The following is a 72,089-nucleotide window of genomic DNA, read 5'->3' on the forward strand; positions in this document are numbered from 1 at the left end:
TTCAGGACAGTAAGACGTTTTCTAGGGTGGAGTTGCTATACAGCAAACTGCCACGATATCTTAAAAACAAGAACCAGATTTACATTTAAAAAGATGACAGAATTTTCTAATTCATGCACCTTCACTAATGTCACATAAACCAGTGTTTTGTATCCATCACTAACTCCAAGCTGCTCTGTCCTTTCGCTCTCTATTGCCCTGATATTCCCAAAGATTTATCAGAATCCCTGGAATTTTAGATTCTATTTTGTACATTTTAATAACAGCTCTCCAGCAGCTTTCAGTGCTTTGATACCAAAACAAAAGTTCATAATAAATTGTGTTACAAGGACTGGTGTAGACAGACGCTTGATCCAACTGAAAAACCTGTTCCCTCCTGGCCTGTGGGGACAACTTCCTTCTTCACCAGATGGAAACAAAATTATTCTGTGATTTATATCACAGAAACCAAACTGTGATATAAATCTATACAGTTTGTCAACCCTGTCAAGATGCAGGAGAGGATTAAGCCAACTTGTCTTTTATACTGATGAATAGCAACATTTTACAATATTGTCACAGTTAAATTTTTTTAGTTTAACAAACCATGGCTCTGACACTTTATGAATTATTCCATCATTTTTGATGATTCTCACCACATTCTACAAACAAACAAGGCGATTAGTCCACTTTTGTTGTTTATTGGAGGTTTAGAAACTATGGCAACTGCTTTGTACTACAGCAAGTGAAAAATAAGCTGATAAACAACTCAAATCGTTTATATTCTACTTTTCCTTGCTTTATGCATCAGTTTTACTTTGCAGGCAGATCTGCTGCCACGGCAACCGACAACCCCTCCGTGACTGCAGAGAAAAGAGGAATATGTTGACCAGAATGCCCTGCACTGTAGTTAGTTTCCTGCTTTTGGAGCGGTCTCCGATCCGCTTGCATTCAAACTGCATCAGATTCATTTTAGTCAGACTGAGACCTGGGTTTTTAGGTGGACCAGAGTTAACTTTTTTGATCTGCATTAGTTTGATTTGTGCATTCACCTCTAGAAAGTTCACATCTGGACTTCTAGATAATCAAACTAGAGTTTGATTAAAGCAAACTAAACAGGGCTGGTGTGAACACGCCCTAAATCAAGGCTAAAACCCACCTGGTTAGAGCTGCTTTTGAACCATAATAAGTGAAACAATGTATTTGGTATAAATTGATTTTGATGATGGCACTCGTCAAAATGGAATGTTACTGGTTTTTCAATTGTTGACTGTATGTTGTTTTTATAACTTTTTACTTTTTGTGTTTTGTGATGCACTTAATCTGCCCTGTTGCTGTAATGTGCTGTACAAATAAACTTGACTCAACTGGACAGGGACGGCATGATTCTGGAGGGTTGGTCTCTCCAATACTGGACCCAGCACAGCACACAGCTCCAATGCCTAGGCCATCTAAATCGTCTGATAAGCCAGTCAGAGTGGGGCAGAAGATCAAGACTTTTTGACTTTTGTAATGCTTATGATAAAGTTGACCTATGGTTAAGACTCAATATGTAGTTAAGGATCTGACTGAATTGTGATGTGAGGAATTAAAGTATGTAGCCATTTCCCCATTTCCAAAACAAAGAGTACAAAGAGTTCCTTTGTACTAAGGGATATGACACAAACGACTGGGAAAAATGTGGTTCCTGACATTTTCTTGTGAGGGAAAATGTCAGGAACCACATTTTTTCCAGTCAAGTTTGTGTTTTATAAATCTGAACCTTTGCATTAAAAGTGACGTATACAGTTCTCAGGTCCCAGTTTTTGGGTCCTTAAAGCTTCATAAATGAGCCTCCTGGAACCTGCTGAAAAACACGATTTGTACTAAATCACAACAGATTACTTTTTAACATCTTCCAGTTTTAAAATGATTAATAAAATCAATGATTGAAATGTTGACTGCACATAAGTTGCAAAACAAGTTATTGACTCTAGATTCATTATATAAAGAGCATAAAGGCCAAATGTACACTAAACTTTCACATTTGTTGTACTAATCAGTAAAATCAAAGTTTTCAGCGTATAAATCCTTGAACAATGTTGATGCAGTAAAAAAACATAATGAAGGGGGTGACAAAAGCAAAAGCAAAAGCAAAACCTCCTCCTCCTCCCATGTATAAATTTAGTGAACACAGACTCCTTTCAGAGCTTTCTGGAACGAATTGAGCTCAAACAGCAAGGTAAGATCACTGAAAGAAAGCAGGATCGGTTGTTTCAGATTAAATGGTTTTCTAGCATGTTCCAGACTCTGTTATGCTCATTAAATTATGGGATAATTATAAATTGCCGTTTAAAAAAAATTATCTAATCTTTTATTAAATTTTCAAGGTTTCCATTAGAATATTGAAAATCTAAAGAATCAAAAAATGCTTTGTTTCTTATTTAGCTTTGTCCCTGGTTTATTTGTTCATTGCCTTTCAAAGATTTTTCCTCTCAGGCAACCTGTTGGATAATTAAGCTACAATGTGGACTTCTCATTGGGTTAAAAGGATTTTTTATCCCAAGTTTCTGATTAAATTAAAAAATTATGGACAATCACTGGAAACAAGTGTGGTTTGAGAAAAATAACATTTCTAACTGTGGTAAAGCAATTTTGAGTAAGACAATTGTATAATAGAAAGAAAAAAATATCCCTCTTAAAATAAAAATGTACTACTTTAATTTATAATAAGGTTGTTAATGGATACTACCAAACTACCAAAATATAAATACAGTGGAGAAATGTTTGTAAGATGTTTTAACATGTTACTGGGAAGAATATATGTATAGGAAGAAAGCAAGAAGTAACTCTGCAGATAAACACATTAAACACACAACTGCAGATTATTTAACTTTGCTGCATGACAGGAAAATAATTAGTTTTTGTTTTCTTTTAGATTTTCTTTTAGAGAACAGAACATCCTCCACCGTCACCATGTTGAGACTCCTCGGCTATAATACCCCCCAAAAAGAGTGAGTAACCCTAAAACAATTACAAGTTAAAATAAGTATATTTATAGCTACTTAAGTGTTTTTTTTTTGTATTTTCTTCTTCTGTTTTGATTTTCACACTTACACATTTCAGATTATCAAGCTAACTTTAATATTAGAAAAAGCTAACCTGAGTACACACAAATTAAGTTTCAAAATGCTGGTGGTTATAAACTCATCCCATTACTCATTCTCCTGTCAAACACTCACATAAAGGATCACAGCTACAGAAGAACCCACAACAACTGAAGCTTAGCACACCTCTCTGCCTGTTAAGGTCAGAGGTCATGATTAAACAATAAGAAACAGAGATGAGGCAAAAAAGGCTTACGCTGGAGAGATCCAAGACCAGAACTACTGCTGACCCAAAAGAACCCAAAGACCCGTCTCATATTTACCAAGACGTAAAATGGTCTGGTCAAATTCCACACCTGAATGTGAATCTGCAGTAAATAAATGTGCTTGAAGAATAAATATTAATTAAAATGTAAAAGTAGCTTTAATTAAGTTGTGCATTTATAAAAACACTATTGAATACATTCAAGAGTATAAGAAACTATTGTGCTGGTCATGAATTCTGTTTTTGTGATGTTATGTCAATAATGTGTCTAAAGCAGGGGTCCCCAAACGTTTTCCTGTGAGGGCCACATGACTTTGTCCTTCTCTGCTGGGGGTCGGAGTCAGTTTGTAACAGAAAAGGTCTGACGATTGCAGGAGTGACTAAATGTAAAAATATATTGTTTTCCAGAAAGCACAATCAAATAACCCTCTCTGGGTTCTTCACAGAAAAAATCCCAAAATTTTAGTCATAACAGGTCAATTGAATATCATTACTTTCGTGAAAATTTTAACTCACAATACTGACTAACAGGAGCCCTGAACTTGATTCTCTGCAAGGAGACGGTCCGATCTGGGAGTGATGGGAGACAATAACACCCAAAGTTTTGCTTATATGCACAGAGTGCTTGGTCTCTACGTGGCGAAGCAGCTTGAAGCTTCATTGCCTCATTAGCAGCCGGTCGCCGCATGTTACGCAGAGCGGCTTGTAATGTGGGACTCACCTATCGGTCCGGGATAAATCCATTCTCCTGTCTCTTCTCTGGGCCTTTTCCCCTTTGCAAAGAAACTTTCCAAAGACATCTGATCTGTTTCCTACTCATTTTGCTGCTTGTGGGCTCAATGTTGGCGCGCAAGTAACCAGACTTCCAATTATTCACTTCCTGCTAAAGAGCCCCCTGGTGGTTGAAGAAAAATCTACATATAAACGGCTTGTAGTCCCGAAAATACGATATATGAAAAAAATCTAAATGCTCTCTGGTATTGTTCAGGGGCCGGACCAAATGTGGAGGCGTGCCGGATCCGGCCCACGGGCCGTAGTTTGGGGACCCCTGGTCTAAATATTCAAGATGTAGAAACTGACTGCTTACATATGCACAGTAGTATGATTTCTGTAGAAATTTGTTTACATTTAAAGAAAATAATTTCAAATTGCTTAGTCATGACTACATGTAAAGAAAGAGCGAATCTGTGGTTTGAACTTCAGGGACTATAAAGAGCTTTATTTAGATTTTTAAAAATTATTTTACTGGTGTCTTGTAACATTGTGTATAAAAATATTAATCAAAAAGTAGTAATAACATAAATAATAAATCTATATATTTTGACTTTTAATTATAATACATCAACTACATTGCTTTCTCTTTCATCTTTCTTTTATGGCCACTCCGCTTTCCAACACTAATCAGGTTGTCCCTATCACAGGTGCGAAGACCAATTGTAGTGGCTATATCTATATATACCCACTATGGCTATATCTATATATAGATATATACAGTGCTGCTTGAAAGTTTGTGAACTAGTTGAGTAGTTTAGATTTTTCTGTTTTTACCACAATTTTCTTATTTTCTCATTACCAGTTTATGTATATGAAATGTCAGGTTTATGTTCATCGATTCCATTTGCTTCTTTTTAGGGAAATGTGTGAGTTGCAAGCAGACTTAATGAAACATGGAGTCAGAGCATCTGCAAAAGTAAATTAACCACAGCTGCACTGGTAAAGACAATCAGATAAAAGACTCAGGTGAAACACATCTGAGTGCTCAAGTAATCAGTTAAGCAATTTTGAGATGCACTGGTTAAAAGGGAGGTCTTTATGCTTTGACCACTGTTGTGTCAAGGCATAAAGACCAGATCAAGAATGCAGAGAGGGAGACATCTGAGGATATCATGAAGAAGGTGGTGTCAGCAAATCAGTCCGGGGAAAGCTATGATACCATCTCAAAAAGATTCCAGCTTCATCCATCCACTAAGACAAATCATTTACAAATGGAGAGCACTACGCATTACCGCAACTCTGCCCAGAAGTGGACGGCCGTCAAAACTTACACAAAGAAGTACCAGAAAAATAATGCAGGCAAAAGCCTGCCTAAATTTAAGTTATACGCCCGACTCTGATGAAAACTTAGGGTGACATAGCACTCAGCATGCAACATTTGTTCATACATGCCCTTAATATAAAGACGTGTGTTGGTTTGCCTTCACTTCTGCACTGTTACAATGTCCTGACTACTCAGGAAAGTTAGATGTTCTTTCAGGGTGGAGCAGCAAACAACTGCCAGAATTTCTTTTTTTTTTTTAAAAAGGTAGTGGGTTAATGTAGTCATTTATGGAAAATAGCAAGTTTTTTCTTTTTACAAGTCTTTTTTTTTTTGCTATAGGCCAGTGTTTCTCAACCTTTTTCGGGTCAGTGGCCCCCTAGCCTTTATCCAGGTCCCTCACCACCCCCCCACCAAAAAATTTGTAGGCTACTTGGCACTGACTATTATTTTATCATTAATGTTACTATCATTATTGTAGATGTTTTGAATCGGCGCACCGATTATGTTTTCCCGTACACTTCAGCGCCTTACGCTCCTTCACCTCACGCACATAACGGGGTAAATGTAGCAAGTTTTGCCCTAAACCTATCGGCGTCTGGAGGAGGGGGGTCAGGGGGGAGGCGAGCGTATGTTTCTATGCTCCTTCGTGGGGGGGCGCCGATTTATGTTTTCGCATCCACCTGAATGATGTGTAGTTGCGCCCCTGCCCATGGCACTTCAACAATATTATTTTACGTTTTATCTGGAAATAGTGTCTGTTTATTCTTGCCATACAGTCTATTAATTATTGCTCGAAAGGTCTTGCCATACCAGTTTATTCCTATGTATTTTAGTTTCTTAGTTTATTCTTGCATTTTGTTCTTGATTCATTTCCATTTAGTTTCATTTGATTAATATTATCCTCTCTTGGTTTATTGCTATGTCCACTTTAGTTTCTTTCCTGTTGCTAGATTTATTTGATTGTTTATTGACCACCAGTAATTTTCACTCATCACCTGCTGCGCCGCCTAATCGTCATGTTTCACATCATGTGTTGATTTTTCACTGTTCAGCGTCGGATTCTCAGTTTTTATGCCAAAATTCACATCTAGTTCGTCGCTCCGTTTTGCCCGCTTCTCATGTTTCAGAGTTTAGCACAATGTGCGGGGCATTCTTTATTTTTTAACTCCCTAAGGTGCAAGCTGGTCGGGAAGCGCATTGATGGGGAAAAGGCAGACTGACATAAACCTTTTAACACAACGGAAACAATTTTGGTATTCTGATTATTGACATTTAAAAGTGCTGTGGTACCGTTGTTCCATCAAACCCGTTTCATGTCGGGCCACTTACAGCACCGGTGTTAACGCTATAAAATGAACGCAATCTATAGTGGTATCACCTATGGAGAGATTTCTTTATTTATTTTTCAGAGGGATACACAGTGAGGGTATCGTGATTTTAGTAATTACATGTTTATAAGAGCGTTTTTCTGTTGTGCTTCCATGGAAGCGGGCAGCTTTCAAAGGGAAATAAACTTTTTAAAATAAATTGCTGCTTTGACATGATCACAGAACTGCCAAAACGTAGCCTACATAAATACCAGGCAAAGTGAATCACAGCAGCATCATCAGCCGGTGTAACGCTGAACTGATGCAGAGCTGCGCCATGAAGCTAACAAACACTGAATAGAAGAAGAGCTGCTATCGATACAGTTGCAGCCAGGCATGATTTAATGTTACACAATACAGTTTTACCAAGTTGCTCAAAGTCTAAACTGGCATTGTTTTGCATTTAAGGTGCAAAGTTTACCTTCGACCAAACGCCCCCCAAAGGCATCCCAGCGCCCCCCTTTTGTAAAAATGTCCACCAGCGCCCCCTGCCGTCCTCTGAACGCCCCCTGGGGGCGGGCACCGCCCACGTTGTGAACCGCTACTATAGGCAGTCAAGTCCTTCTGGTCTGAAGTGACCCAATTCCAATGTTTTTTTTGTTTTTTTTTTTGCTTTAATGCAACATATATCTGATCTATTCATGAGAGTCTGAAAAATACAGGTTGGATTTTTTTTAATTCGACCCAGGCCACTTAGGTATCCGACGTTTTAAAATATGACCAGTATATATATTTTCAGGTCGCATTCATCTGACCTGAAGGTCACTGATTCTCGACAAATCTCACTATTCTGCACCATGATTCTCACAAGCAGGAAGAAAAACAACAACCATGAAAGACTATAATGACAATTAAGTTATTCATTTCCTGCTTCAGTCAGACAACAATCTCAAATATGAAAGCTCAAACAAGGTGTTTCAGCAAAGCTATCCCACTTTTTCCAGCTGCATGCACCCTAATCAGACACACACAATGCGTGTTTTCTCACAATCTATGGGAGAACGATACCTGATGGGAAAACGCGAATCCACATGCCTTCAAGTAGATCTTTTTTTTTAAAACACATGCGCACTTTGTTTCAAAGAACCTAGCACCAACTAGGTGAGACAATTACACGTTTTCGATGTGTATCGTTACTGTGTAAACACAGATCGTAATTAGAACGTTTTTGTGTAAATGACCCAACAAAAACGGAACAAAAATTCCGTTTTTGTTGGATTGTTGTCATGTAAACGCCCCCTAAGCTCCACCGTTAGGATCCATGTTTACTTCCGCAAACACTGAGCACTTTCTTTTTATGGCAGTTGGCAAAACAACATTCAGAAAAATCGGTTCGTTTATGAATGTCGCATCACTATATTGCATACTTTGACCAAAGTATTGCCATACAAGGGACACAGGGCCGGACTTGAGGGCGTGGGCAATGAGCATCATACATAGACATTCAAGTCATACTTTAGACAGTACTTTGTAGAATAAACAAACTAATAAATGACAAGAACCAAAAATAGAACAAGACACATACAAACAAAAATCTAGCAATTAATTCCATAAGTACATGGATAAAAAGTAGAAGGTAACAGAAAGAAATTAAAATACAAATTTAACAGAGAACAACTAAAATGGGGCACTTAAAGGGCTTAATGTATTCTGTGCTACTAAAATTGTTATAAGACTTAGACTTAGATAAAGGGTGTATGCCATTACAACTGGTAAATAAGGGGAGCACCACTCATGGGGTCACATCGAGTGTCAAAGATCTGACATGGTCCAGAAACGGTGACCAGATTCTTGAGAATGTGATTTCAGAGCCTTTGACAGTATGCCTAATTTATTCCAGTTTCATGAACGAAAGGGCATCTTTTATCCAATGAGAATGTGAGGGTGGGAGAGGATTCTTCCAATGCATCAGTATGATACGTCTAGCCAGTAGCGTGAGGAAGGCCACGAGATCAGCATGATGGGGTGGCAGTAACTGGTTTTTGGGGAGAACCCCAAATAAAGCAGTGAGCGGAGATGGCTGTACTGTGGTCGAGGTGATTACAGAAAGTGAGTCAAAAACAGATTTCTAAAATTGAAATAGAGAGGAATAGGTCCAAAACATATGACCGAGAGTGGCTGGCCCCAAACCACACTTCACACAACTTGAATCCACGTCTGGAAAGATTCGAGCCAGTTTGCTTTTGGACCAGTGTACTCTGTGGACAACTTTACACTGAATAATTCTATGTCGGGCACAAATTGATGAGGTGTGAATGCGTTCTAGAATAGTTTGCCACTTTTCATTATCAATCTCGGTGTTAAGATCATCAGACCAAGTAGCTTGAAGATGGCCAAACCCAGGAGTCACATTGGATGTTAAGAGGTTGTATATTTTTGATATTGTACCCTTTGGAGTGGGACTAATTTCTAGCAGTTGATCAACCAAATTGGGGGCAGGAATTATTGGAAAACCTGGGAAACGATGACGAATAAAGTCTCTAACTTGTAGAAATCTAAAAAAGTGGGCAACTGGTAAGCTCAAATTTGAAGATAATTGAGCAAATGAGGCAAAAGTACCATCTAAGTATAGATCTTTCAGAGAAAAAAGCCCATGGCTATTCCAAACTGAAAAAGTTTTATCAATGAGTGAAGGTGGAAATAAAGGATTAGAGTTTAGTGGTGATAAAAGAGGTATTCTCTGGATCCCAAAATGTTGCATAATCTGAGCCCATATTCAGATTAACAATTATATTGTTAGTGTAAGTTACATAGGAGATGTTGCAGGGGGAAGGCATAAAATAGAGTGCAAGGAAGCAGAGCTACATGAGGCCTCTTCTATCTGTAACCATTTGAGAGTCTCACAGTTCGCGTTGCACCAAAATAACATTGTACGAATATTAACAGACCAATAATAGCACACAAAATTTGGTGTGGCCAGCCCTCCCATTTCCTTACTTTTCTGTAGGATACTCTTTTGTATTCTAGGAGGTTTTCTGTTCCATATGAAATGAAAATGTCCTAAAAAAATTTTTTGGGGATAAATACTGGTAAACACTGGAAGAGGTACAAGAATTTCAGCAGAACATTCATCTTGATGCAGCTGATCCTGCCTGCTAAAGAAAGTGGCAGCATGGACCAGCGCTGCAAGTCCTGAGTCAGCTGGTCAAGTAAGGGAGTAGAATTAGATTTAAAAAGTTGTGAATATTTCTTAGTTACATGGATTCCCAGGTACTTAAATGCTTGCAGAGAGATCTTGAATGGTAAGCTAGTGAGTGGGTAGGCCATAGCTGCATCATTAATTGGAAATAATTCACTTTTATTAAAGTTCAATTTATATTCAGATATTTGCCCAAACTTTTCAAGCATGTCTAATACTGGAGGCATTGAGGTCTCTGGATCTGAGAGAAAGAGTAACAGGTCATCAGCATATAGAGAGACTTTATGGTCCAGACCACCTCTTGTGATGCCGTGCATGGGACTGGATCTAAGGGCTGCAGCCAGAGGCTCTATAGCAATTGCAAACAAAAGAGGTGAGAGTGGACAGCCCTGGCGCGTTCCACGGCCTAGGTGAAAATATTCTGAGTGGTCATTATTTGTGCGGACACTGGCTAATGGAGAAGTATATAACAGTTTGATCCAGGAAATAAAGGAACAGCCAAAACCAAAACGTCGTAAGGTGTAAAACAAATAGGACCACTCTACTCGATCAAAAGCTTTTTCGGCATCCATTGAGATAATCACTTCTGGGGTATCAGCTGATGTAGGTGAATATATTATATTTAGCAACCGCCTAATATTATGAAAGGAGTGTCTGTTTTTAATAAAGCCTGTCTGGTCAGGGTTGATGATTTGGGTCATGATTACCTCCAGACGTTTTGCCAACATCTTTGCCAAAATCTTGACATCTGTACAGAGCAATGAAATTGGCCGGTAGTTGTTGCAGACTCGTGGATCTTTATCTTTCTTTAGGATAAGGGAGATAGTAGCTTGTCGCATTGTGAGAGGGAGAACACCAAATTCATATGCTTCTTTAAGCATGTTAAGCAGAAGGGGAGATAGTTTGTCTGAAAAGACCTTATAGAATTCTGATGGAAAGCCATCAGGTCCAGGGCATTTTCCACTCTGCAATGATAATATAGCACTCTTGATCTCAGCGAACGTAAAGGGTTTATCTAAGTCAGAGGCAGTTTCTGGATCAATTGTAAGAAACTTTCACAGTGAGCTTGATCGGGTGAACACTCTGCACTATATAAAGTGGAATAGAAGTCTCTAAACTGATTGTTAATAGTTTGTGGATTAATAGAAGTCCCATTGGAGATGTTAATTTCAGCAATGTGCTGGTTTGAAGCTCTCTGCCGAATCTGATGAGCAAGAATTTTGCTGGGCTTGTCACCAAACTCATAATAACTATAACAGCTTTTTAATAATAGTGCCGCAGCTGCGTCAGATGCTAGAGTGTCAAATTCAGCCTTTTTTATCAACAAACTTTTTATAAGGTCTGGAGCAGGGGACTCTGCACATTTTGTTTGGAGGTCAGATATAGCACTAGACAGGAAAAGACGTTTTTGTGTGGTTGTTTTTCTAAGATATGCCGAGTAAGCTATTATCTCCCCCGTAAATATGCCTTACATGTCTCCCAAACTGTTGCTGCAGATACATCTGGAGTAACATTAGAGGAGACAAACAGGTCTAAACGGTCATTCATAGTGTTGACAAAAACAGGATCACTGAGTAAGACTGAATTAAAACGCCACGGAGACCGTGAAGCAGGTCTACCCGGGAGAGAGAGATCCAAGATGACAGGAGAATGGTCTGAGATTACGATCTGATTATAGAAACATGACCTAACTGAGGAGAGCAGTCTGTTATCCAGGAGAAAGAAGTCGATTCTAGAGAAAGTAGAATGCACTGGGGAGAAAAGGAAAATTTTCTGGTGTTAGGGTTGAAATAACGCCAAACGTCTGAGACTGCATATTGCTGCATAAATGTATGTAAACTTTGGAAGACTTAGAGACTGAATATGACTTGCTTGAGGAACGGTCAAGCAAAGGGTCAAGGCAGCAGTTAAAGTCACCCCCAAGAATGAGCTGGCTATTATTCAGATCAGGAAGTGAGAAGAAAATGTTTTTGAAAAAGTCCTCATCATCCCAATTCGGACCATATATGTTTACTAATACCAAATTGCTACTGCTAATTCTTCCCAAGACAATAATATAACGGCCATTAGGATCGGATATGACTTTGGTCACAGAGAGGGGAACAGATTTATGTATTAAAATAGCAACCCCACGTGCCTTGCTATTAAATGATGAATGATGCACATGGCCAACCCACCCACCGCGAAGCCTGAGCTGGTCTGACAGTTTTAAATGTGTTTCCTGTAAGAAAGCAATTGTTGTGTTTAAGTGTTTTAGTTGATTAAATACTTTTTTACGCTTTATAGGAGAGTTCAACCCTTTAACATTCCAACTAACAAATCTTAACGAATCCCCTGGTAGTGCCAATGGGGCGTCAGTACTTGGCATTAACACCCTAGGTGTGATGGATACGAAAAAGACAGAGAGCTATGAACTGTAGCACATATGTAATGAGTAGCACCAATACATGCAGATAAGGAAGACCTGCAAAACACACGTATAAAAGAAGAAAGAAAAAACAATAAAAATGGGGGAAAAATGGTGTCGCAAAAGGCAGGCACCAGAACTCTGATAAACTTATCAGCATATTTTAATACTTTTTTCCCAAATCCCAACTCCTTGCAACCGCATTATGGAAAAACAGATAGATTAGAACCCCACTCCTTATATCTTAGAGTGATCAAGCTGTGTATATGTAATGTAAATACAGTATTATTCACTAACAAATGGACCGAACAAGCCGCACTGAATTAGGGAAATAATTAAACGCAATTGAAAAAAGAGAGGAAAAAATTTTAGATTTCCAAGGCAACAAAGAATGTTACGCTTTGTCTGTTACTACCCAATAGTAAGTCCCGCCCACTCCTCACAACTCTTTGGACTCACTACGGTCCAGTTCTCTGTCTAACAGGTCCTGAAAATCCCCAGAACTCGGATTTTACCCTAGAGATAGTTTGTGGAGAATTATCTGTTTAAACTGGGGTCGGAAAGGACTCGTCTAGCTCTGACTACCTACGATCCAGAAGTTACGACCCTTTACAGTTGAGGAACAATCAGCTGAGTAGCCCTCACAGCTGCATAACCCCTGCAACCACTCCTGTTAACGGTAGCTCCTCTCATGTTAACGGTAGCTCCTCTCCTGTTAACGGTAGCTCCTCTCCTAACGGTAGCTCCTCTCCTAACGGTAGCTCCTCTCCTAAAATAACGGCACTTGTTAACGGCTAGATTAAGTTTAGTGACCTAGATTTAAGTCCCAGGGTCATTATTTTAACACTCACCAGAGGAAAACACAAAGCCACCCTGTCTCTAGAATCATGTATGTTAACTTTACCATATTTAGGAGAGCCAGCAATAATTAAGCAAGCTTTAGCAGGGGCATATGACAACAGGTTAAATTCCCAAAGATTATAAAAGAGGCAAAAATATAATGAAATCAACTAGGATCAATCACATCCTATCCTTGTTCTTATCCCTAACCTGTATCACTAAGTTCACTGAGCGAGGCTTTGGGGGAAGCTGGTCAACTCATACCCGATGGTTCTTGGCAGCTGTAATCTTTAGATGTCCTTGGTCAGTCTTTGTCCAGCCGGAGCAAAGTCCTCTTTCTTGAAGAGAAGCGGAGCAAAACCGTGCGTTGTCCTTATAACGTGCAGAATCTTTGTCTTCAAATGACCTCCGTCTCTTTTCCAAGTCTGCTGCAACTGAGTTGAGAGCGTTGGGTAGAGGCAGAGGAGTCGGTCGGATCTGGAACCAGGGTTGGTGGCGGGTGGAACTCGTCCCTTCTAGGCGGCGTCAAGTCCTGGAGCTTCCCTCGGTCCCAGGGTGTGGTCCTCTGCTGGTCTTTAGCCTGCTTCCTCTGGTGGCTCCTCTTCTGCGCCGCGGGCGAAGAACCCCTTTCCTCCCCTGTGCTCCAGTTTTTAAGCCCTCTCAACTCAGGGTGGTCTACGGGGCAGGGCTGCGTTACTTTAGAACCTTCCCACTGTGTCTCACTGTCTGTGGAAAGCCCCTACTTTCCCCAACTCTCCTATGACTCATTCATACCTCGTTTCTTTCCGTTGACCATCTGTTTCTGATTCTGCCTCGCCCATTGCTTAGAAATGACTCATTTTCCACTGTTTCTCCTCCTAAGTCATTTTTGTCTTACAAAACAGTTACTTTGTCGACATTCTACTTCAGTCAATGATTTTTATACAACAATCAAGTTGTTCAAACCTCAATTTCCATATGACATTATAACAGTCAGCTGATTAAAAGTACAGAACATATATTTTCGATCATACATTACAGACATTTCTTCATTGGCATGTGTATTATTATTATTTTAAACCTGTTACAAACCATAATCATCATTAAATCATTATACAAGGTTTACTGTTATTTCTCAGGCCTTTGTTACGTTTTCTGCGTGTACCTGGACAGATCTCACATTGCTTATACCAGGTTTCATGACAGCATTTTTTTTAAAATCCTGACCCAAATCCTGGACTAATTTAGCCGCATCTGCGGCCGACGGGAGCCACTTCTTATCTCCGTTTGGGAGTGTGATGCGCAACTTCGCAGGAAATAGCAACGTCGGCCTGTATCCCCGTTTGTACAGTTCAGTCATGGCACCACTGTACTCGCCGCGCTGTTTCACAACCTCTGGACTGTAGTCATCATAGAAGCGGATCCTATGCCCCTGATAAGACAGTGCGCCCCTCTTACGGGCTTCGCAGATAATCAGGTCTTTCTCTTGGAATCTATGGAAGCGCAGGGTGACAGGGCGAGGACGGGATCCCGGGGCGGGCTTGGGTGCGGTGCGCTCGATCTATTTCAGGAGGGGAAGGGGAGCGTGTCTTTACCAAAAACTTCAGTCAAAAGCTTTGAGAAAAACGAGGATGGCCGGGGACCTTCTATATCTTCTGGTAAGCCGACAATGCGAATGTTTTGGCGCCTGCTGCGCCCCTCCAGATCCACCACTTTAGCTCTCAGCGTCTCATTTTCTTTTTGAAGATTAGCACACACCTTCTCCACCTGCAGCAAGCGCGCGTCATTAGCAGTTGCATTATCTTCCAATGAGCAAATACGCTGACCGTGATCTGTCATAGTAGAGTTGATGCTGTCCAGTGTGGAGTTCAGAGACTCAAAAGACAACTTGAACTCCGCAGACTCTTTATGACTGCCAAGGAGCGAGCTAATGTCCGTGATTGTTATGCTAGCAGTAGCCGGCGGTGCATCTCTTTCTCATTCAGAGGATTTTCCTTTGGCCTTGGACATGACGAAGTAAGTTTGAAATAAATATTAACAACAGCAACAAAGAAAAAATTGTATCTTTATAAAGGAGATGGGGTTCAAAAAAGGTATAAAAAGCACAAATGTAGCAGCAGTCCAAGGGTGCGTCTACTCCTCATGCATTCCAACCGGAAGTCCTAACAGAGCATTCCTAAAGAATAAAAACTACAATGTTCTCTATTCATTCTCCATGTAGTTTTATCCTTTATATCTATCTTTATCTGTCTCAATTCCCTTTCAATTTTATCAACTGCATCTTTGTATTTATCAAATTTATTTTCTTACAAAAGCTCAGATAGTCAGGTTGAGTATTTCCTCTTGGCCAGTCAAAGCTGGTTAAAACTTTTACTCATTGACTGGATTTTAGTTGTGTGTCAGGGCAGGCAGGACGCACTCGAGCTATTTTGTACATTTTACACCTGTAACTGTAGCAGAAGGACAGTTCCTCCCACCACTGCTAGCTGGAGGCTAATGGTCCATGCAAGCAGAGCAGTGACTTTCAATGTTTTGTTGCTCTTCACTTCTGGATTTAAAAATAGGAAAAAAGCATTCAAAAAATTTAAAGCACATAAAAATAGTCACACACATCGTCATGCTGTTTCTGTGACTGCACTATAAATGCGCAATTATCCAACGCTTTGGCAAATCAGCAGGCTGACAATAGCGACATGAAGCCTCATGAAGAGTTTTTGTTGGTTTTACCCCATTTCTAAAACAACAGAAAAAAGCCTTGCTGGAATTGTTAAAGATGTGTTGCTGAGATTAAATGTACTAATGGATGGTTTAAAAGGACAAACTTATGACGGAGCAGCTAATATGTCTGGGAAGCAGTGACGTGTGATGAGGTTCATAGCTGGTGAGGCAATGACTTAATCATAATCCGATTTACAAATATAGACCATCTGCATGTTATCGTTTACATAAGGAAATTTTGTGCATGCGGACAACGCTGGAGGGCAAAAAGACTATTCTTTTTATGAAAGACGATGCATGTCATGCATAGACGTCATGCATCGGTAGAATAATTCTGTTAACTCAATGAAGCTTTGAAATGTAGGCATTATTAATATAGTGCTATCCTCCACAGCAAAGGGACAACCCGTTTAAGTATATCTCAAAACCACTTCTTAGATATATAGATAGATAATTTGTTAGTCTCTAATAGGAGAAATGTATCCTGGAAGCAGGGGAAAAAACTGCAGTACAACAATAAAAAATTAATCCAAAAGGACAGTAACCATGAATAAATAAAAATAAAAGTAAAAAAATACATAAAAGCACAAATGTCAGATCAGTAGCACAGCCCCAATACATCCTCTACATGCTACCCTTGGTCATCGTCAGGACCTCCCGTTACTCTGTCCAGGCCCCACTAGTCTGCCATTTATCAGGTTAATAGAGAGAGGTACAAATGAATGTTTCAGACGGTTCTATTCACACACAGGAACCCTGAACCTTCTTCCAGAGTTCATAAGAACATGGAACGTATTCTGATGTGAGCACATGTGACCCATCAAACAAGATGTTCTCAGCTTGTCTGATGGAACCATCCACTAAAATAATATATAATAAAATCATTTATATTGCTATTTTCACCCTGTGGTTTGTACTATAAAGTACCTATTTTTTACTTAACCAATTCTGATTAGTTTTTCTTCAAAATCGCTGGATTTTTGCATTTTCTTATTCACATCCTCAAAAGTGAAGCAGGTGAGGCAGCAGCAGCTGAGCCTCACCTGGAATTATGCAACCTCTCGCTAACTGCACTGGCTGCCATTATATGACAGCATGTTCGTCCTGTCTGTACGCCGGCAATAAAATGGAAAAAACATTTAATATATGGACTGATTTTCCATAATTTAGCTTATGTATATAATGTACAGTGTTTTTTGTCACTAACTGTGTGTGTATCGTGTTTTGTGTGCGGAGGAGCGATCAGAAACGGCAGAGAACAGACTCGAGGTGAGGCAGGCAGTTCTCTTGCCTCACCGCTGGGGGCGCTCATGATCCCAGATATTGTGACTGCACAACTGCAGAGTAAGACACAGTGAGCTAGCCATGGAGCTAGCCACACAGTAAATAAGTAAAGTACAGCGATATATTTGTTTTCTTCTCTCTTCAACATGAAAGACTACATTTCTACACTTTAACAGTTTTCTAAAGTGGATTTTCAACTGAAGCAGGAGATGATAACTAAAGTTAGACCAACACCGGAGCTGAAGGTTTTACTTCAGGACAGTTTGATTCTCAAACGGAGTAGAAAAGACATGCCGAGGATAGACTTGGCTTTGGATGAACGGATATTTTTGTGCAGAATTAGCGGCGCATGGATTTCATTGATACATAAATGTAAGACAGCAATGAGATGTTTTTATTTAGTTTTTTTAATTAAATGTGCGTTTTGTGGGCTACCGTTTATATGTCTAAATAATTCAGCAAAGTAAAAGCGGTAGCTAATCTACCACAGCAATAATTTATTAATAAAACATTAAGCCTAAAACGTCCTACAACAAACTAAATGTTCTGTTCTGTGTGCAAAATTCTTGAATGTTTTTTGATGTTAAATCCTAAAACATTAAGTGGCATTGTTGTCAGTTGCTATGGCAATGAGTCTGCGTGTAGCTTGGCTGAAGTGCTTTCTCGCTCTTTCCCTTTGCTGTGGATCATAGCACCAAATTAATATCTACATTTCTAAGTTTAACTGATTTAACGCAGCTATGGATGACATGTAAAAGATTAGTCTTTGCCCTCCAGCGTTGTATGCATGCGCAAAATTTTTATACGTCCAATAACATGGATGGTGTCTAAGTCATAAGTCAGTGACCCACCAGCAAAGAATCTCACCGCACGTCACTGCAATATCCGGTACCTGAGAATCAGTGTTGGTACTTAACGCTACCAATTTTTGGTACTTTTTGTGTGTTGTTTTTTATTAATAAACTAATGTTTTCATTTAACATTTCTCAATATATAAAATTTAATAAATGTATCAACACAAAATCCAACATCACAGCTATTTAACAAATTTCTTTAAAGTGAAAACTCTTCAGAACAACTAACTCAGTGTTTTGTCTTATTGCACAAATTAAAATCAAGCTTCATGTATTGCTATTTGTCATTTCCCCTGTAAAACATTTGTGTGATGGGGGTCCATGGAAGGCAAATATACTTAAATCAAATAAGCAAGAGAGGATGGAGTTAAAATAAGTAAAAATCTACTTTACAAATTGTTAAAAAATTTGAACTTGAGGTAACTTGACAGATGCAGTTATGCTAGCGCAGGCTAATGCAGGAGTTGTAGGTCTAAAGCTGTCAAAAATTGTGCACTTTTCAGACTTAAGAAAAATCTTGTTTTCAACCAGGTGCTTTCTCAAAGATGTATTCAAAGAGTTGCTTAATGCTGAAGAGTTTAATTACGAGTTTAATGATGAACAGCGCAAGAACACGTTAACTTTTGCAACAGAATGACTGAATTAGCAACGCTGCTAGAAGCTCTTCTCTCTAAAACACGGACAGTAATGAAGAGACAAACAGTGCAGCTGTGGTCAGCTTTCTGATGGAGCTGCCGTTTTGCATTAGTGTGAAACACTGGAATTACATAACGTGATGTGAATTTTACTTTTAATTTTGCTTAAAAAAAATTATAAAGTTTATGAATGGCTATTAGTTTATGTTTTGTCACTGCATTACCTCAATCCAAAAGGCTGCCCATTCTAAATAGTAAAGTGCCAGAATGTAATTATATTTATCATGAAATAATCAGCTGATCTGGGTCTTTACCATTATGTTTGGGCCAGCTATGAGTTTTCTGAGACAAAATGAAATATCTTTGAGTTTGTTTTAGTCCATCAGAACCAGAACTTCTAGGGTCTCTATTCCTGATTGTTGCTGCAAATATCAACAAAAAGTTGACCACAGCTGCTGCTGCTGCTCATGTTCTGGTCACAATAGCAAGGAACAGAGTGTATAATGGAAAAGCTCACTACACGGGGTAGAAACGAATCACACATTGCTAATAGTGCACAAATTGAAAGGTGGAAAAGCACCTTTAGAAATCCTTCTGTAACCAATGCCATTAGAATATTTTGCAACAATAAGTTTGCAAAGGTTTGAGAGTTCTTTGCTTTCACCCATTATTAGATGTTTCCGTTGTGACACCTTGGTAATGACAACTTTTATAGGCCATTAGTTTATACTGAACAATATGAAATTAATTTACATTAACAAGAGGCAAGATGGTATTCTGATCACTGACATTTCAGTTCATGTCTTAGTTTTCCATACCTTTTTCAACCATCCTTTTCTCCGTGTTTAATACTTATCCCCTCTGTTACTTCACATTATGACAACTTACATTTCTGAATTTGTCTTGGATTCTTTCTGTGTATGGAATACTTGCTGTATCCATACACACCAGGTTATAATTTAAGAAGTAAAAGTGTAATAAATGTACATATTTTTTACCCTAAAGTAAATTAATTTGCCAAAAAAAGTGCATTCCTTTAGTTTTGTTAAAATTAAAACTGTTTTAGTAGAACACTGGAATTTTTTTTTTTTAATTTATAAATCATTGACTTTTCCTACAGGAATGGGACAACCAGGTTCAAGGACATCATTTCTAAGACCACACTGATCTGTTCAGGACCTCCTGCTATCTACCAGGTGGATCCAAAGAAAGAAATGATTGGGACTCTGACCAAACTGACGATTGGGGAGAAAAATTTAAACAAGACAAACAGAACCGTATTACTAGTTGGTGAAACAGGGGCAGGAAAATCTTCTCTGGTCAATGCTTTAGCCAACTACGCAATGGGAGTGAAGTTTGAGGATGACATATGGTTTCAGATTGTGGATGAGAAGAAAATAAGTCCGACACAAAGTCAGACATCAGATGTGATAGTGTATCAGATCTTTGGTTTTGAAGATCAGATTCTACCGTTCTCTCTGACCATCATTGATACTCCAGGATATGGAGATACCAGAGGACCTGAACATGATGACATAGTCAGTGAAAGACTATTAGAGCTGTTTGCATCAGAACATGGAGTTATTGAAATGAATGGAGTGGGTCTGGTGATGAAGGCGAGTGATAACCGACTGAGTGATCGACTGTGTTATATCCTAAATTCAGTGATGTCTCTTTTGGGAAAAATATTGTGAACAAGATTGTTGCTCTGATCACACATTCAGATGGACGAAAACCGGAAAATGTCCTTAAAGCTCTTCAGAAAAAAGTAATTAAATGTGCAAAAAATGAAGAAAATGAGGCTGTTCACTTCCTGTTCAACAACCGCCAGGAGGATGACAGAACAGAAGATACTGAATATTTGATACATCTTAGCAAGATATCAGAGAGAGGTTTCAGAGAATTCACTGGTTTTCTAGAAAAATCAGATTTTCTAAGACTGAAGACAACAACTAAAGTTCTGAAGGAACGCAGAAAACTGACGGCCTGTGTCCAGAATCTGGAAGACAGAATTAAGAGGATTGAACTGAAGGAGACAGAAATCAAGCAGATTAAAGAAGCTCTGAAGAGAGCTGAGGATAAGAAGAATCGAGAGGTCATGGTCGAAATAGATGAGGTTTTTCAAGCGAAGATGCAAATTAGAAGTGGAGGTTGGTTCTCTAAGGAAAAAGCTCTCTGTTGTACCGCCTGCGAGGAGAACTGTCACTATCCCTGTACGAGGGGCTCAAATCCTGCAGAATGTGAAATCATTAGAAAAGGTCATTGCACCGTCTGTACTGGTAAATGTCCTGCATCGGCTCATGTGAAGGAAAACTGGACCTATGAGACGAAAACAAGAAGAGTTCAAAAGCCAAGTCTAGTGGTAAAACAGATGTATGAAAAGGAGAAATCAGAAACTCTGAACAGCTTGAACAGCTGTTCAGATCATCTGAAAGAGCTTCAAACACAGAAGACACAGTTTCTTGATGAGGCCTACAAGCATATCGTCAGGCTGGAGGAGATCGCTCTGAATGTGAATTCAGTTTACACCTTTCGTCATGTCGACTTTCTGATTGAGAAGATGAAGGAGAAAGGAGACACAAAGAAAGTTCAGAAACTGGACGAGATTAAAATTCTGATGGATGGAGAAGCCAGAGCAGCTTTAGCATGAACACAAAGCTGCTGGAAAAGGACAAGACTCAGTATATTCTTGAAATACAGACATTAAAAACATTTATTTTGCAACATGTATAGATGGGAGTATTAGGTAGGCATGATTAATTTAATTAGTGTTCATATCTATACAAACATCTTATGAGCTTAAAGGTCAGGAGCTCTGCCTATACACAAATTATTTTACAACTGGTGACAGTGCTTTCTTTTAATTCCTGTGAAACAGTACCAGAGAATCAGACCCCATCCCCACAAAGACATTTTTATGTGCATCCACAAAAAGTTTCAGTTCTTTAGGTTGTGCATCCACATGGATTATCCATCTTGGAACACCAGAAATGATCATTTTTAAAATGGAGTTCCACAGCGGATAAATTTGCTGCTTTCATGTTTCCATATGGATATTGGAATCATGGTTATCAGATCTGATATTTTCCAGTCCAATTCCAAACCAAAACAAACAAAACTGGACCAACTCTCAGCCCCTGCCAAAAGTCAAAATGAATAAGTTGTGCCCAATACAGCGGAAAACTGTCCTATCTGGCAACACTGCAGTTCAGTGTTTTGGTGTCATTCTCTGTCAGTGCTACAGCGCTACTGATTGGCCCAGCATATCTACTATACCATTTTCTGTGGTGCAGCATCAGGTTGTGTGGACACAGATTTTGTCTTAATCATTTGGAAAATATACCATGCTTGTTTCAGAGTGTACAGGGCCTCAGAATGCAGATACTTTTCAGGTAAATAAAAGTAAAAAATTTTTTACCCTTTGATGTTTATTTCTGTTTATTTTTCTTTGTCTAATTCAGTGGTTTCCAAACATTTTCTGGGGCCCCCCTATGGATTAGAAATGGCTGTCTGGTTGAATGAGGCGTGTTTGTGGGGGGCCGGGGTCGGATTCTTAGACTCCCCCCATCTTGTAAGAATGGGGTGGGGGTGGGGGTGTCAAGCTTTTTGGGGGCAAAATGAATGTACGTAGCTGAACATAAACAACACCTGTAGCCTACAGGCTACTAGTTAAGCTTAAGGTGCTGTATTGATATTAGCTAGTCATCTTTTAGCTAACTGCCTGCATCAAACAGCTTTACTAAACAGTCTGTTAGTTTGGGGGAAAACTGCGAAAAGTTCTTTGCGTTTTGCTGATTTGCTGCCATGATTCTAACACACCTGCGTAGCTCTGCACAGCAGCAGGTCTCCTTCACTGCCGCACGCGAGCATCGTAGCGCTCATGTTGCGTTTAAAAGCAGCTTGGAAAACAGGTTACCACATGTTAACAACGGATTAAACAGTTTTAACTGCTGATAAAAGTGACAGAGGACACAGATATGGGAAGTGTGGAAGCCCCTACTGTATCAAATTGACAGAGGAATAACAGAAAGTTGGCCACTCTGAAGTAAAAACCTAGCGCATACAGCATTCATGTTTTTGGAGGGGGGGTTTCATCTAGACGGCTCCCCCCCCCCCCCCTGCAATGGCACGGCAATGAACCAGATCAAACATGAACCAGACAAAGATACCCGGATAGTCATTTAATTTAAGACATTTAAGTGAAAAAAGTACTACTTAGAAAATGATGCAGCAGTATATTGGGGGTAACGGCCTCACAGAGAAGAACTCTAAGCTGTTGAACAAGATAATTAAAAGAGTCAACTCAGTGCTAGGGAGGAGGTCAGTGCTAGTAAGATCTGAAGCATAGAGGGATTTTGAACAAATTGAAGGCAGCTTTGAACAACAGACACCCTCTCCAGATTCTCTTGGAGTGTTAGAAGAGTGTTCACAGCACATTACATTACTTCTCTCCTTCCACTTAAGAACTGAGCATTTCAGGAGCTCATTTGTCCAAAAGGCAATAAGACCCATACAATTCCTCATGCTGACCTAGATTTATATGTACTCATGTATCAGAACATCATCATGTGCAATTTATCAACATGTAAATACATACTGACACGGGGGGATTGACTGACAAATTCTTAGTAACTAGATTTTTAATTCTATTTTATTTGTACTTTTTAAACTTTTACAAAATGTTACACGTGTTCACTAGGTTATATTTTACTATAAATGTCCCAAGTATCGCTGTTGTAATTGTTTTTCTTTTCCATTGTATTTATCTTCTTTTTTTACCATGTTCAGTTTTTGTCAAGTATGTATAACCTAGAATAATCTTTAATAGTGCATGGACTTTTTCCTGGTGTCATAAATCTTCCATAGATTGATTTTGGGACTGATTTGTAGCATTTCATAAATTTATGAAATCTAATTTTATATGATATGCCTGGAATATGTCAGCAGATGGCGTGAATAAGAAATTAGACATTCTGTCAAATACCTTTGAATTGCTTCCTTTAGCCATTTGTTAGTTGTGATGTAATTTTGCATTAAACATCTCTGGTTTTTGCTTTTTAAAAGCAACTTTGGCTTAGACATTTAATAAAACAAAAGTTACCTGTTTTTCAAAAGTATTTTATATGCATAAGACTTTATATTTTGCAACTTTGTCAGCTGTGATTTGTTTAAAGGGTAATTTCAATATTAAGCAGTATATGTAGTATTTGGTCATCGTGTTTTAAGGGCTAATGAATAAAAGTTGTACTCCATAAAATTATTTTGTTCAGTGTATTTATTTACTGTTAAGATACTCTTTAAATTAAACTAAATGACATCAACTGAATTTCATGTAAACTATGCCCACAAAAATGCTAGACAATAAAACACATTAGGAGAAATCAAAGCCAGTCACAAAGCAGTAAACAAAAACAGCTTTAGCTCTGTATCCTACAAATTCTTTAATCAATATTTTTCTTAAAGTCTACAAATTCTACATGTCTCTTGGCAACTACCTTTCTTCTCTACTGCCGCTGTGCTACAGTGTTTCATTGTCCCTGCGCAGGGATGCAGCTACCCAAGCACAAAGCCAGGTTTTACAGGCCAACCGCAGTTGCAGTGGTCATGATGCACCCCCGTAGAAAGGGATCAATCCTGACTGCAGAAGACCATGTCAAGATGTTGTTGCCCTTTCAAAAGCTGTGCTATTAGGACTTAGAGAGCATGCATCTCCCAAAATATGAGCTAGTTAAGAAAAAATAACAAATGATTGGGCAAAATTAGCTGATTAGAGAATCATTAGATTAACTTGATGCAATAGCTTAATGCAAAATAAATCATTAATGAACATGACAAGTCAATGATCAGAACGAGTTCAATTGTAAAAGGAAGCAACAGTTAAATTAATGGAAAAATCTCCAGTAAAGAATGCCTTCGATCAGTGGTCTCAAACTGTAATCCTCAAGGACTAGAGTCCTGCGACTTTTAGACATGTCCTTTGTCTTACACACTTAAATAAAATGGTGTAACTGCCTCAATAGCATGCAGTCAAATTCTACAGCTCTGCTAAGGACAAAGTCAGGTTTTACAGGCCTGTGTTTCAGCCAGGTATGCTGAAACACAGACATCTAAAAGTTGCAGGATATAGGCCATTGAGGAAAGGAGTTTGAAACCTGTGAAATTTGTAAGACATTCATGCAATAGAAAATAACTTGACAATGGTCATAACTTTAATCATTAGAGCAACCCTAAAAGTTAAACAATTTGGAAAGATTATTTAATCTAAAGATGCTCTTTAGATTATTGTAATAAAAAATGGTAAAAAGAACTAAATAAAAATAAATTCAGTCATACAGCATTGGACGTGCCTCACAGTTGAAATAGAAAAGAGGGCAAACTTAAGTTATCAACTTGATGCATCTTACAAATTGATAACTTGTAAGATGCAAGACTCTCAGCTGTATCTACTTCAGAGACTCCGGCCACAGTTTCTGGCTGTATTTCACTGTATTTTTCACTGTATTCAGATTAACTCAATTTTACAGGATGGACAATTACTTTTTCAAACAGTTTCAGATTGATTTGGATAAATTATTTCACTTAATGACTTAGATCATGAAAATGACATTTTTGTAATTACTCAGGTTGTTTTCTTTTCAGGTTTAGTGATCTAAAAAGGGGAAAAAATTGAGACCTTTGTTCAATTTAATTTAAAAAAATCCAGTTTAAGAAATGGGGATGGCAATCCCTGACTTACCACAGCAACCGCTGGAAATTTTGGTTTATAAGCAAATTTTTCTCTATTGTCAAGAATAACAGGAAATCATTGCAACAAGAAAGTGTCTGTTCTAATTTGTTTAAATCAAAATAAAATTAATAATTGTCATTTTATTATTTGCTTTACATATATGGCTCTTTTCGAGGCCTTCTGTTTGTGCACGTAATTCCTTAAAAGTTCAAAAATAAACCGATATCTAATTAAATGCATATAAAGTATCATCAAACTTCATTTTATAGACTTTAAATAAAACTACCTGTTACTAGTAAATATGATCCAACAAATGAGAAGTGATTTAAGCAAGTCACTCCTTTTTTACAGGACAAATGATCTGACTTTGAAAGACATCATCACCAAGACTATGATCTCTTCAGGACCTCCGGCAGTCTACCAGCTGAAAACAAAAAAGAAAAAGTTGAAAATTTGGTCAAAATCACTTTAGGGGACAAAAATGAGGACCAATCAAACAAAACCATCCTGCTTGTTGGTGAAACAGGAGCAGGGAAGTCTACTCTGATCAACGCTCTGGTCAACTACAGCATGGGAGTGAAGTTTGAGGATGAAGTCTGGTTTCAGATCGTAGAGGAGGAGGACAGTCAGACATCAGATGTGATCATGTATCAGATCTTTGGTTTTGAAGGTAAAACTCTGCCGTTCTCTCTGACCGTCAGCGATACACCAGGATTTGGAGATGCCAGGGAGATCAAATGTGATAACATTGGTAAAAAAATCTTTGCCTTGTTTCGATCAGAAGATGGAGTTCATCAGATCCATGCAGTGGGTCTGGTGATGAAGGCAACCGACAACAGACTGAGTGACAGATTGATGTACATCTTTGACTCAGTGATGTCTCTGTTTGGAAACGACATGCAGAAAAACATTGTGGCTCTCATCACTCACTCAAATGGAAGAACACCTAGAAATCCTCTTCAAGCTCTTGAAGCTACAAATATTAAATCCTCTACCAATGAGTTTAGCTACTTTCTCTTCAATAACTGCCAGCATGAAGACAGAACAAAGGACAGAGTGTTCCTGGTACGTGCCAACGAAACATCACTTAAAGGCTGCAAAGGGTTCACAGACTTTCTGGAAAAAACTGAACCTCAACCACTGATGATAACTGTAGAGGTTCTCAATGAACGGATCAGACTGACAGCCTGCATCCAGAACCTGCAGGAGAAAATCAAGCTAACTGAACTGAAACAGAAAGAAATCAGGCAGATCAAAGAGGATTTGAATAAACATGAAGATGAGATGAAGGAGAATAAGGAGTTCACGATAGAAGTTGATGAGCCCTACAAAGACAAAGAACCAATCAAAGGAGGAATGTGGTGGTTGGTGTTTTATGAGGGAGCTGTCACTTGTTCTGTCTGTGAGGAGAACTGCCACTATCCTAGATGCACAATGGCCTGGTATCCAGCACTCTGTCAGGTCATAAAGTGGGGTCGCTGCACAGTTTGTACCAACAAATGTCCTGCATCGGCTCACGTCAAAGACAACTGGAGGTATGTGACTAAGACGAGAAAAGTTCAGAAGACCCTGGAGAAAGCAAAGCAGAAACATGATGATGACAAAGCAGAATGTGAGGAAAAGTCTAGTCGTTTGGAAAACCTTGAAGAGGAAACCATCAAACTGACAACAGAGTGGTCGATGCTGCTGGATGAGGCCTACAGTCATGTTATCAGACTGGAAGAGATCGCCCTGAAAGTCGACTCAGTGTCAACTTTGGTTCATTTGGACTTCATGATAGAAAAGATTAAGGAAAAAGGAGGCCAGGAGAATCTCCTGAGTCTTCAGGAGAAGGTCAAGAAACTGCAAAAAATAAAAAGTCAAGCGAATAAGGGAACCAAAGCGGCACTAGGATATGCAAAAATCTATTCACCAAAATAAGGTACATCAATCATGTTATAAGGTGAGGATCATCACCATAGATAGAAGAACTTAATGCAGCTGGGACCACATCCACAAGGAACAACATGGTTTAGAGTACTGTAAAATCTTAGTCATAAAAAGTCTCACATTTAATTACCTTATTTAACCCAGATTTTCAAAGCCAGTCAACAATAGGTGTTGACTGGCTTTGATAAAAATCCTACCACAAGAAATTTATCCTCAACATTCAACTGAATTTGAATAATTTCAAATTCAAAAACACCATTTTACCAGCCAATATTTGTCACTCCAACAAATGGTGATAGGTGACATATTCGCACAGGTGATATTTGAACTTTGTGGGGCGGATTAGTGGAACAAAAATGCAGGGACTAATTTGCCAAAATAGAATACAAAAGCCCGAAAATAGAGAAATTAGTTGGCAAAAACAATGCTAAGTTCTCTATTTGGGATTGCTCTAGCTGTAAACAGAATGAAAAGGTAAAAGCTTTGCTGTGTCCCTTGTTTACATTGAGAGAAGTAACTAACCCCTAAATCACACGATGTCTTTAGGAAAATCCTTCTTCATACTGGTGGAGGTTGCTAAAGCACTCCTCCGTAAATGCTCCGCGTAAACAGACTTCCCACTGATGTAGGTAGATCCCCAAGAAAAATTTAACTTAACCACACACTTCAAAGAGACTGATACCTTGGGATGATGTACAAAATTGTGTGGGTTAAAACACGCTAGAACCAAACATTTTGACTTGTCTACTTGCAACTTCAGCATAATTTTGCCATGAACTTTCATGGCAAAATTGCTGTGAGGGGAAAAAATGGTAGATTCACAAAACTGATTAACTGGATGTCATGACTAACATTTCAACAGTGAATGTGATGACATCATTGATAAGGACACTTCAGAAAAATGAATAGAGTGAAAAAAAATTTACCCAAAAAGAATATAAAGATATCTATGTAGCACCGGGAGAGAAATTAATTTTTTTTTGTATGATTGTCACTACAGTATTTACATGTTTACATCAATCAGTATGTCCATAATTGTCCTACTGGGACAACTCTCCTTGGCTTCTTGTCATTCATTAAATAGGCTGACGAGCTGCCGTGTGACTTAGTTTAACATGTTCTTATGATTATTTGTTTTGTAGAGATGCCATAATTTTTTCTCCAGGCCTGTTTCATTGATTTGATTTCTAAAATAATTCTGTTGTACTACATTTCAAAAGCAATATCTGATTTTCATTAATTAACTTTCAATAAACATTACTTTCTCAAGTTACTTCAAGGACCAATGTGCTTTTTTGATATTAATAGAGGGGTGATATTAACTTGGTCCACTTGGGTAAATTTTACAGGACTATAAAGCGCACTGGACTATAAGCTGCTGGTGTCGTCGCCGCGTCCTTAACAAATCTGCTATGAAGGACGCGGCCCTGAGTCTTCAATGCCAAACCATGGTTTCGTTCACACCGAGTTTAAATGCAGCGGCTCCGTTTCCCTCCTGTACTGCCAGATCAATGCTCTTCAACTTAAAAGCTGCATATGAGTTTGAAAACATTTCTCTGTCATGCCTGCTGCTAGCATGTGCTTGTTGTAAATGAAAATCAGCACTTTTTTCTTTGATTTCCAATTATTTACTTCCTGCTAAAGAGCCCCCTGGTGGTTGAAGAAAAACCCACAGAAAAGCCGCACCGGGCTATAAGCCTCATGGTTCAAAGTGTAGGAAAAAAGTAACGGCTTATAGTCCAAAAAATACAGTATATATACATATCAGTGACGTGCGGTCAGGGGAGGCAAATCATGGAAAAATAATATATAATAAAATTTATAAAGATATTTTCACCCTGTGGTTTGTACTATAAAGTACCTATTTTTTCATTTAATTTAACCAAATCTGATTATTTTTCTTCAAAACTGCTGAATTTTTGCATTTTCCCATTCAAATGCTTGGAAGCAAAGCCGGTGAGGCAGCAGCGAGCTGAGCCTCACCGACTACGCAACCTCTCGCTAACTGCACCGGTTGCCACTCTATGAGAGCATGCTCCTTCTGTCTGTACATCACCAATAAAATGGTTAAAAACATTTAATGTATGAACAGATTTTCCATAATTTAGCTTATGTATTTAATGTACCGTTTTTAACTACCAACTGTGTGTGTAACGTGTTTCGTGTGCTGAGGAGCGATCAGAAACAGCAGAGAACAGATTCAAGGTGAGGCAGTCAGGTCTCATGCCTCATTGCTGGGGGCGCTCATGATCCCAGACATTGTGACTGCACAACTGCAGAGTAAGAGACGGTAACAGCAAGTTAGCCAAACAGAAACGCTGATACAGAGAGCGAGAAAGACGTGGTTTTGAGTTGCACTTTAACTTTTTCTCCCTGTGCTGTTAAGCACAGCACAAAATTAATAAAATCTACATGTCTAAGTTTGATTGAGTTAAAGGAATTATTCTGCGACGCGGCTAAGTATCACATGTTAAAGAACAGTCTTTTTGCCCTCCAGCATTGTACACATGTGCGAAATTTCCGTACGTAAACAACATGCAGTGGTCTAAATTTGTAAATCCGATTATAATTAAGTCGGTCTAAAATGTGTGTGTGTGTATATATATAGAGATATATATATATACACACACACACATTTTAGGACAGACCTGTTTCTAACAGATTATCAAACCATGCTTATTTTACCAACTTTGAAACAAACTATTAAAAGTGAATATAATCCAACAACACTCCTTTTTTACAGGACAAATGATCTGACTTTGAAAGATATCTTCACCAAGACTATGATCTCTTCAGGACCTCCGGCAGTCTACCAACTGAAAACAAAAAAGAAAAGGTTGAAAGTTTGAACAAAATTACTTTAGGGAACAAAAAAGACAACCAATCAAATAAAACCATCTTACTAGTTGGTGAAACAGGAGCAGGAAAATCTACTCTGGTCAACGTTCTAGTCAATTACACTCTGGGAGTGAAGTTTGAGGAGGACTTTTGGTTTCAGATTGTAGAAGAAGAGGGAAGAAGTCAGACAGAAAGCCAGACGTCAGACGTGATCGTCTATCAGATCTTTGGTTTTGAAGGTAAAACTCTGCCGTTCTCTCTGACCATCATCGATACGCCTGGATTTGGAGACACCAGAGGGATTGAATATGATGTCATAGTCAGTCACAGGTTGTTTGACTTGTTCCGATCAGAAGATGGAGTTCATGAGATTCATGCCGTGGGTTTGGTGATGAAGGCAACCGACAACAGACTGAGTGACCGACTGAAGTACATCTTTGACTCAGTGATGTCTCAGTTTGGAAAAGACATCGAGGAAAAAATTGTAGCTCTGGTCACTCACTCAAATGGAAGAACACCTAAAAATGTTCTTCAAGCTCTTGAAGCTACAAATATTAAATCCTCTACCAATGAGTTTAGCTACTTTCTCTTCAATAACTGCCAGCATGAAGACAGAACAAAGGACAGAGTGTTCCTGGTACGTGCCAACGAAACATCACTTAAAGGCTGCAAAGGGTTCACAGACTTTCTGGATAAAATTGAACCTCAACCACTGATGATAACTGTAGAGGTTCTCAATGAACGGATCAGACTGTCTGCCTGCATCCAAAACCTGCAGGAGAGAATCAGACTGACTGAACAGAAGCAGACAGAAATCAAACAGATCAAAGAGGATTTGAATAAACATGAAGATGAGATGAAGGAGAATAAGGAGTTCATGATAGAAGTTGATGAGCCCTACAAAGACAAAGAACCAATCAAAGGAGGAATGTGGTGGTTGGTGTTTTATGAGGGAGCTGTCACTTGTTCTGTCTGTGAGGAGAACTGTCACTATCCTGGATGTACAATGGCCCGGAAACCAGAATACTGTCAGGTCATAAAGTGGGGTCGCTGCACAGTTTGTACCAACAAATGTCCTGCATCAGATCATGTCAAAGAAAACTGGAGTTATGTGACAAAGACCAGAAAAGTTCAGAAGACCCTGCAGGATGTGAAGGAGAAATATGAACAGAATAAAGCAGAATGTGGGACCAAAGAGAGTCTTTTGGAAAACCTTGAAGAGGAAACCATCAAACTGACAACAGAGTGGTTGATGCTGCTGGATGAGGCCTACAGTCATGTTATCAGACTGGAAGAGATCGCCCTGAAAGTTGACTCAGTGTCAACTTTGGTTCATTTGGACTTCATGATAGAGAAGATTAAGGAAAAAGGAGACCAGGAGAAGGCCAAGATGCTGGAGGAAATTAAATGCCAAGAGAATGAGGAAACCAAGGCAGCACTGCGATATGCAAAAATAGGATCACCAGAATAAGAGGCAACACTCAGATAAATCTGTCACCCAATGAAGCACATAAACTCTGCATCACAACTACTAATTTCTAAAGGACAAAATCAATTTCCTTCATTCAAATGTCTCCACCACAATGGGCAAGAACACATAGTTAAAGAACACCAAATAAATTCTGCAGAGGTTCAAATACCATCAGCAGGACACTGGAAACAAGAGATTCATCCCTGCAGCCAGACGAAGAGCTCAGAGCATCTGGGGTCCACTTGAACAAAAATGGATCTGGATTGCTGTTAAGGTTGGATCTTGTTTTTAGGCCTGTAAAGTTAAGATATGGCCAAATTTTCAACACAAGGCGTTTCCATCTGATGAAACGATAAGCTCCATCATGCAAAAAGAAAATATATAAAAATACAAAGGAATTTTACCTACAACATTCAGCTCTTCCCAAAAAATTATTTTGCTCCTGAAATTGTCTCACAGTATTCAATTAATATCACTTTAAATGAAATGAAGACTGGATATGACCTGTGGCTTATTGTTTTTTCCCCATTTATTGCCTTATATACAGTTACCCAGCTGAAAACCCATAGTAACAGTGGCCTCTACTTGCTGGCAGAACTTCCTTTGAGTTTTGTTTCTTCGAGTTCGGATGTTGTATTCCATGCAACCTCTAATGTTTTCTATATTGGTTTTAAAACCTCACGTTTCTGTTGTACTTCCTTACATATGTTTATTTTCCACTATATCTTCACTAGCATAAAGTTTCAGATTTTTTCTGTTTTATATTGTTTTTTTGTACCTGGTCAGATATCATTTTGTTTCACTTTCTATTATTACAATGCCATCAGCAGGATGGTATGAAAATAAACCAGACATTGGCTAAAATTGGCTAACTGTTAGACGCAGAGATACCAGTGCTTACAAAACTGTCAAAGGCTGTACTGAAATCTAATGTTAACGGTTTGTCAGATCCAGATTACACCTTCAGTAATGATGTTTGTGCGCTTTGACTGGATTAAACATATTAATGGTCAGAAATTAGAAGAATTTATTAATCTTTTTCATTATTAAAACTTAAAATGATTGATTATAAAGCAAAGATGAGCCGAGTTTACTTTAAGGGCATAATTTTGCTAAAATCTTTTGTAGAAAAGAAAAGATGCTGATATTGGACCTAAACAGATTTTTTTTTTGTTGTTTTAACTGAAATAACTCCTTAGCATCTGAGATGATATCGGGCCAAAACTCTCCACTATCTCCACAACAGCAGAGAATGACTCCAAGGACACGAAACCACTATTTGGAAGCAGCGTCGATTAAATTTAGATTGTCTAGTTTACATCTGCAGTGAGCAACAAACTCTTCACATCTACAACTGCTGAACACATTGGAGGAAATTGGTCAAGCAAGAGAGGGAATCATGGACATAGGAGCTTTCCACAATCTGTATCCAAAGAGACGATTGGAGTGTAAAGGACTTTAAAGTGGGCAGGAAGTCCTTATAAGGTTGCAGTGGAACAGAACGTCAACGCTTCCTCCTGCAGAGACTGTTCTCCTTTTTTCATTATTTAGCATGTAATCCCTCCATATGCTAATCAAGATCATCTATATTTACTCCTGTAAAATTTTAAAAGTGATGTGAACAGTCGTGGTGATTGGAGTTGTTGCTTTTTGCTTTTAATAAATCTACATTTTCTTTTTATAATCAAATCCTTGAATGAGTTTTTATTTTGCAAGTGTCCTTCAATTAGGCTTGTTGTAACACATTCTGTTTGATAAACTGCCCAAGAAATTGTAGTAATAATATTGTCATTAACGATTTTCAACTGATATCGGCATTATAATGCAAGTACATCCTCAAAGATCAATAAAACCATAAGGTCTAAATAAGAACAAGAGTGCAAATGGAAATTGAACTAATTTTAATGGCTCACATAATTAATTGACTTATTATTGTGACAGGCTGACTTTCATTTATAAAAACTTTCAAAATTGGCAAACAGCAGTGTTTCTCAATTCCAGGCCCTCCTGTCCTCCATGTTTTAGGTGTTTCCCTTCCGTCACCTGGACTTAATCTCTGGGTGATTAACAGCCTGCTGTTCTTGATGGCTGCAGAAGAGGTAATGCTGTTCTGGAATAGAGGCTCATACCTTTAATATTTCTGTTTCTGGCAAACAGAAATATTTAGATTAAGCCCAATCAATTTTTTAGTTCCTCAACAGGACTTAAAACTTTGAAGGTGAATTAAAGATTAGATGATACCATGAACAATACCCACACATTTTTAAGTGCAAATAAATGACTTTTCCAAAGCTAAACAAAAGATTAGAAATCAATATATTAATATTTTTTATATTATAGCCTAACATTTGACGCTAGAATACGTTGGCATACAGTCATGGCCAAAAGTTTTGAGAATGACACAAATATTATATTTTCACATGATCTGCTGCCCTCTGGTCTTCATGTCAGATGTTTTCATCACATACAGAAATACAATCATATTATGAGTAACAAAAGCTTTTATTGACAGTTAGAATGAGTTAATGCAGCAAGTCAGTATTTGCAGTGTTGACCCCTCTTCTTCTTCAGGACCTCTGCAATTCTCCCTGGCATGCTGTCAATCACCTTTTGGACCAAATCCTGACCGAAAGCCATCCATTCTCTCACAATCAATGCTTGAATTTTGTCAAAAGGTTTTTGTTTGTCCACCCGTCTCTTGATGATTGACCACAAGTTTTCAATGGGATTAAGATCTGGGGAGTTTCCAGGCCATGGACCCAAAATCTCTGTTTTGTTCCCTGAGCCAGTTAGTTATCACCTTTGCTTTATGGCCAGGTGCTCCATCATGCTGGAAAAGGCTTTGTTCATCACCAAACTGCTCTTGGACGGTTGGGAGAAGTTTCTCTCTCTCGGAGGACATTCTGCTACCATTCTTTATTCATGGCTGTGTTTTTAGGCCAGACTGTGAGAGAGCCGACTCCCTGGGCTGAGAAGCAACATGAATGGTTTCAGGATGTTTTACAGTTGGCATGAGACAAGACTGGTGGTGGCGCTCACCTCGTCTTCTCCCAACAAGCTGTTTTTCAGATGAAACAAACAATCGGAAAGGGGATTCATCAGAGAAAATGACTTTAGCCCAGTCCTCAGCAATCCACTCCCTGTACCTTTTGCAGAATATCAGTCTGTCCCTGATGTTTTTCCTGGAGAGAAGTGGCTTCTTTGCTGCCCTCCTTGAGACCAGGCCTTGCTCCAAGAGTCTCCGCCTCACAGTGCATGCAGATGCACCCACACCTCCCTGCTGCCATTCCTGAGCAAGCTCTGCACTGCTGGTAGCCTGATCCCACAGCTGAAACACTTAAGAGACGGTCCTGGCGCTTGCTGGTCTTTCTTGGGTGCCCTGGAGCCTTTTTGGCAACAACCTCTCTCCTTGAAGTTCTTGATGATGCGATAGATTGTTGACTGAGGTGAATCTTTCTAGCTGCTCTTCCCTGTTAGGCCATTTTTGTGCAGTGCAATGATGACTGCAGGTTTTTCTTCAGAGATAACCATGGTCCACAGAAGAGAAATAATAATGCCAAGAACCAGCCTCTTTTCAAAGAGTCCAGTGGTGTCATTCTTAATTAATCATGACAGATTGATCTCCAGCCTTGTCCTCATCAACACCCACACATGTGTTAATGGAGCAATCACTGAAACGATGTTAGCTGGTCCTTTTAAGGCTGCAATGAAGTTGAAATGTGTTTTGGGGGATAAATTTTCTAGGCAAATATTGACTTTGCAATTAACTGCTGTTAAGCTGATCACTCTTTATAACATTCTGGAGTTTATGCAAATTGCCATTATAAAAACTGAAGCAGTAGACTTTGTAAAAATTTACCTTTGAATCATTCTCAAAACTTTTGGCCATGACTGTGGAAGCTAAACAAGGTTAACTCAATGTTTGCTTTTCAATGTTTGTTTTATTAATTTGTTTGGGTTTTGTTGAATTTCCCCCCAATGACCAGATTTGTTTTGATTGCTGCACCAGAGATCAGAACACCTTCCTTTCAGATAGCCTACCTTGGTTTTTCTGTGTGGGACAAAATGCGTAGAACATTTTGACCTCCGTTGTTTCCATTTCCTTGAACTCCAGTCTTCTATGAACTGATGACCAATTACACTAGGTAGCAAACTTATCCTACCTTGGTTTTCCTGTGTGGGGCAATAAGTGTAGAACATCTTGACCTCCGTTGTTTCCATTTCCTTGAACTCCAGTGTTCTATGAACTGAGGACCAGTTACACTAGGCAGCAAACTTATCCTACCTTGGTTTTCCGGCATGGAGCAATCTGCGTGGAACATTGCTCCACGCCAGCAAATGGACAACCAGTTTAAGTCCATATGATGATTTCAAAGTCTTCATCTCGACAAGAGCTAATGATCAGCACCTCCACTTCTTTTTAGTCCATATAACATTTAGTATTCATGCTGAAAATTACTAAACATTTAATTCTCAACCATTAGCTCAAAATTATTCATTACCAGACAAATCTACAAATGTGACACCGTACCTTTAAACTTGTAGGGCAACATTTTGATGGCCGTCATATTGGGTGGGATGCCAGCTCACCCAGGTATCGCACTTCCTCCATTTTCTAGAGCTTCCTCTGAAGAAAAGAGAAAAGTTATTTTATGTGAAACATCATGTTCATTCACAAATCTATCAATGTGTTTTGCTTTCGTGTGTCTGTCTGAAAGGCTTGATGTGGCAACTTTAAATAAACTCCTTCAGATGGCCATTAGTGTCCAGTTCCAGGTACTAAACCATACTTTTGTGGATTTCTGATGTAAAACACTGAAAGATGGATAAAAACACAGAAAGGGTTAAAAACATTTTTAAAAAGATTAAAAACACAAGGCTAAACAGAAAGACGGGAGTCAGTGGATGATCTCTAAACCAGTGTTTTTCAACCACTGTTCCGTGGCACACTGGTGTGCCGTGAGTGATCGTCAGGTGTGCCGTGGAAATTATTCAATTTCACCTACGGTACCGTATTTTCTGGACTATAAGATGCTACTTTTTTCTAAACTTTAAACCATGCGGATTGTAGCCTGGTGTAGCTTTTCTGTGGATTTTTCTTCAACCACCAGGGGGCTCTCTAGCAGGAAGTGAATTATCAGAAGTCAAAATTGTAAATCAAAAGAAGAACGTGCTAACTTTCATTTAGAACAACCACATGCTAGCAGCAGGCACGACATGCACGATATGCAGCTTTTAAGTTGAGGGCTGTCGATCTGGCACTACAGGAGGGAAATAGAGCCGCTGCACTTAAGCTCGGTGTGAACGAACCCATGGTTCGGCTTTGGAGACGGAGTGCTTCGTCCTTACAGCAGATTTATTAGGACGCATCCCTCTGCTGGGTCCTTATGGAAAACCGAGAGCAGCTTCCATCCCCCCCCCCAAAAAAAAAAAAAACTAAGGTGCTAGTATGGTGCGCTCTATAGTCTGGAAAATACGGTATTTGGTCTTAAAAGATTTTTTTGAAACTGAATTAATTATCTGCAAATAATGCCATCTTCGAGTATCTGCTGTAGCAGTGACTAGCGGCGTAATCATGTAATTTTCTTACCACTAGATGGCAGTAGGTACAGAGCATTTTACATTAAAACAAGAGAATTAGTGATGCATGAATGTTACAGGTAGCGGAGAGAGCATTGAATCTAGAAAGACAGTGATGGAAAAGACAGAGAAGCTCACAGTAGTTGGAAAGAGCATTAGTCCATTTCCCACAACATGTCTGTGTGAAGTGAGCTTCTCCAGCCTGGTTACTATAAAAACTAAAACCAGAGAGACTGAGATGTTGAGGAAGAGCTTTGTCTTCAGTTTCTGCCAGGAAATCAGCTGTTTTCATCCAAACATGTACAGGTTTCACACCAGGTGGGTAAAATATACAGATATTGACATTTTGTACATGCAACTCTTCATATTGTAACAGTGAATATGAAGTGAAATGTTTCCCAAATATTATTGCTTCTTTCAGAATAAGAATTATTTTCTGTATTCTGGCTATAAGATGCTTGTGGATTAGTTTGTAAAACACTTTGAAGTTTTCTACAACTTCTTTAAATTTAACACCACAGTGTTGTGACACTGTTCAAGGGTATTTTTGAAGTGGACATGTTAAGTGCAATTTGAAATAAGAAATGTAAAATGTGATAAAAATACATTTTGTGTGTGATTCCTATTCAAGAGACTTTGATAAGAATGACTATATATGTAATAGAGGCGGCTGCATAGTATCTTTGTTTACATTTTTGGTTGGTGGTGCCTCAGGATTTTTTCAATTAAAATAATGTACCTTGACTCAAAAAAGGTTGAAAAACACTGCTCTAGGAGAACATGGAGTTATTTCCAGTAGTAGTTCAAACGACGCCCCCTGCAGGAAGAAAGGTGCCATAGCTAAGAGAACAAAGTGTGATCCTCCTGAAGTACTTTAATTACCCTCAACTTCTCTGATGGGTAATGGACTGGACCTTGTTTTACTAATGCAGGTGTCAGAAGAAAAAAATCAATATTTATTTATTAAACTTTTCGTCATCACATTTTCTTTCATAACTGCTTAAAAACGAGTAAATATCAGATTCTTAAGCTAATGCAGGGAAACTATACTGAGGTGGAAGTTAGTTATTCCATTAGAGTACATATTCTAAATGTTTTAATATAAAAAATAATTAGAATATTCAGCTTAAAGACTGTAGATCTGACGGCCACAACATGGATTTGAAACTAACCTCATAAAAATGTCAATCACTTGGATTTAATGATGTGTTTTAGATTAGAAGACAAACTAGACATGTTCAACTTATTCATGCTAACACTATGAAGCTACAGACTTCGCCAGGCTGTGACAATAAACATTTACTGCTTTCACCCAAGAAAAAGAACAAGGAACAATATTTAAAATGTACTTACAGAAACTAAATCTCTTCTCTACAATGTATAAGTTTATATAAATATGAGTCAAAGACATGAAGAAAGTAACCGACTAGCTTCAAAATAAAAGTCAGAGTGCTACAGTTACAAGGTTATATTCTAAAACTCAGATTTAGAATACACTACAGCTTGAACATTACCTCTTTGACCTCTGACCTTCAGCAGATGTCTCCACCGTGTTTGAATCTCTCCTCTAACAGTCGTCGTGTAGAAAAGATGAAATTACATTAGATGGGGCGTAGAAAAGATGAAATTACAAGAGATGGGGCGTAGAAAAGATGAAATTACAAGAGATGGGGCACTCTTCCGGCACCAACAATTGGTTGTAGAATATTAATAAATGTTGTTTCCCATTAATAACTGCAGTAGATGATACTGACAAGTATGGAAACCAGTTTCTCAAGTATTTAGATTTACTTTCAATCAAAAATTAGGATGATGTAAATTTAAAAACAAGATTTAAAATTCCTGTTTTTTATCTTTGAAATCTAAATGAAAGTCCTTATTTTAATCCCGAAACTTCAGTTCAATATTTACATTTGTCAGTAAAGCCAAACTAAATCACTTAATGTTTATATATTTCAGTTCATAAAATACATAAACATAGAGAAGTTGGCAGCCATTTATATTTCCTTTTTACTGCAAAATCAAAGCTAATGTTCAAACTTGAACTTCAGATTCCAACATACCGGCTGCATCCAAACATCCAGGTCACATGACCACAGCAGAATCCTCATCAGCTCATCGATTCTCAGCAGAGAAAACAAACCAGCACAGCCAGACGCTTTGGCCTTCATCAGCAGCTCTAGCATCACCAACCACAGCAGCTCTTACCTTGAGACGTCTTCTCGGTCCGCCGCTCCAGCAGCTGCTTCACTGACCTCTAGATGAGTCCAGCAGATCCTCCCAGTGTCCATCCTCCATCTGATTCCTGACGCCATGTTTGTTTCTCGGATGGTCACTTCCTTCCTCCACTCACTGCTTCGTCTGGGTTTCTCCCATGTAGGTGGATTATTCCTCTGGCAGAATTTCAACCTGATCAGTGAACAGAAGCAGAAGTTGTTAATGATGTCGACTTTCTGTGTTTTTTTTAGAATTATAGTCTAAAACACCAAAACTACATAATCTTTTATGCAGTTTTAGCGACGCTAGCAGAGGAAGTGAAGGAAGCCGTAAATTGTGACAGTAGGAGGCGATGTTGCAGTTTTACACAACACTTTGCCATAACTATGATCCCAGAATATGATAGCGCTCATCATATATTGTCATCACACTGTAGCTTTAATAAATATTTTACTAAATTAGTTTCTGCTCATTTTCTTCTTCCTCCAAAGAATAAAAAGTAACTATCTGACCACTAATGTTGTTTTTTCACTTTTTATTATATCAAGGAGAAAATTAGCAGAAAGTTTGGATTAAATATTTAGTATTTTCTATGAGTTACAGTATATGATAAGCAGCATCATATTCTGTGACCGTCTATTAATCCATAATAGTCATAACATTAGAGGTCAGATGTTACTTTTCATTTTTCTGATTTTTCTTAAATGTAATTTATTGCATTGGTTCTCTGCCCTTTTGAAAGCTGACATTTTTAGCATTTAGCATCGTGTTAAAATGCAACAGCGCCTCCTACAGTGACGGTGATCAGAACACCGGAAAGCTTTATAGCCTTAGCACCAGCTAACATGCTAATGCTAACACGTGACAGACAAAGCTATACGGTAACATTTAAAACTTCAACAAAGTTCGCACCTCCAGGAATCGGTTCTGAATAGCATAAAGTCCAAACCCTCTGTACGAGGGACAGAGTAAAAACATGGGGGTGTTTATTACCAGACGAGCCCGGTCTCAATCCGCTGCTGATTCCTGGCGCCATTTTTGTTTCTCGGCTGTTTCAGCGAGTTCAGCAACTGAACAAAACGCCGCTTCTTAGAACATCCGCTAAAGCTCAAAAAGCGGCTCTAATAACTTCATCAGGGAACTAATAAACTTATTTACAGGTAAATAAATACAGCGACCTTAAACAGCCGCGCTCCTCCGACAAAACATTCAGGTTCACCGGCATCATTACGGTCCGTTACTCCAACAGGCGGGTTGGGGAGCCGAATCACTTCTTCTTCTTGTGTTAGACCAGCTGGACTAGTGCATTACCGCCCCCTGCTGGACAGGAAATTAATGCGGAATACAGTAAAATAGTTTAAGGATTATCAATACTTCTTAAACTAAATAGGCAAATTAATATTAGTTAACTAAATTATATCTGTTAGTTTCACCTGTTATTTTTCTTGCATCACTTTCACACATATTTTCAATTGTTTATTTCAGGAACTTTAACACTGAGAAACAATAGATCCTCGGTTTTCATTTACAGGGCAGGGGTCGAAGTAAGTATGCAGTTCAGGTACTGCATACCCTTAAAAGATTTAGCGGAGGTACACAGTACCTGCATGAGAGGGGAACGGCTGTCTGCTGTAAAAAAAAATGAATGGGTTCACTGTGCAGCCGTGACTGATTAGTTTTTCAAGAACAATCCAAAACACGACTTAATAACTTAAATAACTTTTTTCTCATTTCATATTGTTTCTGAACTCTTTGTGCTTTGCTAGAACAATGGTGCAATATAATTGATCGCGGAAGGTTTTGATCAACGCCAGAAACTCGCTTCTAAACAACCGGAAAATATTTCCTACGTAGCTGAATTGGCCCAAAATAACCGCTGATTGTTAGCGTAGCAGCTAATATAACCGCTGATTGTTAGCATAGCAGCTAATATGACCGCTGATTGTTAGCATAGCAGCTAATATAACCGCTGATTGTTAGCATAGCAGCTAATATGTCCGCTGATTGTTAGCGTAGCCTCTACCGCTGATTGTTAGCATAGCAGCTAATATGACCGCTGATTGTTAGCATAGCAGCTAATATAACCGCTGATTGTTAGCGTAGCAGCTAATATAACCGCTGATTGTTAGCGTAGCAGCTATTATAACCGCTGATTGTTAGCATAGCAGCTAACGTTTCATACTGTTTTCTAATGAGAGAGAGCTGATGAGAAACGGCTGTTATAGGAGAAGTGAATTAAAAACCAGAGGATTTAGTGAGGAAAGATCAGTCAGGATCAGAGCTGGAGCTGCTGGTCTTCAGTCTGTTTCCAGCTCAGCTTCTCCATGTCGGTATTTAGCTATAAAGATGCTACGAGTCAGAGCCCAACATGCTGAAAATGGCTTTTTATGAATGTGAAGGAAACATTTATTTTCTATTACACTTTTGGATAATTTCTCTTTTATTCTTGGCTTTAGCCTGTGAACCAGGACGTCTCAGAAGTCATGGAGTTCTCCCAGTGTGACCAGTGTTCCCAGTATAATGAATAAATGTTTCATTCTTTCACTTTTTGTGTATTTTTAAATATCTCAATCTGAAGTAATAGTATATTAATGTAGCTTTTGTAATGAAATAAAAATAATTTACTCTGTTAGAATTATTTTCACCCTTTGCTGTCTATTGCAGAGTTGACAAACTGTAATAAATATTTATTCTCTGGAAAAAAGGCAAGAACATTTTGTAATTTAATGTTTGATAATGACTGATTTATAAATCAAATGTCATTTCTCAATAATGTATAAAAAATAAATACAGGAAAATTGTTTCTTGTCTTGAAATGTTAAATGTACATTAAATTATGGAATTACGTATATTCTTAATATATTCTTATATCTTATATTTTATGTAAATATATTAATATAAATATAAAATATTATATTATATTTTAAATATAATATAATAAATATTATATTATATTTAAAATACATTCAAATATATTGCGTACATTGCGCAAAACTCTGAAACAGGAGAAGCGGGACATAAAACGGAGCGACGAACTAGATGTGAATTATGGCATAAAACAGAGAATCCGACACTGAACAGTGAAAAAATCAACACATGATGTGAAACACATGACGATTAGGCGACGCAGCAGGTGATGAGCGAAGATTACTGATGGTCAATAAATGATAAAATAAATGTAGCAACAGGAAAGAAACTAAAGTGGACATAGCAATAAACCAAGAGGATAAAACTAATCAAATGAAACTAAATGGAAATGAATAAAGAACAAAATACAAGAATAAACTAAGAAACTAAAGTAAATACAGAGGAATAAACTGGTATGGCAAGACCTTTCGAGCAATAATTAATACAGAGGACTGAATGGCAAGAATAAACAGACACTATTTCCAGATAAAAGGTAAAATAATATTGTTGAAGTGCCATGGGTTTGTTGAAATCATATCTAGTACTGAGAATAAATATATCTTACAGACCATAACAGTATTGATCACTTATTTATGGTTAATGTCATGAGGCTGATGACTCCATGACACTTTCAATTTGACTCATTAGGATTTGATTAAGAACCAGATTTGTTCTTTGTAATTTCTGTCCAGTAAAACTATTAATCTATAATCAATAGTCAGGTCTATATAAAGATATAATCCATGTTTCTGTCTCATATTTGTATGGCATTAAAAGGAACTTTAGTTTTTCCACTGAAAGCTCTGGTTTGAACAATAAATGCCATGAGGGTGAAGTTTTATGGATGATGCTCTGATGTCCCATTCTCCTGAAGGCAGCACAGAGCTGCACCACCAGAAACACTGAAGAGAAGAAGAGCTGTGATTAATGTAGTTACAGTTCTATCCATGTTTTAATGCTGCAGCTCAGTCGGTTGCTAATAGATCAAAGTTTAAACTGGCATGTTGAACATCTTTAATCTGGTCATTTTGTGGAATATTTAACAACTAGAAAATGGAAAAGAATAAGAATATATTCTCCACTCTGATTGGCTGTTAGGCCTACAGATTTTAACTTGAATGTTTGTTGCATTTTTCATAGACACTGATTTCTATCCCATGACTTTTTTGTTCTCTGGGAAATTATCTTGATGATAAATACAGAAACAAGCATAAAAATCAAAACATCTACAATAGTGATAGTAATATTAATGATAAAATAATAGTCAGTGTAAAGTAGCCTGCAAATCATTTGGTGGGGGCAGTGAGGGACCTGGATAAAGGCTGGGGGGGCGCTGGGCTGAAAAAGGTTGAGAAACACTGGTATATATTGTATTATGTCATATCTTCAGTTAAATTTAAAATATATGTGATATACAGTCAATAAATAATGTGAACATGAACCATAAAGTGAAAATTTAAGTGAATGTGTTTGGAATGAGGATTCATGGACTGTTTCTTTTTCCATAAATTTTATTTTATTTTTAAGTTTTTACAACATTTTGAAATTTGTAAAATTTCAAATTTCAAAACAGGCTTTTTTTTTGGTAAAAAAAAAGCCTGTTATGCTTTTTTTTGACAAAACTTCTCCTGCTGAAGAAAAAATTAAGTAAACATTACATTTAAAGCAAAAACATGTTTTTCTTAGGGGTTGCGTTCCGAAAATAACCCGTGAGGCGAAATCCGTGAAGTAGTTACCTTTATTTTTTACAGTTATTACACAGCATAAATAAATACATTGAAACCAAAGAACAAAACCTGTTTTCAGGTCAGCGGATGTGCGTGTGCATCAATCGGGCCTTAATGTGATCCGGAGTCATGTCATTAAAGCGTCTCCTCCAACCTGCACCATGAGATTCACAGCTGTATGTATGTCAGAGCGACGGATCTCATCAAGCCTCTGGTTGAGTTCTGCTGCCTCTGGCCACAGTTTTTTTTTTCCAGCAGACATTCAAAGTTTCAGTTTCCATCTCCTGAGTGGCCAATCTGTATTAAACACCTTTGAAGCTGCTCCATAGATGACAATGTAAAAGATCAAGAATTTGTTTGGAAAATGCTTTTGACAGATTTGCTTCCTTATAAACTTAGCGTGCCACTGGATTCCTTTGGCATCCAGTGGCATTTCGAAACAGTTCTTGTTTCTGACACGGGTTTTGGTCCAGCAACACCGGCGTGTCGGTGTTGCTGGACCCATTACTGTTGTACACGTAAACATTAAGATAAATATTAATTTAATAGTGGTTTGTATTTGTTCTCAGACCTGTAACCAGTACACTGTTTATATTTCAATATCTTTCAGAACGTTTCAAATGTTTATCATATTTGTAACCGTCGCCTTCCTCACTTTTATTTTTGTGTTTTTCAGCTGCTGCATCGTTGTGGAAAACCTGGAACGGCAGAGATATCTGCAGTTTATAGTCCGGTGCGGCTTATATGTGTAACGTTTTTTTTTTTTTAGGGGGTGCGGCTTATAGTCCGTAAAATACAGTAACTATGACTCAGCAGCGCAGGCATCTACTACACTACATTTTTGAATGCTTATGCTAAGTATGTATGTATGGTTAATGTTAAATATGTAATTAAAGTGGTTAAGGAATCATGCTGTAGTGCAGCTTCAATCCCCCACCTCAATATTTGTGTTGCCATTTTTCCTGTTTCCAAAACAATCATACACACAGGTCTGAGATGGCATGAGGGAGTTAAACATTTCCCCATCAAGTTAGTGCTTTATAAATCAGAAACTTTGTATGGAAAGTGATGTGCCAAGGCTGGCCAGATTACTTTTTAATATTTTTATGTTTTAAATGTTTTTATAAGCACGTGGTAGAGCTGTTGCCTTGCAGCAAGAAGGTTCTGGGTTTTATTCCTGGTCTTTCTGCATGGAGTTTGTATGTTCTCACTGTGCATGGTGGGTTTTCTCTGGGTACTCCGGTTTCCTCCCACAGTAAAATAACATGACAAATTGCCCCTAGGTGTGAGTGTGTGTGTGCATGGTTGTGTCCTGTGTGTCTCTGTGTTGCCCTGCGACAGACTGGTGACCTGTCCAGGGTGACTCCGCCTCTCGCCCAGAACGTTAGCTGGAGATAGGAACCAATACCTCTTGGCAAAAGCAAAGTCTCCTCCTCTTCCACCCATGTATAAAATCAGACAACACTGACATATTTCAGGTCTTTCTGCCTGAAGCTCATCAAGCTCCTTAAGACAACGACAAGGTAAGGTCACTGAAAGATATCAGGGACACTAGTACAGACTATATATGAACATTAAGATAGTTAATTGCCTATATAGATAAATGCTTATATTTAGATATAAGTACTGCATCTGTTTCAGCTTAGATTTTCTTTGATATGTTAAAAGCCTGGGATAAGCTCATGAAACTATGATCATTTTTGTTAAGTGCTGTTTTTTGGGGGGTTTTTTTAAAATCTTTTTTATGATCAGTTTCCATTAAAATATTGGACATTTGCTTTTATCCTTATTTAGATTTATTCTTGGTTTATTTTTTCATTGCCTTTCAAAACGTTTACCCTCTGAGGCAAAACTTGTAAGATTAAGTCATAGTGTGAACTTCTCAGTGGGTTTAAATGAGTTTAATTCAAAATTTCTGATTAAATAAACTTGTCTTGATTTTGAGAAATCACTGGGAGCAGAACGTAAGGTGTTTGGGGGAAAACAAAACATTTTTAATTAAATGTCATATAGAAAGTTTAAGGGAAAAATTGAAAAATCCATCTTTTCTTAAACTAAAAATGTGCTACTTTAATTCCTGAAAAGGCCCTCTACAGATACTACCATGCTACCACAAATATAATTACAATTAATGGAGAAATGTTTGTAAGATTGTTTTAACATGTTAAAAGGAATATATACTTTAAGAAAGCAAGAAGTAATTTTGTAGATAAACACCTTAAACACTACTGCAGATTATTTAACTTTGCTGCATCACAGAAAATGATTATTTTTTAAATTTTCTTTCAGAGAAGAAATCATCTTCCACCATCACCATGTTAAGATTCTTCAAATTTAATACCTCGGAAAAGAAAAAAGAGTGAGTGACACTAAAAAGGTTAAAATGTTTATTCATTGCCATATAAGTATTCTTTTAATTTCTTTGTTTTCACTTTCACACTTTTTTTCACATTTCAGATCATTAATATTATAAAAAGCTAAACAAGATTAAGTTTTAAAATGCTGGTTTTAATAATTTAGAAAAAATGTAAATCAACATGGCCCTCTGTGGTCATATAGCCAAACCATTTCCCTCTACCGTGCAATTACAATTAAAATATGTCAATATTTTAAAGATTAATGTTTAGAGCTTTATTTTGATTTTTTTTTTACTGTTGTGTTGTAGCACTAAGATTCTAATCAGATCTTTGCAAGTCATTTTTGCAAATCCACGTCTCAAGTCCAAAGTATTTGAGTGACAAAAAGTCAAAATTCAAATCACTTTACAGTCATGGCCAAAAGTTTTGAGAATGACACAAATATTATATTTTCACATGATCTGCTGCCCTCTGGTCTTCATGTCAGATGTTTTCATCACATACAGAAATACAATCATATTATGAGTAACAAAAGCTTTTATTGACAGAATGAGTTAATGCAGCAAGTCAATATTTGCAGTGTTGACCCCTCTTCTTCAGGACCTCTGCAGTTCTCCCTGGCATGCTCTCAATCACCTTCTGGACCAAATCCTGACCGATAGCCGTCCATTCTTGCACAGTCAATGCTTGCATTTTGTCAGAATTCCTGGGTTTTTGTTTGTCCACCCGTCTCTTGATGATTGACCACAAGTTTTCAATGGGATTAAGATCTGGGGAGTTTCCAGGCCATGGACCTAAAATCTCTGTTTTGTTCCCTGATCCAGTTAGTTATCACCTTTGCTTTATGGCCAGGTGCTCCATCATGCTGGAAAAGGCTTTGTTCATCACCAAACTGCTCTTGGACGGTTGGGAGAAGTTGCTCTGAGGACATTCTGGTACCATTCTTTATTCATGGCTGTCCTGTCCTCCAGCCCTGTCCTCATCAACACCCACACCTGTGGAGCAATCATTTAAACGATGTCAGCTGGTCCTTTTAAGGCTGCAATGAAGTTGGAATGTGTTTTGGGGGATAAAGTTTATTTTCTAGGCAAATATTGACTTTGCAATTAATTGCTGTTAAGCTGATCACTCTTTATAACATTCTGGAGTTTATATGAAAATGGCCATTATAAAAACTGAAGCAGTAGAAATTAACTTTTGAATCATTCTCAAAACTTTTGGCCATGACTGTAGTTCTAATGTTTTGTCATGACTCTTCTGCTGTACGGTTTGCATAGAATACTGCATTGTGATGCAATAATTAACTTAAATTGTGAAATGAAAAATAAAATTACAGAAAATCACACAAATATGCTGTTTGCCCCTTCTACCTAAGTTTTAAATAACTGACTCCAAACTAAGTGCCTGATTTTCTTTTTTCAGTTTTCATCAATATAAATTATAATCACAAGCACCTGATAAAATTGACATTTACATTTGTTGTGAAATTATTCAAGCTTACAATGTATGATAAACCCGTTGCCTTTTTCATACTTAGTTAAACTGATGCCTTAAATTCAGCAAGATGTTTTCTTTTTCTTAAAAGTTCACATGGGATACACTTAATCATTTTCCTTGCTATCCTGTCTTCCCATTAACATGTGTCAAACATGTGTCAAACTCCAGTTCTCCACTGTCCTGCAGTTTTTAAATGTGCCACAGGTAGGGCTGCATAATTAAATCGATTCTATGATACACATCGATATTTTAAACACATGGAACACAAAATATCACTAAAATCACTCTGTCCTTCTAAAATCTTTCAGAAAATCGTAAAAATGCACTGAATCGTATCGAGTTATATTGTTTGCCAAATATCGTGAGATTATTGTTTTGTAGCCACAGGTAGAAAATACTGCAATAAAATGGCTTCATTACTTCCTCCTTGTGTAGATCAGTTCTCCAGAGCCTCAATGACCTAATTATTGTATTCAGGTGGTGCAGCAGAGGAACATCTAACAGTTGCAAGGCAGCGGGCTTTGAGGACTGGAGTTTGACAACTGCATTAATGCAACACCATGAGATCTTAATATAAACCCAGCCAAAAAGAGCAATATCATTTTTTCTGGTGTTTCCAGTTACCAGATATTTGTTTTGTTTTTTTTCCCAAAAAATTGTGGGGGCGGCTTACAGTAAGGTGCACTCTATAGTCTGGAAAGTACAGTACTCTTTTTGTTATTTGACAACTTCTCGCTACAGAGCAAACATTCATGTAATCCTTCCACATTGGCAATGAATGCAAATGATTGATTCAGTCCATGAATTGTAGAATCTCTTCTCAGCTATTTTCCTCTTTTCCCCTTTGCTCTCCATGGCCCCCCCCCACACCCGTTGGTTTGTTTACAGCCCCCTCTGGGTGGTGCCTTGCACCGCCCAGCTGAAAGAAATGTGTTGCAGGCTGTGACGCAAATCTTTGATGACAGAATGTTGAAATTTAATAGTTATTCTACACATTTTTATAGCATTGGACAACATTAATGTTTGTGTCATGTTTGTCCCCCTACAGAAATCATATTAAAACAAAAAATATATTTTCCATCCCCAACTGTTTCCATTTTCAAACATTTTGAAAAAGCTGCAGGGAGCCACTAGGGTGGCGCTAAATAGCCACGGGTTGCCAACCCCTGATCTAACATACAGAGACGCCACTTTGTGTGATGTTTATGTCTTGCACAGCCGTTCGCCGCCATCTTTGCAGCCCACAGACCAAAACAAACTTTTTCCGGTGTTTTCATTGTGTTACTGACCGCAGCAAAGTAATTTTCAAATTTTATACTGGATATTTGAGCTCCGGAGTAACGGGTGTTTAGCTCAAGGTTAATCCGATTTATGGACGCTAATTTCGGCCAGCTGATCTCTACCGCTCCCTTCTCAAGCGCTCGGAGGTTCACTTAGGGACCGTCAATATCCGAACATGACACTGTAAATAAGTGCTTTGTCTTGTGACCAACTGATACAAATAATTCATGGTATTACACAAGGCACACTATCCTCTATTAAAATTTTACGTCGTATATTATTTTATATAATTTTAATATTAAATTATTAAATGTTTAGCTTCCAAATCGTGTGCTCCATTAACTCAAAATCTGTGAAATTATTCTACTAAACTAGATGAGGCATATTTTTATTCTATTTTGAACCCTTTATTTTCAAACAAAATTATATTTAAAAAATATTTTTAAAACATGTTCATTAAAGTATTACCTCAGATGTGTCGAGAAAAGTTGAGATCATCCCACTTCCCCATGCTGGAGGGCGGCGCTAAAGAGCCGTTGGAGGCCGGAGGGCTATAGTGTTTCTAGTTAGGTTAAAGAATTAACCTAACTAGAAACACTATAGACTGAAAATAAGGACAGCAATAATTCAATCTGGAAAGTCTCAGACAGAGAAAAAGATACAATTAAAAGATTTAATGACAGGAATGACTAGCAGTTCTTTGGCGCTCGGGCCCCAGCAGCTGATTTGATGTGAACTCGATGAACATCCCGATAACTGATTAGGGATGCTCGCCCCTGGGGCCCGACACTGGTGGTGGTGGTAGGGAAAGGGTGCTATGCTGGAAAGCTGAAGGATGTGGGTGGAGAAGGGGAGGTGGTGGGTTGAACGCAGCTGGGAACCAGCTGACGGCTTGGGTGTGGATCCTTTTACGCAGAGCCTGATTGATGATTGAACACGCCGGGTGAGGTCCAGCGCTGAGGTCGGAGATGAGCATGACGTCGATGGGCGAACGAAGGGGGCGGAGTCTTCCAGTTTGAATTTTCGCTATCAGCTCCATTTCAATCAGGAGAGACTCAGACAGAGAAAAAGGGAACAATTAAAAGATTTAATGACAGGAATGAATAACAGTTCTTTGGCGCTCGGACCCCGGCAGCTGATTTGAGCTGAGATTTGATGTGAACTCGATGAACATCCCGATAACTGATTAGGGATGCTCTTCCCCCAAAAAAGGGGCTGAGGCCGGGGCCTCAGGCCGAGGCAAGAGAGCGAAGGATAGTTGAAGGCACGAAGCCAGGCAGGAGATGGGATCAGTTTAGGGGACACACAATTGCCTGGAGAAAGGCTGGAGGATAGGTGCCCACTGTAAGGTGTCCGCCCCCTCTGCTGCTGCTGCATCGCTGTGGAAAACCTGGAGCTGCAGAGATATCTGTGGCTTATTTACCAATTTATTTATCCTCCACAGAGATAAATATTTGAAAATCAATATTTGAAAAATATGATTTGTTTACTAGTTTTAAAAAAATAACTTTGGGGTTGTGGCTTATAGTCCGGTGCGGCTCATAGTTTGGAAAATACAGACTATGATCCTTCCTGGATTTTTTCTGTGAAGAACCCAGAGAGGGTTATTTGATTGTGCTTTCTGGCACATTTAGGCACTCCTGCAATCGTCACACTTTTCTGTTACAAACTTGACTCCGGCCCCCAGCAGAGAAGGAAAAAGTTTGGGGACCTCTGCCCTAAGGTGAGACAAGGGAATAGTGGGACCATAAACTTATGAGTTGACTTGAGGGACAGGAGGAGGAGAATGCTCAAAGGAAAGAAATGGCATAGGATATAAGTGGTAAGCCGATAGGGATGCTGTTCACGAGAAAAGGTGAGACACTGATAGGAGGAATCGATCTGAGGTAACAGATGACATGTGGACTTAGCTGGTGGAAGAAGGCCAGCAGTGAGATACCATAACGACATGATGCCAAGCTGTCGTTATGGCCAGCTGAGGGATACGCAGCTAGAATGAAACCAGGCAGGAGGATGCAGGACAGCTTAATGGTTATTGTGATGGTGCGGAGCCAGGCTGGTGAATGAGATCAGCTTACACAGGACGAAAAATGGGATTTTCGGCAGCTATTGACACCTTGTTCTGCCGTGCGCATGGAGATTGAGGGCTTCCGGCAAGAAGTTTTTGTCAGAGTGGAGCACTGCCAAAAATGGTCAAAAACGCCGTGTGTCCGTGTTCCCCTATCATTCCCCCTTGTGCCTAGCAGAGGTTTTCATATTTAAATGAAGTTACTGAGTGCCATGCAAATGCAAATCAACTGTTGACTCATTCATTTTGTAGCTAATCGTTTTTTACCTTCTGATCACCATAAAGAAGTATGTTTGGACAAAGAATATTAAAACAATCTATCTTATCCATTAAAATACATATTACATGTGAGTCAGGAGCACTGAAAAACTTAGTTTTGGTTGAATTGAAGATATAAAAGAAGAATAAGCATGATTACATACAATAGACTTTTGTGAAATGTGATCTTACTTTGACATTCCTCCTATCTGAAGATTTATCTTGTGATGGGAGGAATTGTGCAACTTAATCAAAAATATGAATAAAAACATGTTCCAGAGTGGTAGATTGTACATAAAGTATTTTTGTGAATAATATTCAAACTAAAGTTCACTGATTGCTTTAAAGACCCAGAGTCATGCTATATTGGAGTGGTAGTGGTCATTCCACATCACAATACAGGACTTAAGAAACTACAGATTTTTCAGTATTCAGTTGCTTAACTCTTAAGTTTTAATTGAAGAACAAAATGGTTGAAAGTATGTGATACCTTCTGATAGAGTATAAACATTTGTATTCTTTTTTTAAAGTTTTGTTAGTTAAGCACTAAATATAACTCACAGATGATGAATCATTATACTCTGTATAAACTAAAAAGGAGACAGCTCAAAGTAGAATTGAGTAAATAAACATATAATTAATTGCTAAAAACATTTTAGCAATTAATTATAATAAAAATAAAATATACTGTCACGTAACTTTTGAAAAAATAACTTTTAGAATGTATTTTTTCTGTCGACTTTCATTTAACACTCCAGTCCAGTTGGTGGCAGTAATGCGCTTTCATAGTCGGTCAAACATCCGCCATTAAACTCCAGAGGAAGATTTGCACTGGTGCTAACGAGTGCTAACTGCTACACCCAACATGAACGAAAATGTCCATGCGTTGTGTGAAATGGTGGAAAAAGTCCTATTTCACGGAGTTACCTTTTCAGTATCATTTTGATATTAAGCAATGATCCGGCGGAAAACAACAGATGACACCGCAGCAGTCCAACAAGACCGAACTCACGGTAAGAAAGCTTTAATAATTAACACGTGGAGCGAGGCCAGTTGCTTTGTTTGTTTCTTACAGAAAGCGGTCTGTCGTTTTCTTAATGCCAAAACCAGTGTAGGGTGAGATTTTGTATTGTAATCTCTATTACATGTGATGTTCTGAACTCTTAAAAATATTCGCATCTGCTTTGAATTTTTCAAACCTGAAAAATGGCCAAGCAGAACCAGCCAGACCTCAGACCACGGTGCCGAGGAGCTCTGAGTCCACCAGGACCAAGAGAGATTCAGTAAGTTATGATTTCACATTTAGTGAATAGTGAACACTCACATATTTGTAAGGAAAACTAATCTTCCTGTTATTTTATTTATTTTGTTGTAATGCAGTACAGCAAGGCAAAGTGTGGAACGCAGTAAAGATCTACAAAATGGCGGACGGAGGACGGATCTGAGGATGAAGTCATGAAGCCGGAATGTATAATTAATCACTGCGTTGATTCCCGACTGTACAATGGCTGGTTGAGAATAATTTTAACTTATTTACTTACGTATTTTTGAGAAAGCGATATATTTGCTACAATATTTTTTTAATTTTACATTTATTTCCACAGACTCCACAGAATGAGAGTCACATTTGTGTCAATCAGACTCTTCAGGAACGTTCTGATGTCCGTGATGAGGACAGAGATGCAACTGTGTGTGAGTATCTACTATTTTAGAATGTTGATATTTTATGCTTCAACATTGTTTATGTACATAATGTAATTATGCTATGTATTGACAATCCACAAAAATGTTTTCCAGCTGCATCCAGGACCTACTGCCAGTCCAGATGTAGCTAAAGAAAGAAGCAGGTCAGATTTATTACTAATCTAGAGATGTCACAATTCCTTGAATGATTAAAGTACTGTGATTTATTAACAACATTAAAACAAACAAAAAAACACATTAATACATTCTTACAAAAATAAAAACTTTAATGAAAAGAGAAAACACTTGGAAACAATTGGAAGAAAAAAAGAATTAAAAGTTGGTAATAAATAGTAAAACATAGTTTAACAAACTCTGAGGCAGATAATTTGCTTTGATGGTCTTATGTGTGCATACTAAGCTGGAAGTTGCCAAAACAATTTCACTGTAGTTTCATAATGACTAAAAAATGCCTGTAGCTCATAATGATTGTCTGTGTTAACAGCTGATGGAGGAATGCAGAGAGTACTGGCAGCAGTGGAGGAGGCATTCTGGGAGGATGGCAGCTATGAGGCGGAGTCAGGATGGACCCCAAGTTCCTCCAACCAGGAGCTCAGTGACATCAGGACTACATTGCAGGAAGAGACGTCAGGTCTATGCTACAGGAGAGACGTTGGGCCTGTCCTGAACACTGCATAATGTTCATGTTTGGATAAAAAAACACTGCCAGATGGTCCAGAAAGGGACAAGCATTTATGTTTTATTTTGTGTGCAAACAGTAAAAAAATAAAATGATATAAAGAAAAAAATAACTTCTGTGTCTCTATTATGTTCCTCATATATGAACATGTTGCATATAAGCAATATCACATGAATATATTTTAATACAGCATCTATTTTTTATATAGATTTTTAAAAAATTTTAATGATTGGGGCGGGGTTTATTTATAAAGACATAAGTGCTATTCAATGGGCACACATCAACCAACCAATCACATGTCAATGATGAACTCTGATGTCATTGTTTTCCATTCAATGACTGAGAATCCACGTGGGTTTGCTGAAGCGTCTTTGCATATGCTAGGCTATTCGTATGCTAAGTAGAGTCGTTAACACCTCTCGGCCGTCTGCTCCCCCGCACCGCCACTCACCCCCAAGGATTCTGCGATCGACAGATTTCGACTCCCGTGAGTGAAAATGTAAACTATCGATTGCTGTCGATATCTGTCGCTGACTAGCTGTGTTTGCGTCAGAATACAGGGTCAAAAATCCCACTTTTCGTCCTGTATTAGGGGCTACTGGGACTGAGCCGGGCTGGTGAATGAAGGCCAGCAGAAGGGATAATGGATGGCGCGGAGCCAGGCAGATGGAGAGGATGAGTTGAAGGGATACAGAATAACGGTGCGGAGCCAGGCTAGAGGATGAAGGCCAGCTGAGGGATTACAGTCTGGAATGAAATCTGAAAATAACGGTGTGAAGGACAAAGACGAAAGATATGTGCAACACTGACAGGATAAGAATATGCGCTTTGCATGAGGTTGACCAACCATCACCAGAGAATCGCGCAGTGCTCATCTGGCACTGGGGGAACAGCAGGTAGAGAAGAGATGCATAATAATGTGAAGGGACTGTTTACAACGGACTAAGATGTTGGCGTAAGGCCAAGAGAATACCTTGAAGACCAGTGAACATAAACTAAAGCTGCATGATTTATACATTTTTTTCCTTCAAGGTTGCATGCATGCAGGGCTTGGAACTACGATGAGCATGAAGAAAAAGCTGAGACTCAAAATGAGAATGAAAAACTGAGGAAATATACAGGCAGGATGAGATTAAGCTTTGAAATGGGTGACTTGTCTAATAGCTGGACTGGACAGAGCACAGGCAGAGAGACAACTTATCTGCAATAATGACCAGATCTGTCACAAGCAGGTATGCTGAAATTATATGATGGCAATAGAAGACATGAGACAGATGGTGGAGGTTTGGCTTATAGTTTAAAACGTGACAACTTATAGCAGAGAGCGGTGATCTAGGATTGCTTGCAGAAATTAACTCTTGGGAAATGGGTACGGCAGTGAAACGGGTTTAGTAAAATGCTGAGGACTTGAGCTGCTGAAATGGAGGTTAAAGCTGCACCAGCTTGCTGGAGTTTCCTCCCCCCAAAAAAGGGGCCATGCCCAACTGCTGAAGTAGAAAAGGTAAGATGGGAGATAGACGGCATCGACCAAGAAGGGAAGGATGGCCTAGGAAATAATGGTATGCAGATTGCTGACGATTTTGTACAAGAGATGAAATTTGGAAACACGCCATGGGCCATGAGCTTAAAATATCAGAATACGGGACAGTTCGCTTGTCTGAGAACTTCTGAGAACCAGAATGTACCTAGAAGGACAACTAGAGAAACCTTAACTTGAGCTAAGACAGGGGAACGCTTGATAAACCCCAGAAAAATAGCAACAGCTTGACCATGTAGGCCTTCTAGTTTGCTTTGTACTGCACACCCAGGATAAAACATGAAGCTGTAATCAGCCTCTATGCAGTATAAATTTGAAAGAAATTCCTACAAGTCAAACATGAAAACATGAATATTAAAATTTGCAGGAAAACTACTTCTATTTAGGGATGCCTCTGATAGGTACTGAATAGGACACTGAACAAAATTTGATGTGAGAAGATAATGGATGATGTAAGCGAGAATTCATGGCTCATTTAATTGATAAAGGTCTGGAACGATTGTACTGAGATTTGTCATGGAGGGATTGTTAGTCAACTTCACGTTCTGTAGGCAGCAACTGTACAGCGTGTGACTCCTTCACAACTGAGGCAAAACTCCTAGTTACTGGATGATTAATATGTTTCTCGTGCACAGAGTCAATTGGTAACATGATTTGTATTGTCACACAGTCAAAGACAACATAGTCTGCTGGTTGACAACGAGTTAGCCGTTGTTGAGCTGATAAATGTGGTAACCGAGACAACCCGAGACAATACGTTGCACGGCTCTCTGTAGCCGAGTACGCATACGTCTGCTGTCATATGAATGAGTAATCCCTCTACGCTTCCCCGGCTCCAGACAAGTTTTAACATGAGGGCGTCAGCTTATTCGGGGCAAAATAAACGCATAGTAAAAATATAACTTCAAAAAATGAAAAAGGTACATTGCAGTAAAACTACTCATATGAGGACATTTACAAAATGCTCAATAACGAGGGTCCTACACACTTTTGAACATATCAGAGGGCTACAGGCTACTAGTCGACGAGCTGAAGGAGCTCCATTTGTATAATCTTATTTATCTAACTTTACCTGCCTCCAACAGCGTTGCTCAACTCAGTCAGTAAATTGGGGGAAAAACTGTGCGAAGCTCTAGCATACTGCTGGTTGCTGCCATAATTCAAACACACACCTGTGCAGCTCGTACAGCAGCAGCGGGTCTCTTATGCTGTCTCACGGGAGTAAACCCAGTGAGAGAATCTTAGAGCTCGTATTGCTTCAAAGGCGCTTCCCCAAATACGACAAATCAGTTTATTCATCATTCAGTTAAAAGCACTCAAGCATTTTGGGCGCAGCCTGAGTGGCCTACGAGTTCGGGAGAGGGTAGGCTAATTGAAATGTGTTGTGTAATGTTGTGAATGAGACATGTGAATGCTACGTCTTACCCTGACAGAGAGGGAAGAGAGGGAAATCCGGAAGGGTGCTGACCATGACGGTATGCGCAAGTCAGAGAAGTTGTTGACGTGGCTGACCCATAGCGTGGCAACTGTGTGAAGATGATGCTAAGAGTGGCGGTGGAGAAATGGAGGGATAATGGATGGTGAGCAGGGAGAAAACGGTGACGTGGATCGGTGCGGCGAGACCTTGGCGGGCGAAGGAAGACGGCCTTTGCTGCTTCCATCCTTTCTTTTTGTTTCTGTCGTCTTTCTTTACGTGGCATCTTTTAACAGGCTGTCTCCTCCACGTAGCTCCGCAGTTAGCTACCTTGTCTCACTGACTGTGCGGGAGGCAATTGCGTCGTGCGTCACGGGCAAAATGTCAAAAGTAACAAGGTGACCGGAGGGGTTATTATGATGTTCTTCGGAGGTGGATTGGGGAGTAAGTGATCGAGGCTGGGAGAAAAGTCTCTTGCATTGAGGAACATTTGAGGGGGAAAAGAAAGGGCCAATGCAGGGTGAGAGGTAGAAGGACGGGGAATCATGAAGCTGTGGAGAAGCTGAGACGTGCTAGCTGAGAAGCTGTGGCATGCAGATGAACGGATTGAATACAGCTGGGTACCGGCTGACGGCTTGGGTGTGGGTCCTTTTATGCAGAGCTTGATTGATGATTGGACGTGCCGGGTGAGGACCAGCGCTTAGGTCGGAGATGAGCATGACGCCGATGGGCGAAGGGAGGGGGCGGAGTCTTCCAGCTTGAATTTTCGCTATCAGCTCCATGATAATTCTAATTACATTACCTCAAATAATATCAAAAGGACCATGAAGGGCTAAACTAAAATGAACTAAAACATGAAGCTAAATTAAATGAAAAGCAAAACAAACCCAAAAACCCAGAGTAGAAGTAGGAGCAAACCTCTCCAACTTGCTCCTCTTCTGTTGCCTCTGCTACTGTGTTTTCATTATTTACCTCTTCTGGGGTACATAATGAAAAGAGTCTCAGTAACTTGTTGATGGTCTTGTTGTATTGCCTCTTTAATTGACGCACATGTCAGTCCGATGTTGTGCCATTTACCTCGTAGTGAGGATTGAGCTCATCCATTTCATACGACGGTTTGCCTTGAAGAGGACATATAAGAACACACATCAGTATTAATACTGTAAAGTTGATAACACTGGAAAAATAGTTTACTTCACAATAATGGAATAACATTAATGTCCACTGACAAAACTTGGACTACGCTACATAAACAATATAACCCCAACCTAAATTAACTCAACATAAACTGAACATGAGTACACTTGGACAAAATCATAGCAAAAAATTATGACACAACACCAACAAAGCGAATTTAGACACTCACCAGAATGAAAGACACCTATAAGCAAACTTGTAGGCATCTGGGGATGTTGGAGAAGGTGGTATCAGGATGTCTCAACCGCTGACACCCAAGACATTTGTCTTCTTTTAGTTAGCTCCGATAGCTTAGCCTCCTCGTGTTGTTTCCAAGCAGGAAAATAGTGAAACAAAAGTCCGTTTTCCATCTTTTTACTGTTTCAGTCGAGTGATCAGACATTACAGACAATAACATAGCAAGTTCGTACCATAGCTAAATTATTTTAAGTAACTTGGATTTAAAAAAATCTGCAAGAATGTTGTTTTTGTCGGTTATATTTATGGACACCAAAGATGGCGCTATCCCTCCGTCTACAGCAGTGACGTCCCGTTCTGAAGCTCTATAGACCCATATCTGTGGATGGTCTTATTCCTCTGTCCATGGCAGGTTCAGTCAATCAGCTGTGGGACATCTGCTGCCTAGTCAAACTATCATGGGCCTCTTGATTTAAAAGGAGACAAACCTGACAGTTCCTCTCTGCTCCTGCAAGTCACACTTCTTCGATGGACACTCACTAATGCTAGCAGCTGTTAGAAATGAAACCTTTGTGTATCTATCCTGTAATTAATATCTATATGGATCTATTAATAAATAAATTTATGTTGTGTAGAGTTCTGTAAAAAGTATTGTAAATAGCTTCTCTTGAGTAATCTACAAACCGGATTCCAAAAATGTTGGGATACTAAACAAATTGTGAATAAAAACTGAATGCAATGATGTGGAGATGGCAAATGTCAATATTTTATTCACAATAGAACACAAATCACAGATCAAAAGTTTAAACTGAGAGGATGCATCCTTTTAAGGGAAAAATATGTTGTTTCAAAATTTCATGCCCTTGTTACCTTTGACATTTCACTCAACAGACGTCTGGGGACAGAGGAGACCAGTTTCTCCAGTTTAGAAATAGGAATTCTCTCCATTCATGTCTAATACATGCCTCTAACTGTTCAGTCGTCTTGGGCCTTCTTTGTGACACCTTCCTCTTCATGATGCACCAAATGTTCTCTATAGGTGAAAGATCTGGACTGCAGGCTTGTCATTTCAGTACCCAGATCCTTCTCCTACGTAGCCATGATGTTGTGGTTGCTGCAGAATGTGATCTGGCATTATCTTGTTGAAAAATGCAGGGTCTTCCCTGAAACAGACGACGTCTAGATGGGAGCATATGTTGTTCTAGAACCTGAACATAGTTCTATGCATTAATGGAGCCTTTCCATGCAAGCTGCCCAGGCCACAAGCACTCATGCAACCCCAGACCATCAATGATGCAGCTTCTGAATGGAGCGTTGATAACAACTTGGGTTGTCCTTGTCCTCTCTGGTCTGGATGACATAGCGTCCCAGTGTTCCATAAAGAACTTCAAATCATGACTCATCTGACCACAGAACAGTCGTCCATTTTGCCTCACTCCATTTTAAATGACTCCTGGCCCAATGCAAACGGCTGAGATGGGGAGGTTAGAAATGGCTTCCTCTATGCACTGTAGAGTTTTAGCTGGCAGCAGCGGATAGCACGGTGGACTGTGTTCACTGACGATGCTTTCTGGAAGTATTCCCGAGCCCATGCTGTTATTTCCTTGACAGTGGCATTCCTGTTTGAGGTACAGTGACGTTTAAGGGCCCGGAGATCACGAGCATCCAGTAGTTTTACGCACAGCGATTGTTCCAGATTCTCTGAATCTTTGATGATGTTATGCTTGGTTGATGATAACTTAAGTCTTTGCTATTTTACGCTGGGTAACACCACTCCGGTATTGCTGCACTATCTTTCTGTGCAAAAATGGTGGAATTGGTGATCCTCTTACCATCTTAGCTTCAGAGAGACACTGACACTCTTAAGAAGCTTTTTATACCCAATCATGTTGTCAATTGACCTAATTAGTGTTAATTGGTCTTCCAGCGGGCTGCACAGTGGCGCAGTTGGTAGAGCTGTTGCCTTGCAGCAAGAAGGTTCTGGGTTCGATTCCCGGCCCCGGTCTTTCTGCATGGAGTTTACAGGCACCAGCACCCCTCCCGACCCCACTGAGGGACAAGGGTGTAAGAAAATGGATGGATGGTCTCCCAGCTGTTTGTTATATGTTCAATTTACTTCTTCCAGCCACTTATTGCTACTTGTCCCAACTTTTTGGGGATTTGTAGACACTGTGAAATTTTGAATCAACATATTTTTCCTTTAAAATGTTACATTTACTCAGATTAAACTTTTGATCTGCCATCTATGTTCTATTACAAATATTGACATTTGCCATCTCCACATCATTGCATTCAGTTTTTATTCACAATTTGTTTAGTGTCCCAACTGGAATCCGGTTTGTACATATGTGCAACTTTTAAATGTAATCTTTTTGTACATTTTACACATATCGCAATAAAGTATGTGGAGGGGAGGAAATGCTAAAATTAAAGCTTCCATTGTGGAAGAAAAAAATGATTTATGGCTGTTTCTTGCAAACATCTATGTAATAATTAATAATTACATGGTTATATATATATATATATATATATATATATATATATATATATATATATATTATATATATACACACACACACACACACAATACATTACACAAACATAATTACCACAGTTAATTTAAGTCATTGATAGAGAAAATTTATTTACAAAAGGCATATCAATTTTATTTCAACAGTATGTACTCAGGGTTTACAACTTAAGACATCCATGTAGGATCCTTGGCGGGTGCCAGTCTGCAGTGAACTGGTGTCAGTCTGCAGTGAACTGGAGTCAGTCTGCAGTGAACTGGTGGATGACAGAGGCAATGCTATACTGTAGTGAGCAGTTTGAAGCAGAAGTCCCACCATGTGATCCACAGGGTTTTCCCAGCTGAGCACAAACTTCATGCACTTTGTTTCCACAGGCACCACAACAGAATCAAGTGTAACCTGCTTACTTCTCTCGATCCCCACCTTTACGGTAGTAATAAATTGGATAAGTCCAATGTCCATCAATGAAGTCAACCAATGGGCTGTCATGGTCGATAAAATTATATTTGATATACTGTATATATATTATTACGCAAAAATCAACCACACCGCTACCTCCTCTCAGACTCCTACTGACTGACTACTGACCAGCTCTTCATCCAACGAGTCCGTGAAGCCTCTACCTCCTGAGTATTACCAAAGATGAGTGTATAGAGGGCATTCTGTTTAAGCTGGAAGCGAGAATGATGCATCTAGACCAGTGGTTCTTAACCTTTTTTGAGGTACCGAACCCCCCAGTTTCATATGAGCATTTACCGAACCCTTCTTACTCCCCCCTACACACAAAATACTTGGTGGTATTCTGATTTAGTAATGTAATTATATTAGCTGTGTTACCACCCCCACGCCACTAGAGGTAGTAGCAACCCTGAAAAGATGCGACTAAGGAGCAGATTCAGACTATAGAATTTGGTAAAAACTGAGTTTTGCTGAAGTAAATAAAGACACAAGTTCAAATCCCTGCTGAGAGTGGAGCTCCTTCAATCAGGGCTCCTCCGCAGCTCTGATTGGCTCAGCAATGTAACCTGATCATCTGATTGGCTCAGCAATGTAACGTGATCCTCTGATTGGCTCAGCAATGTAACGTGATCCTCTGCAGCAAGTGATGGCAAAGCGGGGAGCGTCATTACGACTTTACACAAGTGTGTCTTTACCTCCGCGGCAGAAGCTCTGCCGAACCCCTGAGACCGACTCATCGAACCCTGGTTAAGAACCACTGGTCTAGACTCCAACCACCTTCAGATCCTGAGATTATGACCTTTTACAGTAAATGGATCCGACATCCAAATAGCCTGTGGTAGCCTGACTCCAGAAACCACGCCAGTTAACGGCAGCTCTTTCTCTATTAATAACGTACACTTGTTACAGTCTAGATAATTTTAGAGACTCTGCACGAGTCCCAAGGTCATTTTTTATCATAACTAAAGAAACGTCTGAAACCCCCAATTCAATAGGATCGTGAACATTGATTTGATATTAACCAAAAGAATTATTATTCCTATGACTTAATTAATTTAACTGTCCACAGCATCAAGTAGACTTTAATATTTTATTAGTAAGCTTTAGCAGGGGAAAATGACATACAGCTACTTCAATCAAAAATCAAAAGATTAAAAGATATAAAAGAATTTTAGAAATCACACCTCCCTCTAGTCCCTATACTGTGTCACTGAACCTTAAGAGAGGCTTTGGGATGCAGTTCCACTCTTTCCCAGATGCTGAGTTGATCTTGACAGCAGAAAACTTTAAATTCCATGGTCAGGGACACATCTTGCCATAGCAGAGTCCTTTTTTTTTTAGAATAAATCCAAAGTTGAATTGGTGAGTATTCTTCATGAGCTCAGTTCTTTATCCATAGGTGACGATGTCGAATCTGCCTTACTCTAGAAAGGAACAAGATCCGTTTATCTACGGATCTTGTTCCTTTCTAGAGCAGTGCCAAGTCTTCACCTTCCCGTGGATTCAAAGTATAGCCCCAATCTGGATCCTGCATCTTCTTTTGGTCTTGACTTGAACACTGCAGGAACAAAGAACCCCATTCTTCTCTTGCCTGTACTTTTTATACCCTCGGTATTTCAGTCGTGTGCACATTTGCAACTTACACAATTATCTACTTCTGCATCTTGGTTGTACATGCACTAGCTGCTTGCACAATCTCCCGTTGCCCCATTCTTCTTGACGTCAACCGCCTTGGCTAACCGTTATCTTCTTCCCTACTCAGTTCTTGCACTTCCTTTTTACCCTTGCTGCAGCTCCTATCTGCGCTTGACATCTTATGCTTTTGCTTATTTCACAATCCCGCTTCCTGTTTCTTCCGTACTCACAGTTCTTGCTCTCACACAGCCTCTTTTATTCCCACACAGCCTCTGTTATTGCGACACAGCATTAAGACATCTCATCTAACTTTAATAAGACTATTCCTTTATGATTTCTCACATTTACTCTTTAAATCAAGTTCACATAATTCATCACCTTGATTAGTGGTACATTACTAAATCACATCAAATCATAAGACTGAATTATTTGTTTCTTCTGGGTTTCTATCTCAATAAGGATTATATAGGTAATGTTGCAATAAGATTATATAAGTTCCAATCAACATTAAATCATGATTCAAGATTACTTGTTGCCTCTGGGCTTTTATTATCCGTTTTCTTTGTGTCCTGGAAAGATCTCAACCAGTTCCAACCAGGTTTCACGACTACATATATATATATATATATATATATATATATATATACACTGGTCAAAAAAATAAAGGGAACACTTAAACAACACAATATAACTCCAAGTAAATCAAACTTCTGTGAAATCAAACTGTCCGCTTAGGAAGCAACACTGTTGTCAATCAGTGTTGCTTCCTAAGCGGACAGTTTGATTTCACAGAAGTTTGATTTACTTGGAGTTATATTGTGTTGTTTAAGTGTTCCCTTTATTTTCTTGGGCAGTGAATATATTTATTTATTTTTTGTTAAATTATGACAGCCTAGCTCCGTCGCATATACAGTACGTGCATCAGTCTGTAGTCCAGTCGGGCAGTCCTCCCCTGAACAGAAATTCAAACTGAACGCAGCTGTTTTTTTCTGTTCAAATTGTCAACACAGCATAGTGTCGAGCGCGTTGCTCCAATTTGTATGAGAGACATGAAGTCGGAGATGGAGGAGACAAGTGATGATATCATATAGGAGTAATTACATTAGGGAGGCAACAAAAACCTATATACCATGATGGTTTGAATTTCTATTGATCATGACATGGCAAGTTAACCACCACAGAGAAAAAAAGTGGAACAGAAATGTGTTTGGGGGGCATTAATGATGTGTTCACATAAACTTCAGAAAGTATGTAGTTGCTGTTTATACAGTGGGGAGAACAAGTAATTGACACACTGTTGATTTTTCAGGTATTCCCACTTGCAAAGCATGTATATGACTGTAATTTTTTTATCATAGGTACTCTACAACTGTGAGTGATTGAATCTAAAACAAAAATCCAGAAAAATACAATGTATGATTTTTAAATAATTAATTTCCATTTTATTGTGTGAAATAAGTATTTGATACACCAGAAAAAAGAAACTTAATATTTGGTACAGAAACCTTTGTTTGCATGTTTGCAATTACAGAGATCAGACGTTTCCTGTAGTTCTTGACCAGGTTTGCACACACTGCAGCAGGGATTTTGGCCCACTCCTCCATACAGATCTCCTCCAGAGCCTTCAGGTTTCGGGGCTGTCGCTGGGCCACATGGACTTTAAGCTCCCTCCAAAGATTTTCTATTGGATTCAGGTCTGGAGACTGGCTGGGCCACTCCAGGACCTTAAGATGTTTCCTACGGAGCCACTCTTTAGTTGCCCTGGCTGTGTGTTTTGGGTCGTTATGCTGGAAGACCCAGCCACGACCCATCTTCAGTGCTCTTACTGAGGGAAGGAGGTTGTTGGCCAAAATCTCACGATACATGTCCCCATCCATCCTTCCCACAACATGGTGCAGTCGTCCTGTCCCCTTTGCCGAAAAGCATCCCCAAAGAATGATGTTTCCACCGCCATGCTTCATGGTTGGGATGGTGTTCTTGGGGTTGTACTCATCATTCTTCTTCCTCCAAACATGACGAGTGGAGTTTAAACCAAAAAGTTCCATTTTTGGCTCATCAGACCACATGACCTTCTCCCATTCCTCCTCTGGATCGTTCAGATGGTCATTTGCAAACATCAGACGGGCTTTGACATGCGTTGGCTTGAGGAAGGGCTCCTTGCGTGCACTGCAGGATTTTAATCCTTGACGGCGTAGAGTGTTACTGATTGTTGTCTTTGAGACTGTGGTCCCAGCTCCATTCAGGTCATTGACCAGGTCCTGCCGTGTAGTTCTGGGCTCATTCCTCACCTTCCTCAAGATCAATGATGCTCCACGAGGTGAGATCTTGCATGGAGCCCCAGACCGAGGGAGATTTTCCGTTATTTTGTATTTCTTCCATTTCTAATAATTGCACCAACTGTTGTTGCCTTCTCACCAAGCTGCTTGCCTATTGTCCTGTAGCCCATCCCAGCCTGGTGCAGGTCTACAATTTTATCCCTGATGTCCTTACACAGCTCTCTGGTCTTGGTCTTGAGATGCTGGAGTCTGATTGAGTGTGTGGACAGGTGTCTTTGATACAGGTAACGAGTTCAAACAGGTGCAGTTAATACATGTAATGAGTGGAGAACAGGAGGGCTTCTTAAAGAAGAACCAACATGTCTGTGAGAGCCAAAATTCTTACTGGTTGATAGATGATCAAATACTTATTTCACACAATAAAATGGAAATTAATTATTTAAAAATCATACATTGTATTTTTCTGGATTTTTGTTTCAGATTTCATCACTCACAGTTGAAGAGTACATATGATAAAAATTACAGTCTTCTAGATGCTTTGCAAGTGGGAAAACCTGTAAAATCAACAGTGTATCAAATACTTGTTCTCCCCACTGTACCTGAATGTGGGGCTGAGTGACAAAAAGCTGTAAGCAAAGAGGAGAATCAAATTAGCACCATTTGACCAAAGGAAACCAGCAGACGCTTTTGGATAAATAATCTTAAAATTTGCGTAGAAACAAAAATAGAACCCTAAATGACAAATTTCAGAACAAGTTCAAGTTGATTTAGGGATTAGATACACTTTAATAACAGTGCAGTATAAAACAATTCAATGAGCAAAGCAACATAAAAAAAGAACAGCACTGACAGATTCAGATTTTTCAAGAGCAAAGGCATGATGTGCAGACTTCTTTGATTGCACCTCTTCCATAAAATTACTTTTTCTGTATCTTCTAACAAATCTATGTCCCTTCTGAAAAGCTTCTTTAAATACTCTATCAAAGTAATCATTAATAAAATTTATTCTGTATGTGTGTTTTTTTTCTTTTCTCCAGGCGTTCTGACATCTCATCCAAATACAGAGACATCATCTCCAAATGCACTCTGATTCCTTCAGGATGTCCTGCTGTCTACAAGCTGAAACCAAAAGTAGAAACTTTGGGATCCTTGAAAAAATTGATTGTTGGTGAAGAAAAACCCAACACTCCAAATAAAACCATTTTAGTTGTTGGAGAAACAGGAACTGGAAAATCTATTCTGATCAATGCGCTGATCAACCACGCCATGGGAGTGAAGTTTGAGGATGAAGTCTGGTTTCAGGTTGTGGAGGAAGAAGAAAAAAGTCAAACAGAAAGTCAGACATCTACTGTGACGGTCTATCAGGTCTATGAAGGTCAAACTCTGCCCTTTTCTCTGACCATCATTGATACTCCTGGTTATGGAGACACCAGAGGGATTGAACGGGATGTTATCGTCGGGGAGCAACTGCTTCAACTGTTCCAGTCAGAACATGGAGTTCATGAGCTTCATGCAGTGGGTTTGGTGGTCAAAGCTACTGAGAATCGAGTGAGTGATCGTCTGAGATACGTCTTTGACTCAGTTCTGTCTCTGTTTGGAAAAGACCTGGAGAAAAATGTTGTTGCTCTCATCACCCACTCAAATAGAAGACGACCTAAAAATGCTCTGAAAGCTCTTGAAGCCGCAAAGATTAAATGTGCCAGAGATCACAGGAATGATCCTGTTTACTTCCTGTTTGATAACTGCCAGAGTGAAGACCGAACAGATGAGGACGAGCTACAGGATCTGAAGAAATCATTTGATGTGACAAAGAAGGGAATGAACAAGTTGGTAAAGTTCATGGAAACAGTTGAGCCCCAAACGTTGGGCACAACTTTGGATGTTATGAAATCCCGAAGCTGTCTGGCAGCCTGCATCCACAACCTGCAAGACAGAATTTACCAGAGGGATCTGAAACAAAGAGAGATCAGACAGACTGAGAAAGCTCTGAAGAAAAATAAGGAGGAACTGGAGAATGATAAGAACTTCACAATAGAAGTTGATGAAGTTTATAAGGACAAAGAAAACATAGGTGTTGGAGAATGGGGACTAACAATGTTTATTGATGGTGCCACCTGCTGTACTGTCTGCGAGGAGACCTGTCACTTTCCATGCACAACAGCCTCGTCTCCTTCAAGATGTAAAGTCATGAGCAAGGGAAAGTGCACCATTTGTACCAAGAAATGTCCTGTTTCAGATCATGTGAAAGATCAGTGGAGATATGTGACCAAAACAAGGAGAGTGAAGAAAACCCTGGAAGATGTGAAAGAAAAATATGAAGTAAAACAAGAAGGGATGACTGGCATCTTGGAAGTTCTGAAACAAGAGACAGAGAAACTAGAGGAAGAGAAGAATCAGCTTCTGGAAGAAGCTTACCAACATGTAATAAAGCTGGAGGAGATCGCCCTGAATGTTGACTCACTGTCAACTTCAGTCAACTTGGACTTCCTGATTGAGAAGATGAAGGAGAAAGGAGAAACAGCCAAGGCTGAGAAACTGGAGAAGATAATGAAAAGACAGGATAAAGGAGTTATGTCAGTGATGAAATCCTGGTTTGGTATGTGATGTCATATGTAAAAACAAAACCAGAATCATAATCTCCCAGGCCGACGACTGCAGAGGATCTTACCAGGAAAACGTCTCTGTCAGACCTGGATCTGGAAGACGACCTGTTCTGATGCTGTTTATGTTGTGTAAAACTGCCATATGTGCTATAATGTAAGAGCTGCATGATGTTTAAAAGGCTGTTGTATAACCATGTTCACATACCATAAATTGCAAAGTTGGGACTTTTAACGGATTTATAAAGAAACTTTGCATTAAAAATGTCCTTATTTACTGAACGACACTTCATGATGTGACATCACAATAAAGTAACCTGTGGAAAACAATACTTTATATAAAGGAGTTGTTGTAATGATGAAATCCTTCTCGTAAACATTGAGATCATATCCAGGGGTGCTGCCAGGAATCTTGGGCCCTCCTGTGCAGCTGCTGTTATTTCTTGAGTCTATCTGACTAAAAAGCGTCACACTTTTAAAGGTCATCTGCCTTGCTTTTTTTGGTTCAATACTGATAATTAGCACAATATTTACTGCTCATGGATTTAACATCCAACAGTCCACATCCAGTATGCAACTAGGTTGTTTAAATTTTTTCTATTAGTTTTAACTTACTGAAATGTCTCCCCATGAGCAACAGTCAAAAGCAACGTGCAAAATATACATAAAGCAATCCAGACTTCTAAAAATTATATGTAGTTGCATTTTTCCTCCATATTTGTGTGGCGTCACTGGATGAAACTCAGATTTTGTGGAATTTTAGTTTTAATAAATTGCTCAACAACGCCACCCTGGGAATTTCACCCAGAGATTATTACCTTTGGTTTAAGGCACACAGGTTCAGTTATGCAAATATTGAAACATCTGAGACAGTTTCAAGTTTACAAAAACCATTTATTAAATCCTTTTAAAATGTTCTTTTTAAAACCAGTTCTTTTAAAGAATGAAACACAAGGAAATCAAAAGAACTGCAGTAGCGGAGGTTACCGGGCCGGAGGGGCACTAGGGACGGCATCCACCAAACACAGCAAACAAAAACCCTTTGAAACACCAGACGCAGTGAGGCAACCCAAACTCAAGAATCACAGCACGCAGAAGAGGAAGACACCGCCACCACACCAACACCGCCACCAGACCTCAGCAACTGGAAACAAAAAAAAAAAACATTTTAACAATATAACCTTAAACCTAATAAATAAATAAACAATATCAGCCAGACTGAAGAAAGAATTTACCAGTCGATCTACGTTCCCACCCTTCATGAGCTTTGGGTCATGACCGAAAGAATGAGATCACGGATACAAGCGGCCGAAAAGGGTTTCCTCCACAGGGTGGCTGGGCTCTCCCTTAGAGAGAGAAGCTCGGTGGCTGGGGAGATGGAAGTCTGAGCCTCCCTTCTGAAGCTGCTGCCCCCGCGACCCGACCCCCGGACGGGGGGGTGGATGGGTGGATGGAGAAAGAACAAAAAGGGCTGTAAACAAAATAAGTAAAGAAATATAAACTAATTAATAGACAATACACGTTAAAACATCAGGACCGGGTGTGGCCCTCTTGCCACGCCACACCAGGAGGCAAACTGGGCGCGCAGGTGCCACACACCAAACACCGCTTCCATGAAGGCAGATGACGCCACCGCAGTCCAACTTTAAAACGAATGTGCAGAAATCAGGGAGATGAGAAAGTTATGAAAGTTAGTCACTATCTTAAATAAAACTAAAAACTGGAGCTTACATGAGCGTTAATTTGTTTACCTGCCGATCCACAAACACGCATACACACACTCTCTCAAAACGAGGAAGAGAAGGAGCGCAGCGCAAAGGCGTTTTACCTACAATCACAGTTCAATTTAGATTTTCTGACCAAGATCAGCTAAAGTGCAGGGAGAGAGAGAACACCTCCCACCAGGATATCAGCGCAACACGCACCAGCCAGCAATTTGTTGCCTTTCGCTGCCAGAGCCCACAGGACACGAGCCACACAGTGGAAGAACAAACACGACACATGCCTGAATGAACGCCGTAGCTCCTTATATACATCACACCGACCTTAACTGGAATTTTTCACCTGGAAACCATTTGTGTAGAATTATGTATATTTCTATACCACTACATTTGTTAAAGTTGTCACCATGTAGCAGTTTGTTATGAGGCAGATAATCTGAAAACAATTAATCTCCTCCATCTCCTTCCTGAATTACTATTACTGGTTAAAGTAATGCACCGTTCTGACCAAAACCAACCAATCAGAACCAGGAGGAGGTTCTTAGCACTGTCATTAGCCTCATTCACTCACTGCTAAATGTGCTAATGGCGGAGAAACAACTTATCATTACAAGAAAGCATTTATCTACCGTCATTGGTAGCTATGCTAACTAAACTGAGCATTGACAGTTTGAAAGATTGAATGTGCAAATACGTCATTGTGCCTGCCAAACGTATGACGCTCAGTGGAGCGGTCAACCGCTCTAAGATGGCCGTCCTAATTCTCGTCAGCGACTGTTAGGTAAATTGTATTATCAACTATTTGTTTTACCTTTATAATGTTCTTAGTTTATGTATTTGTTTAGTCATATCTTTTAAGAAATGTTTCTGTATTGTTAATCTCTCTGATTTCCTTTCTCAGAGGGCCTCTCTGAAGAAGAGCAGTGACAGCAGCTCTTCACAGAGCGCCATGCTTTGACCTCTTAGATAGCTGTAAATTCGTCGCTGTGAAGATGTACAACTTGCTCTGTTCACCCGTGTCAAGAACTGGATAATCTAGATTGTGTTGTTAGTTGGTAATAATCATTGGCGCTGTAACTCTAAAGGGAGGGGGAAACACTTCATCACACAGTTACAGCGCCAATGATTATTACCAACTAACAACACAATCTAGATTATCCAGTTCTCTCTGTGATCAGGGATCCTAAATACAATAAAAAGAGAGGGGCAGGCAAATGTGCTTTCAGAGCGGTAAGAGATTTGTAACTGAAAGCACATCTCTGCCTGTTCTCCTCACGAGTATTCAGAATCTAACTTTCTCTTGTCTTTCCTGTGTTATTTAATCTGTGTTAATAGGTGTCAACTCTGACAGCGACAATAGGGGAGAGCGGTCCGTCAGGCGTGGGAGGTGCCAGTATGAGGTCGCAGCAACCCTTGGAAGGTGCCAAATTAAGCCAAAGCCAGTGGCAACACTGACAGCTAGCCCCGAAAACAGTGGCAGCCATGACACCTTCCACTGGAAGTGCCACAGTAGGTGCGGTGTCACGATTTGCGCCTGCTGTTTCTCCCGCCTGTAAAAACTGCTGTAAACACCGTCCTAGTCGAGCTCTTCATGCAATGAAACATGCAATGGTAATAAAATAACACGGAGACCTTAAGCAACACAGTCATATTTTTCTAAAAGCAGCATCTTTGAACCTGAAAAACGGAACCAGAACTCTGACACCAGAGCTGCACTACTGTTAAGCTCTGAGGCTTGTTGTGCTCCGTCATGCTTCGGAAGCTAAAAGCCTGAACCATAATCTCCTCGTTAGTCTCTGGCAATAACGACCATAAATAAAAACATTGTCCGTTAGAATGTTTGTATACTTTTGTATACTAAATTTTAATCCTACTTTAGCGTACTTTGATTGATGTACTTAAACTGTGTTTTTTTGGAACAACTTTTTTTCTTAGTATATATATTAATAGTATTTAAATAGTATTAAATTACAATTTTTAGTATACTTAGTATACTTTAACGTACTTTTTTGGAACAACTTCAAGTTGTACTTAGTATACTTTAAGTATACTTTTTATGTACTATTCAAGAGCTTGATTAGTATATTTTGAGAGTACTAATTCTGTTAGAATTGTATTAAAAATATACTTTTAATATACTTTAAATATATTAATGTATTTAAATTACACTTAATTTTTATTTTTGATTTAGTGCTATTGCTAATAAAGTACAAATTTAATTACTCATAAAAGTCTTCTTTATTCCTTCCATCCATCCATCCATCCATTTTCTTTACACCCTTGTCCCTTAATGGGGTCGGGAGGGTTGCTGCTGCCTCTCCAGCTAACGCTCTAGGCGAGAGGCGGGGTCACCCTGGACAGGTCACCAGTCTGTCGCAGAGCCTTCTTTATTCCTACTTTCCTATTTTGTACATTACGTGTACACTGCAGTACTTGTATTGTTTTAGGCTACAATTACATGGAAAAATTAATTACACAAGATGTTCAAGGTAATTCAAATATTTTGTTTTACTACAGACATTTTAAAATTGTCCAATTTTACTCACAACTTTATGAATGTAACATAAATTATCAGTTTACATGTCAAAAGTGAACACAATGAATATGAAAATTTAAGTGACAAAAAACATGAAAGTTATTATTTTAAAGAACAAAAATTATAATTGCATTGTGCTTTCAATATATTACCATTTTGGTAATACTTTATTTGA

General features: G+C 39.0%; 2 protein-coding genes, 1 long non-coding RNA gene and 1 pseudogene across 4 annotated transcripts; all 4 read left to right on the plus strand.

Annotated features, from left to right (window-relative positions):
- Window positions 1-2,156: 2,156 nt before the first annotated feature.
- LOC145554217 (uncharacterized) lies at window positions 2,157-33,245 on the plus strand (annotated as a pseudogene). Its single transcript, XR_014090250.1, has 3 exons — window positions 2,157-2,200; window positions 2,897-2,972; window positions 29,991-33,245. The product of XR_014090250.1 is annotated as an uncharacterized LOC145554217 (transcript).
- On the plus strand, window positions 25,679-29,982 carry LOC103460265 (uncharacterized; the record flags this gene model as incomplete). Its single annotated transcript, XM_008402373.2, has 1 exon — window positions 25,679-29,982. A coding segment is annotated over one exon (1,560 nt), but the record flags the coding sequence as incomplete, so codon positions are not given.
- Window positions 33,246-52,618: 19,373 nt separating the features above from the next.
- LOC103460260 (uncharacterized) lies at window positions 52,619-53,295 on the plus strand. The gene is made up of 3 exons (XR_532883.3): window positions 52,619-52,731; window positions 52,829-53,140; window positions 53,246-53,295. It is a non-coding gene; the product is annotated as an uncharacterized LOC103460260 (long non-coding RNA).
- A 3,542-nt stretch (window positions 53,296-56,837) lies between these two features.
- On the plus strand, window positions 56,838-67,661 carry LOC103460267 (uncharacterized). The gene is made up of 3 exons (XM_081613901.1): window positions 56,838-56,843; window positions 56,887-56,948; window positions 66,095-67,661. Exons 1-3 carry the CDS (start codon window positions 56,838-56,840, stop codon window positions 67,659-67,661), a joined length of 1,635 nt encoding a protein of 544 aa, XP_081470027.1.
- Window positions 67,662-72,089: the final 4,428 nt, after the last annotated feature.

Source organism: Poecilia reticulata, chromosome 12 (genome assembly GCF_904066995.2).
Source record: "Poecilia reticulata chromosome 12, P_reticulata-male-v2, whole genome shotgun sequence".
NCBI lineage: Eukaryota > Metazoa > Chordata > Actinopteri > Cyprinodontiformes > Poeciliidae > Poecilia > Poecilia reticulata.

Excerpts from the sequence above, each read along its gene's own strand:
- LOC103460267 (XM_081613901.1), top strand. Across the intron at positions 56,949-66,094 it reads AAATGGAGGGATAATGGATG|GCGTTCTGACATCTCATCCA; the intron begins GTGAGCAGGGAG and ends TCTTTTCTCCAG.